General features: G+C 39.6%; 5 protein-coding genes across 6 annotated transcripts; 3 read left to right on the forward strand and 2 right to left on the reverse strand.

Annotated features, from left to right (window-relative positions):
* Nucleotides 1–2,023: 2,023 nt before the first annotated feature.
* PLA2G12A (phospholipase A2 group XIIA) lies at nt 2,024–7,870 on the reverse strand. Its single transcript, XM_030239181.2, has 4 exons — nt 7,551–7,870; nt 5,829–5,905; nt 4,394–4,559; nt 2,024–3,381 (listed from the first exon to the last, which is right to left on the reverse strand). The coding sequence occupies exons 1-4, from the start codon at nt 7,771–7,773 to the stop codon at nt 3,263–3,265; spliced, it is 585 nt and encodes a 194-aa protein (XP_030095041.1). The 5' UTR covers nt 7,774–7,870; the 3' UTR covers nt 2,024–3,262.
* Nucleotides 7,871–9,069: 1,199 nt separating this feature from the next.
* On the reverse strand, nt 9,070–24,276 carry CFI (complement factor I). 2 transcript variants are annotated; one of them, XM_009101250.4, is made up of 12 exons: nt 24,064–24,276; nt 22,114–22,393; nt 21,353–21,497; nt 19,848–20,026; nt 18,721–18,831; nt 17,050–17,166; nt 15,895–15,933; nt 15,323–15,426; nt 14,622–14,737; nt 13,630–13,907; nt 12,407–12,508; nt 9,070–10,512 (listed from the first exon to the last, which is right to left on the reverse strand). In XM_009101250.4, exons 1-12 carry the CDS (start codon nt 24,124–24,126, stop codon nt 10,295–10,297), a joined length of 1,752 nt encoding a protein of 583 aa, XP_009099498.2. In that variant the 5' UTR covers nt 24,127–24,276; the 3' UTR covers nt 9,070–10,294. The 2 variants fall into 2 exon arrangements, with proteins under 2 accessions (XP_009099498.2, XP_018782329.2); XM_018926784.3 differs by lacking the exon at nt 12,407–12,508.
* Nucleotides 24,277–24,466: 190 nt separating this feature from the next.
* GAR1 (GAR1 ribonucleoprotein) lies at nt 24,467–29,582 on the forward strand. Its single transcript, XM_018926785.3, has 7 exons — nt 24,467–24,717; nt 25,969–26,177; nt 26,261–26,415; nt 27,258–27,317; nt 27,710–27,845; nt 28,572–28,685; nt 29,052–29,582. The coding sequence occupies exons 2-7, from the start codon at nt 25,982–25,984 to the stop codon at nt 29,063–29,065; spliced, it is 675 nt and encodes a 224-aa protein (XP_018782330.1). The 5' UTR covers nt 24,467–24,717; nt 25,969–25,981; the 3' UTR covers nt 29,066–29,582.
* A 4,823-nt stretch (nt 29,583–34,405) lies between these two features.
* Nucleotides 34,406–45,171, forward strand: RRH (retinal pigment epithelium-derived rhodopsin homolog). The gene is made up of 7 exons (XM_009101249.4): nt 34,406–35,328; nt 38,684–38,874; nt 40,447–40,546; nt 41,220–41,373; nt 41,733–41,901; nt 43,970–44,148; nt 45,042–45,171. The coding sequence occupies exons 1-7, from the start codon at nt 35,223–35,225 to the stop codon at nt 45,169–45,171; spliced, it is 1,029 nt and encodes a 342-aa protein (XP_009099497.1). The 5' UTR covers nt 34,406–35,222.
* A 1,354-nt stretch (nt 45,172–46,525) lies between these two features.
* On the forward strand, nt 46,526–58,656 carry LRIT3 (leucine rich repeat, Ig-like and transmembrane domains 3). Its single transcript, XM_009101543.4, has 4 exons — nt 46,526–46,641; nt 47,881–48,359; nt 55,749–56,054; nt 57,061–58,656. Exons 1-4 carry the CDS (start codon nt 46,526–46,528, stop codon nt 58,116–58,118), a joined length of 1,959 nt encoding a protein of 652 aa, XP_009099791.1. The 3' UTR covers nt 58,119–58,656.
* Nucleotides 58,657–70,134: the final 11,478 nt, after the last annotated feature.

Below are 70,134 nucleotides of genomic sequence, written 5' to 3' on the forward strand. Positions count from 1 at the left end.
TAGGTGGGTATTTTTTGGAAAAAAGCATTATGGATAGATTGGAACTGCAGTCTGATTGTGGACACACTCCTGTTCAGTATTACCGACTACACAAAAACATGCAGCATTGAGTTAAATGAGCTGCTATCTAGAGTATTGTTATGCATGAAGCTGTTCACTCACTCCCCCCATGGGATGAGGGAGAAAACCAGAAAAAAGGTAAAGACAGTTTAACAGGACAGAAAAGAAGGGGAAAATAATAATGAAAGGATATACAAGATAAGTGATACGCAGTACAGTTGCTCATAGCCCACTGACTGATGCCCAGCCAATCCCCAAGGAGTGATCAGTGCCCTTCCCTGGCCAACTTCCCCCAGTTTTATTGTTCCATATGGTGTGGGATATCCCTTGGGATAGCTGGGGTTTGCTGACGTGGCTTGTGGCTGCTCCCAACCGCTTGTGCACATCAGCCTCCTTGCTGGCAGGGCAGCAGGAGAAGCTGTGCTTTATCAACATTATTCTCATCCTTAAACTGAAACACAGCACTGTATCAGCTGCTAAGTAAAACATTAACTATAACTGCCACAACCAGGACAAGCATTACATTTTGCATATATTTATAAATATGTAAGTTCTTAAAGGGTATGATTGATCCTAGGGGTGATAGCTAGCCTTCATCTTAGGGCTATGGTCTGCAAAATGCATTTTGTATAACTTGCAGGCAATTCTAATCAATGATTTCTGCTACAGGAAAAGCTTGTGGAAAGTAAAGACTACCTGGAAGAAGTGAAATGCCTCCTGTGGTTTGCAAGCAGAACTATCAAAGTGCTATCCAGAAGTATTAAAGCTCTTTTAGTGTTTTATGTGGTTTGAAAGAAACTCTGGGAGGCTTTCATGGTATAAGTACAGGTCAGTACAGAAGGGAACAAAACCCAGCTCTTTCCATCAGTGAAAATTTTCTGTGTTGTCATGGTTTAACCCCAGCCAGTGACTAAGTACATATGTGTACACACACAGGCACACACATACACATGGGATGGTGAAAAGGAGAATCAGAAAAAGTAAAACTCATGGGTTTAGGTAAGAACACTTCAGTAACTGAAATAAAGTAAACAAAAATAATAATACAAATGAAAAGGATAAAGAGAAAGATGTATAGACCCCAAGACAGACAAGTGACACACTATTCAGTGGTTCACCACCCCCTGTCCAGTCCCCAAGCAGCAGTTGATGCCTTCTGGCTGATCAGGATATAAACTTCTCCCTTTTTATATACTGGGCATGATGCTCTATGGTGAAATATACCTTTGGGCAGTTTGGGTCAGCTGTTCTGGCCATGCTTCCTTCAGCTTCTTGTGCACCTCCTCGTTGGTGGAGTATGGTAAACTGAGAAAACCTGGATTTAAGGTAAGCACTGCTCAGCAACTAAATCATCAGCACTGTATCCAAAATACAGCACTGCATCAGCTACTAAATTAACTCTATCCCATCCAAACCCAGGATATGCATTAATTTAAGCCCTAGTTTAAGCCCATTTGTACAGAACTCAACAAGTCATCTAGCTGAATTAGTGGTTTGAACTCATTGTAGTACTTCTGTCATTTGAAACAAACAATGCCATTAACATTCCCTGCTTTAACGTTAAAAAGATTTTTAGGGTTACAACCATGGAATTCCAGGGTAATGCAGAATTGTTTCAATTCTATGGTAGAAAATGAATGTCACCAAAGTTAGGGGAAGTACAAGTTCATCTAGCAAAGTTTTGCAAAACTCTACAGTAATACTTCTCTCTCACCAAAGTTAGGAGAAGTACAAGTTCATCTAGCAAAGTTTCATAAAGCTCTACAGTAATACTTTTAGTGCTATTTCATATCCGCAAATAAGAAAAGAAACCTTGTGGCACGACCAAAGAACTTTAACAGAAACTTTTTGTTTATGAAGCCCTTCAATTCACTGTCATGTACACTAAGCTAGTGACAAACAAACCAAAAACACAACTGGTAAAGAAAAAACACACAAAATTATATCCCATTATAGTCTATAGTCCAGTGAATTTTATGCATTTAATTTCTATTGCCTGGTTACAGATTCCATATTTTAATTTTCATTCCTCTCCTGTGAATATTTAAAGCAAATTGCTTTTTAGTGAAAACAAATAATTATATTTCTAACAGAGGACCTAGTGCAGAAGTCAACTAAGGACTGACACCTGTAGATAAGCAACAATTACAGAGAGCAAACCCCAAATAATTCAGACATCAGGTGATTTTAGCTAGAGAAGTCAGAGAGGGAACAAGTGACAGAAGTACAGGCTCATATATCCATCAGCCTCATAGAGGGAATCTTAAATAAGCTTTTTGGGCACACTGATCTTGACTGTGGAACTTGCTTTTAGTTTTCATCAGAACAGACTAAATGAAAGCAAAGATGAATACAGTAGCCAAGTTGTGCCACAACAGAAATATAAATCAACATATTTGTACATATATCCTTTCTGTGCATATAATACACAACACAAAATGTTTTATTCAAAAACAGACATTTGATGAATTTTTAAAAAATAACATAGAAACTACATTTCAGCATTCTGTCAAATCAAAAGTATATCCTTAGGCTGCAAACCGTTCATTTTACTGGACAGCCCTTAAAAGGATCAACATATTTGATCTGAAAAGTGCTGCAGAAGTAAGGCATTGATACAGAATCAGGTAGAAATATGTAGTGCATGTACATTGACTTGGGGCGTTTTCCTGGTTTTTTAACAACAAACCTCCAGGACCACATACATGAGAGAGAACTGAAGGCAACTGCAGCAGAAACACGTAGGTACAGGCTATGTAAGATGTCTCATACTGGTACACACAACACACTCTCCTGCTGAACCCATCAGGTGCTTCAACTGCTAGTAAAACTAAAATTTGACCTGTATTAAAAATCACTTGAGACTTCAATATAACTCTTTAGTGCCTCTGATGTCCCCACTATGGAGTCTTCTTGGGAACATTAAAATGGCAGCAGTGTTTTACAATGGCACGCCCTAGGTGGACATACACCAAAGGAAAGCAATTTCAGTTCCCAAGCTTCTGGCATAAAATTGAGAGAAGGATGACTTGTTTCTTTTTTACATGAATGAGAATATCCTAGTGATCTTCAAATCAGTAAATTCATGTCAGTGTTTAATGTATCACTTTCTGAAAAGCCTAAAGGTTTGTAACCAAAGCCTTGCTTCCTTTTGGCTGGATCTTCAGCTTTGTTCCACACCATGAGATCTCGGTGTCTTCTCTCAGAGATCTGTCTTGCCCTCGTAATGACACATACAAGCAGCTCTCTGGCTGTCCAGGTATGGTTTGCATCCTAAATGTATGACTGCATCAAACAGCAGCTGAACAGTTGATTCACAAGCTGCAAGCAAAGAAGAGTTCAGTTAAAAGTACTCTTTGAGTGGAGTATGAAACTAAGAGGAGAAAACTCCGGCAAACTGAGAATGAGTCTAAGAAAGAAGCAATCTTCTCCGAGCAAAGCAAATGGATTGTCAAATGAAAGACTGAATTAACACAGAGTCATTTAAGTTTTGAGTAAAGACTTTTTATATGCCAAACAAAATGAAAATTCATTGCATATGGAATGTTATCTGTGTTGGAAACAAACTGAGTCTTGGAACATGAAAGAGCTGGTTTACCTTCTCACTCTTTGCATCCCAGTTTATGCAGAGGTTGCTATCTTTAACATCAGCTCAACAGAATTGAAAAAATATTCACCAGTTCTGACACTGAAGACTAACACGATGATTTATTTACAGTTAAATAAATTTGAGAAGTTCAAACACAAGGCTGTTGTAAAAACTGTACTGCTCTCAGTGGGAGTATTTACTGTGAAAGGGCCATTGTCCAAGTTAAAAAGTGGTTATGTCATGAATCCATCAGATGCAGGCCAACAACCAGAAGAAATATCATATGGCCTGTAACTGAGAAGCCTAACATTTATTCACTAGGGGAACAGCATTAACTACTTCCACCATGACTTTTTATTATTTTAATACCTAATTTCATACAGGGAAAGATTCTGTATTTTCCTACAGTTCGCGCAGCAGAACAGTCATCTTACAGCTGTTACAGTAAATGCAAGAATTACAGTTACATTTTGATCAAGTTGTATTCCAATATTCATATTCCCAAATGGGCAGCATTTTTCCCCCTAAAGTTAAAACTAACCTTAACTGAAAGTTAAGATTCATTTTCCTATGCTGTGTCACTGCTCTATTGTACAAGCATGTGGGCTGCACAGCAGAAGGACAGAACCAAGCATCTTCCATCAGCTTATGAAAATGTGGCCTTGCTGCACTGCACAAAGATTCTTTGACAAGTTAAGCTCAGGTTAAACTTGGAAAAAAAAATAAAGGCTTTTTCACACTTACCCTGGACACTCTCTGAGATTCCAAGCGTTTTCTGAACATCTCTGCAAATTTTTGAGAGGCAGGTCTGAAACTGCTCATCACAATCATTTTTTTTGTTGCCACAAGTATCATAGCATCTGTCGTGGTGATTGCAGCACCGTGTCATTGAAGGGATACCGATGTCAAACTGTGAAGAAAACAAGCACACACCTCCATTGGTATTCCAGCATAAGAAAAATATAGCCTGTGGACAGACTGTCACAGTTAAAAATTAAAACTAATGCGATGGGTTGAGATAAAGACAGTTTAATAGATGAATCAAAGTAGTACATGGTTTTAAAATTAAAATTAGTTTAGATTAGTTTTAAATTAGTCTAAATTTAGTTTTTAAATTAAAATTAGTTTAAATTAATAGTTAAACAGTTTAAAATTTAATTTTTTTTAAAAAAATTATATCTAAATGCTAGATGCTTCACAGGTTAACTGAACTGGAACCACATGAAGATTGTTTTAATTTTTGTAATGAAAACTCTAATTGATGTTGTGTGGAATCCCTCAGAAAACAGTAATATTTGGCTTCAGAGCCAAAGTTAAATGTAAAGAAGAACCAGAAATGAAAAGAGAACCAAGAGACTTTCAGGAAGAGAGAGCATAAAGACAGAGCATAAAGATGCATATTCTACTGTTTTTTTGAGGTTTTTTTTATCTGCAGCCTCAGCATTTAATATCATGTGTACTTGTGTTCTAGTGTACACAGTAGAATAAAAAAAGTATCCCAAAATAAGCAGTGTAAAAAGCATTCAGCACATTTCAAAGCAGAGGGAATACCAAGCCCATCTCTGAGCAACAGCCACCTGGAAGTCATACACAGCTCTGCAATGATCCCCTCCCCACCTTCTCCCAGTGCTCCAGTTTTTATTGCTGGGCACCACTATACAGTGTGGAACATCCCTCTGTTCAGTGTAGGTTTGCTGCCCAGCTGTGCCCCACCCAGCCTCTTGCTCAGCCCCAGCCTACACTCTGGGGTGGTGGATGGGCAGAGTTGGGGAAAAAAGAAAGTCCCAAAGCTGGAGGACAAGAAGCTGACTCCTATTTTCTTTCTATCATTAAGGAAAAAGGGTTAGTGTCAGTAAGGACAGTAAGTCAGCCAAACCCTCCAGTCTCACAGGGCCACAGCTGCAGCTACGCAATGCTTTCAACACTGTGTAAACAAAGTACTAAACCAAACACTCAAAACCCAAGAAGTTTATCATCATTACATTTTATGCTTGTAATCTTTGAAAATGTTTACGCTAGGTTTGTTTACAATACTAACACTTCCCATATGTTGTTACTAGAGCACGTGTTAGGAACTGATAAGAACAGGGACCTTGTATATGGATGCTGTCTTCATCTCCATTGAGGAAAGCTGATGTATGAAAGACATACAAAGGAGCCCCAAAATGGAAATACTTACCTGAACTCCAAACAGAGGGGATCCACAGCCATTTGGTGGTGATGGTTTATATTCATAGCGAGGAACAGGTCTTGATCCTGAAAAAGGTAATTTGTCATGTCTCAAATAGATTTTTTTGCACAGGACTTTAGCTGTTTTAAGACTCACCACAGACATTTGTTTGGCTCAAGACATTGTCAGTTGTATTTTTAACTTAAACATATATTCAGACACTTGCATGTCAACAATTCTTTCCAAATTACAACTTAGGGGTACTAAGCAGTATTTTTTTTAAAAGCGGGACAAGGCATCAGAGCAAGTGTCAATGTTTGCTTCCTATGTTAAAAAAAAATTACTGAAATCCATGTGTTGTTTAAGTATGCAATATATAGGAGTGTATAACAGAGTACTTTAGTGTAAGTTCATTGCTCTGTGCTCTATATGCAACCAACAGTAATTCTCTGATTTTTTTTATTATTTTTTTAACTGGGATGAAACATCATTTTTATTTCTACAGCTGTAACATTAATAGAATTTGAATTAGTAGAGACTGCTAAACTCACATCTCCCTGAACACTTACTAGTGCAGCAAACCAAGGAATGCTGCATCCCAAGTTAAGAAAGACTGTGGAGTTAATTTGAAAAATGACCCTCCCGTTCATTTCAGTATTGAAAACAATCTGAAGTCACAGTTAAATATAATAGGGAAAAAAACCACATTTTAAAGATGCATATTTTAGTACAAAGTGCAAATGTCACAGTATCCTGGCCACTCTTGTAGAGCCAGCCAGGGTGTCACCACCAGACTCCTTTCCTGACTTAACAAATAATCTGACACAGTAAACTGGGGTGATGTGATTCCACCACGACAGGCTATGCCAGCCTCCCATGCTGGGGGGTGCTCTTCAGGCACCACTGAAAAGCCTGGAAAGAAATCCCATTTCTGGAGCATCGCCTGCCTGGCACCGGGGATGGGCACAGCACGGGAGGCGATCACAGAATGGGTCAGGCTGGAAGGCACCACAGTGAGTCATCTGGTCCAAACGCCCTGCTCGAGCAGGGTCATCCTAATAATAATAGTCTAATATAATAATAACAATGATGATGATTATGATGATAATAATAATAACCATCGTCATCTATCAGGCCATGCCAACTTGAGCTGCCTCAATTATAGTTCAGGTAAATCAGGCAGCTGAAGCTCAGGGAAGAAGCGCAGATCACAGATGTCCTCTGCTGGTAGCAGCAGGACACTTAGGAACAGCAGGATGCATTCCTTCCACTGGCAAACGCGGCTGCCATTAAAAGCGTGACTTCGAAACAACATGTCCCATAGCTCAGAGTTAATAACCTTTCCTGTCTCAAACCGAAATGCTCAGGCGTGCTCGTAAATAACCAGCAGGGAGAGAGTAACTCTTCCCACTCCAGGGTTTTCCCCTGGACGCATCAGCTACATATATGACAGTAATATAAGCCTTTCCCCAAGGGAAACGTCTTGGAGACGTTTAAAAGGAGCTACTTAAAAGTAGTCTTAAGAGAACTGCTTACGTGTACACATGCTCCGTACATATTACACACGTATTTAAACACACATACACGTGCAGGAGCTTGCTCGCCGCGGTTCGTACACGTATTTATTTATTTATAGGAGTGCCCGCCGGCAGAACTCGTCAGTGAGGCTCGCCCCGGAGCGGCGCTGGACCGCCCTGCCGGGACAAGGGTCGCGCCGCCAGCCCCGCTCACCGTCGCTGCACTTGTACTGGCAGAGCCCGTCCTCGCCGCCCAGCAGGTCCAGGGCCGCGTTCAGGTACATGTCGATCTTGTGCACGCCATTGCGGATCGTCTTCAGCGTCATCCGCCAGTCCGGGGTCTGCGGCGCCTCCTGGCCCCGCGCCGGCCGCCAGGCGCAGGCCGCCAGCAGCAGCAGCAGCAGCGGGGGCAGCAACGACAGCCGGGCTGGGGCCATGCCGAGCCCGCTAAGCCGCCGCCTTCTCCTCCGCCACCCGCCCGGCCCGGCTCGCTGCCACGGCCACCACCGCCAGGGCCGCCATGGTGCCCGCGGCCCCGCCCGAGCGCCCGCCCGCGGGGAGGGGCCTCCCCCGCCCGCCCGCCCGTGGCAGCGCCGCGGAACGCTCTGTGTCCCCTCTCCCTTGTCCCCTCACCCCTGTCCCTTCTGCCCTGTGCCATGTCCTCTCAGCCCTGTCCCCTTTGCCCTGTGCCCTCTGCCCTCAGCCCTGTCCCCTCAGCCCTGTCCCCCCTCAGCCCTGTCCCCTCAGCCCTCTGCCCTGTCCCCTCAGCCCTGTCCCCTCAGCCGGGCGCGGCTTTCCGAACCTGGGCAGCGACAAGCGGGGCCTGCGCCGGTACCTCGCAGCTCGGCGCTGCCCCGGAGGTACCGAATTTTGTGACGCTGTTGGGTGGGAAGGAAACTGACCCGGACATCGTCAAAAGTGCAAGGCGAGGCTGTGAAGCGGAGCAAAATACAAGTGTATCTGTTAAACGGTGAAAGTCCCGTCTTGATTTGTTCAAAAGAAAAATCAGACCAAAATGAACTTGCTTACTAAGCACCGTGTTTGTTTTTCAGAATTTAAAAAAAAAGTTTATCTAAATGCTAGAAGCTTCACAGATGAACTGAATTGGAACCACGTGAAAATTGTTTTAATTTTTGTTATGAAAACTCTGATTGATGTTGTGTGGTATCCCTCAAAAACCAGTAATATTTGGCTTCAGGGCCAAAGTTAAATGTAAAAGAAGAACCAGAAATGGAACGAGAACCAGGAGACTTTCAGAACAGACAGAGCAAAAAGATGCATATTCTACTGGGGTTTTTTGATTTTTTTTTTTTATTTGCAGCCTCGGCATTTAATATTATGTGTACTTAACTAATGAAATTGGTGGGAAAAGTTCGTCACAGAAAAATGAAGTCAAACAAAAGAGGGAGCTCTTTGTACATCTGTCCAGCGCTTTCCTTTTTAGGGTTTCTTTACCAAGACCCTGATTCAGCAAAATAATTTCTGTGCAAGAATGTACTTAAATGCTTTCCTAAAAGGCAAACTTTGGTGAAGGTATGTGTATTTGTTTGAGAGAAGGAATTCATACCCTTACTTTAGTTATTTTGGAGACAGATGGTGTCTTTATGTGACAGAGTCATGCTGATGTGGGGTTTTTACAAGTCTGGAAGATGAAGAAAAGTCAATGAAAATGTAAAAATTCTTGTTGTCTGACTGTGGTGAATTATAGAAGAAATAGCACCACAACAACTGTGTTGTGTGAACATATGCAATTTATTCAGCAGGATAATTTAGAGAAATAAAGTGAAATGGATATTGAAAGTATTTGTCATTAGAATACAGTGAAAAATGTTCTAAAGCTATTGATAATTTTCATACAACTGGCTAGAGCTATGTGAGCTTTGTGTTGAGGGTACCAATCCACAAATCAAATTCTACTGCTTCAAAAAGAATTTGTGGAAACTTTTTGTGAACAGCTCTTGATGAATGGGAAGGTCTAATGTATAGCCTGATGTTTTCTTTATGACAGCAAGAAGTCTAACTTTGTATGTACTACATGGTTTTGTAGAATTAAATGTATAAGGTATTGTCTTTTTATATATTTATATTGCTATATAAAATGTATGTCTGTAAGAATACAGATGCACATAGAGTATGTAATGGTGTAAAACTCTACTTGGTGTTGAGAGTTTGTTGGATACCTGAAATAGAAATACATACACAGAGATCTTAAGATGTAAAGATGCTTTTGATTTAAGTTGAAGGTTTGAGTTTTAAAATTCCTTTGTTGTTTCTTAACAGCTGCTGTTAAATTTATAAAACTTAAAAGCTACAAAAATTGCCCCAGGCTAGATGATCGTATGATGTATATTGACTAGATATTAATTGTCTGAGTTTGTAGCTGCAAAAACTACCAAGATTTATTATTTGAGTAATTGTTGCATTACAACAAATCTCATGGTCTTAGCCAATCTGTTGATTAATACATGGGCTGAAGTCTACTTATGCAATAAGCCTAAGGAATCAAGTGCCAAACCAGGCAGCCTGCTGAGGGTTTCTGGTGACTTAGACCTCGAGATGATGTAAGTTCTTTAAAACAGGCTGGCTGCTGTCCTTTCTGTGAAGTTCACATATTGCCAGTGCAGTCATTTTCCAACCACTGCTTGCAGTATCATTATCCCTTTTAGCTAAATAAACAACAGCAACTGAAATGCAATGTGAAAAGTGGAAAAACCCAATATTATGAGAAAAAATAATTTAATATCTGCTTTTATTAGAGACCTTTGCAGTGGACTTGTGCCTGTAAAATTCTCTTCCCACAGGCTCTGCTAAAATGTGATATTCAGAGAGTGTTAAGAATTTTCAAAATACATTTCTTGAAGATTTGTATTGATTGTTGCTAAGTTATGTGTCAGCTGAGTGTGGAAAAGGACTATTTTTGCATAGGTGATATGAAGGAAGCATTTAATTTTCTGAGTTTCAGATATTGTACCGTGAAATGAGACCCCTTGATACATGGTGGCTAATCCAGTCATAATAGCTGGCAACTTGTGTGTACACACCAGGGTGGCCAGCCTCCCCACAGTTCTCACCCCAGCTCACAATGCCCCACACGTAGGCCACGTCTTCTGCATCAAAGCAGACCAGGGGGCCTCCTGAATCCCCTTTACAGCTGTCCGTGGAGCCATCGTAAGTACCTGAAGAGGAAATAAAAAGCAAAAGTAAGTTAAGGTACCAGCTGGCACACAGGGCAGGGCTCAGGAGATTTTTTAGGTCTGTGTCGCTTCCTGACAGCTGTTTGCCTAATGGTCACCACTAAAGAAGATTCTGAACCTCTTCAAGTCTGTTATTTCTCATTTCAAGTGCAGGGTCTCTCTTAATACTTCTGGCTGGCCCAAATTCTCATTTGCTTTTTTGTCAGTCTTGTTTTATGCAGTGCAATAGAGAGGAATTCAGCTACATTGCCTACGGTAAAAATTTGCCCATAAAAATGGAACAAGGTATAAAGATTTGTGCACTGATTCCTTTGGAAGTGAAGATGCCATAATGTGTGTACACCTCCGTGTCTGCCTTTGGTGTCCTCTCTACCCAGTAATCCATCGTCCAGTTTCATCTGTTCAATTATTCTCTTTACCACCTCTATGAAAACAGGTGGGCAGGTACAAGAAGGAGAGCAAATGAATCCTAGGATGGGGGGAAAGCAGCTGTCTCTAAGTGTCCCCACTGCATGGTTGGTCTCAGTGAGGACCTTTAGCAACACCAGGTAGCAGCCCTGAGGCCCAGGTGTGCAGGATCCAGTCCCCTTTATACTTCAAATGAGTGGGTTCACAAACCTGCTCATCTGCAGGTCAGCAGACCCAGTGTTCATGAAAAAAAATGAATCAAGATGGATGTGATATAAACAGAAATGCTGCTACAGAGCTAGAATATGATTAATGGTTTTTTCCTATATACTCAGTAAAAGTTTATTAATTTCTAACACCCTTACTACACTTTCCTGCTTGGCTGACTGTCCTAGTATGAAGGAACCCATAAAAAGCATAAGTCCCCAAGCTTTTAAGAAGCTCTTTCTTGAATCTGTACATTACTGAGAAAGAGTTGTGCAAATTGTTCAGAGTAAGGATTGCTAATCCTACAAAACAAGAATGTATTGCCTTTTATCAGTTTAATTAATACTTTCTTGTATTACCAACTCCTGTGAATACCAGCCCTTAATTTTAAAGTTTTTATTTGCACCAGGGAAGGGATGTTATCCCCAGATAGCCCCTTTCTGAATGTGTCTGATGTGGTACTGTCATTGTCCCCGCATGGTAAAGTATGATGACTTGAAATATATTGAAGAAAAGGGAGATAAGAACTGGTGCACTAAAGAAACCCAGTGTCTTATAGATAACATCCTGAAATTATCACCAATTATTTTGCTTTTATATCTGGTTTCAATTTTCTTGTTGAGTAGTTTGTTTAAAGATTGCCTTCACTTTTTGATTTGACAAACAGTTGAAACCATCTGCCCTGTGAGTTGAATACTTTTCAACTTTAGTCTTGTATTTGGCAACACTTTTTGTCACTTGAGAAGCAAAAAATGTGTATTCAAAATCCTCATTTTAATACTAGGAGTGACAACAAGTTTCCTGGACAGACTAATCTAAGTTTGAAAAGTGAATTGTATTTTCCTGGCATGCAGCATGGTAGAGACAAATGTCTAAGCAGATGAATTCTACTCAACAGGGTTGTGTGTTTTAGGACAGGCATATGCTTAAATATGTTGCTGAATCAGAATCAAATACAGTAAAAGGAGGAGGTTCAGTAGGTTGTAAAGAGCTTTTGTATTTAGAAAACATAACTCAAATTACATGCAAAAATTTGCCCAAATAATCACAGAAACTTGTCGTGCTGTCATCTGAACTCTGTTTACAAATAAGTGTATAATGGTGGATGCCACAGGCTCAGTGGCTGGCATGTAGCCAACAGTGATATTGTGATAGTTCATTTTTTGTCTTTTCTTAAGTCTAGAAGACTCCCAGCCATTAGGTCTGGCCTAAACTGAGAGCTTGATGGTAGAGAAATTATAGTAAGAAAATTGATGTTTACCTGCACATGCCATTTTTTTTAAAAATCGTCCTGGATACAATTCAGAACAATTGTGAAATAAATTAACATTTCCCCACTTGAGGATAAATTGTTTTGTGTAATCTAGAAAAAAAAATCAAAATTTAAAATGACAAGTACACATTAGACACATTTAATATAACAATTTGAAAGTTAGTTATTTACTTATTTACAGAATATAATCTTCAGTATTACAAACCAGAAACCTTAAACTACCACTAATATTTACCCCATATGATTTGCAGTGCATTGGCCATATATTTCAAAATAAAAGCAGAGTGGTTTAATTGCAGTGTAAACTACAGTGCTTTCATTTTGTGACATTTTCACCCTTTACATTTCCTTGTGTTCCTCTGGGCTTTTTTCTTGTGTTTTCCACATGAAGGTTTCCAGGAACTTGGAAATGGGTACATTGTTTTTTGTGAACTGGAGATGTGGCTGAGATTCATCCTTATTACCTTTTTTCTAACTCTGCTCTATCTTTATGGAGCAGTTACTGAAGATATGGGTGAGCTATGTATTCACAAGTCTAAAGAGATGCTCTGTTTTGTTCTCTGTCTGTTTGCTAGCAGTTCCCAGCTTTGCATTTGCTGGGTGGATACTACTGAGTATGGAGAGGAGAAACCTCCCAACCAGTATGTGGTAGCTCCAATGCCATGCTGCAACACTGTGATACAAAACAAATGCTTCCCAAATCTTTGAGAGCATGATTATATTTGGCTTATCTGTCTCTGTGCAGGCTTCTCTGGGCTGAACCCAAGCATGGCAGAGAGAGTATGTGCTCAGTTTCATGACTGCTGGCTGCAGCTCAGATCCTGTTGGGAAGGGGACAGAGGACAGGCTGTGACTATGGGCCCCTGTGAGCTACCACACAACATCTGTTACATGTCCTTTACAGATCTTCACAGCTGACAGAACTATTAAATGGGCAAAAGGAAAATTTCTCACTTTCAGGGTAGTTTTCATCCAGTTGTGTCCTCTATATCAATCTACAAAGTAGCTGAAACAGCAGAGGAAGCAGTACAGAAAAGAGAACCCAACAGTGATACCTGAGTGCCAGACCACAGCCTACATTTTCTGTACTCAGCCTCTTCTGAGTACTTTTGCACAACTGTTCTTCATCCTTTTCAAAATGAAAGCTCACCATAATTAGGAAATGAGTTATACAAATAATTCATTCCTGAAGTGAGCACTAAAGCAAATACCTTTCTCTAGTCCCCATCCAGAAATCTTGCATCTGTCACCAGTCTTAAACATGTACTCTGACCAGGGGACACAGGCAGGTATGCTGTTGTCTTCCAGGGAGCATTCTCCGAGCCCAGAACCTTTCAGCTCCAGCAGAGCAATGTCATTTTCATATGTTGATGCATTGTAATTTTCATGAATTATCACTTGGTTTAGTTTGAAAGTATTTGTCTCTTTGTCGTACGCTATTGTGTTCAACATTCCAACCCAGACAAGGTAGAGATGGACCCGATTTGCCCTGGATAAAACAGTGAAATTAACACAAGCCTTACATTTCAACTGGTTTAAAGCTGTAAACTGTTGCATTTTATCAAAATTTCTGTAGAATAAAAATCTATATTAGATTTATATATTTTCTTTTTGGACTTAATACCTAGGTTTTTCTGAAGTGTAGCAAATTCAAGGCAGATGACACAGGCTGAGTACTGCAACTAATACAGAAAATTATGTTTAAATCCAGGCTCTGTTTAGTGTTGTGACAAACTGAAAACAGGTGTTTATGCTGCTCTGATAGAAGAGTGAGCAGATGTGGATGGGACTGGCAAATCTTACATGTCTGCTCTTGGGTTGTTCTGGGGAATGTATAACCCCAGGGACATTCTCTGGGAACAGATCCTGGACTTCCACAAGGTAGAGATGGAGAAGAGATCCATTGCACTTAACTTCAAGCAGAGTGGTTACAATGAACCTTTCCTGCCTGCTGCTATCTGACTGAAGTATGCCATGTCTCTTCAAACTCATGTGGTTACTTTTTATCTTTCTATTCACTGCCAAAACACTCTGTTTTCTCTCAATCTTCCTCATCGTTAATGTGGGCGAATCAGAGGTTTAAACTGTTCTATTCAACAGACAAATAGAAATTAACAAACACGTAGCTGAGAAGGGCAGTAGTATCCAAATCAATTTTTCTGCTTTGCAGAAAGAAAATAATTTCAGAATTAATTGTTTTTACCTGACACAGTGAGCAGCAGTCAGAACCCAACAGCCACCAATATAAACCCCTCCACAGTACACTGTGGAACCTTCATTGCTGGTGTCTTTAATTGCCACTTGCCAAGGAAATTCACCCTATTCAATCAACAAACACAAATAATGAGAAATCATTACAATTGTACAACTTTTAGTGCATAAAGGGAAAAACATCTGGTTTTAATAAAAGATGTGCTATCCAGAGTTGTACATTGGGCTCCATCAGATATAAAGAATACATATATATAAATTCAGTAATTTTATTCAGTCTTCTGACTTTGTTCAATGTGTCCTTCCCTCCAGCTTTCAGTCATGAAAACCCTTGTAGCCAGAAAAACAGATGGAGGATCTCACCTGGTTTGAATACATTTTTGTTATATTCTGTTTCAAAGATGCAAAATTTAATTCCATTTTGCCAAATTGTTATTTTTTGCTGTAGTATTAATAATTTCTCTGAGTAATTTTCAGTTTCTACTTGTACTTCAATGCTTAATTTGTAAGTCTATATTTTACTTTATAAACCGTGCTTCTTTTTACTTTCATTCAGTGCAATGCCACTACTGCTGCAAAACATGACATAAGCATTGTGGCTGATTTTGTTATTTCCACACTTTTACAGAAGGAAAATAATGCCTATTTAAATCAATGCTGAATGAAGTCATATCTGGTAAAGTTGTTTTTTACCTTTCCAGCAATCTCTCCACCTACAATTCTTTTCCGTCGAGTTACTGTGTGATTCCTAACACCACAGTGCACTTGGGGAAGAAGTGTCTTTATCCTTTTTCTTTCTTTAACAAAAAGGAAAAATGTATTTCAGAATTCAAGTATACATTCTTGCTAAAATTTGAGTGCTGTGAATAGGCCAGTAGCTGAAATAGCAGGAAAACAAAGACTAAAAATTTTGGCATCTGTTTTTGCTTTCAAAATTGCTTGTGTCTGAGCATCACATTACTTCTGTCCATTTTCCAATGCTCTTTGCGTTCAGGCAAATGTTCCCCTAGATTTGCTGAGAGTTTACCTCAGCTGAGAGTTTACCAGTTGCCAAAACATGCAGATGTAGGTCCTCAGCTGGGATGAATTATTATGGCATTCTGAAAATCAGTGAAAAGTGAGACAAACAGTAAGTCCCAGAGTGTGTATTAGTAAATCACAAAGTCAGAATATCTGAGTGTTCTAGATCTGAGCAGCTGGCTGGTAGCTAGAAAGTCACTACTAAGAGGGTATGCTGTTGATTTTGGAGGGCTAATTACACTTACCTTTATCCATACTGTCATTTTCAGCACCTTCTTCTTTGCCTGTAGTATTAACAAAATATTTAAATTATCAGCAAACATTTACTTGAATATATGTTTGTGTGCTGAGATCATGGAACACATTTTAAATGCATAAGGGCATACTGTTCTCATGCAGAGCAATACTCTCCAGCCTGGTGCCTGCTCTTTCCTTTCCTTTCCTGCCAGGCACTCTTTGGCTGCCTCAGCCTACAAATGACCAGCAGACAGCAGACACTCGTTCATAACTACACAACATCTACTTGCTCTCCAAGCCTAGGGGGCCCTTCTGCCAGGAAACCCTGAGAAACTGCCCTTTTTTTCTTTGTGATCTCTGGGGAGATGTCCCATTCTCCTCCACCAGAAACAACCAAAATTTCTCCTCCTGCTCCATTGACCTTTTGAAATTTTCTAAAACTCAAAGGAGCATTAAGTAACAGGTTTTTATTTGGTCTTTGCCCCCCCCAGTTTAGATTGTGCTGATGGGTACTGTGTGTCTCCTTTAATAGGGTAAGGGAGGATATTCAGCATGAGAGGTAAATTAAATGCTTGCTGAATCTGGTTTGTCAGCTTTTATTGAAACAAAGTGCCCATTGAATTCAGTTCCTGGATGGGCACTGAGCATTGTGTCTGTTCTCATGTCACTGACAGTAATGTTTACATTTAGAGTTCAGTTTACCTGTACTAATTACCACCTGCCAATAGTTTTTACTTTTTTGGCCTTAGACTTTGTCTCTCTTGAGAGCAAGAAAAACATTCTAATTTTCAAACTAAACATAATCTTTTCAACAGAGAGGGGAAAAGCACAGAAGAATTATTACATTGACAAAACAGTTGAATTCCTCATTTGTGAGGAAAGTATTCCTGCTTTCTTACACTTTCTTAGGGGATACCAGTTTGATAGCTGGCCACATAAACAAAAGACATAATCTGCCTTAAGCTTCCCAAAACATCGTCTGTTTCTTCCTTCCTTTCATTTTATTGTGAGGCCTTTCCAGACAGAAAGGAGAGAAAATTCCATACTTTTTCTTCCTACTGTGCGTAACATAACATTGGGAAGACTGATTCTTGCATAATTGTGTAGCCTCTAGTTAAAATTGAGCTGAATGAAAGAAACAAAAACATCTTTCAGAAGAAGACCTGCACAGGTAACTCCAGCTTCATCCTCTCCTGTGAGGCAGTCAATTTCTTTGTTGCAGACACTCTTATTTGGAATACAGATGTTTGACCGGCAGTGGAAACTGTTTTCTCTGCACTCTGCAACACAGGAGAATTACAAATGTAAATCCCAGCATGATTTGGTTCAGCAACCTCACACTGTCAGAGAGCTTTTTACAAGGTAAACCAAATGTTACAGGGGACTGCCTGTTCATAAAGAGATTACAAAAGCAGGCTCTGTGCAGCGAAACAAAATGAATACTTGGCTTTCCTCACTTTAAATTCTTGAAACTATCTGAAAGATTTGAAAAATGTGGATCTCTGTTACCACTGCAGCACTGCTAGACTTGGTGTCACTCCATATCAGTTTCACCCATAACACAGCCACACTCAACCCCAGCCAAAAGACCTCCAATTTTGCCAGCATCACTGATCACCTCAAATGAGGAACTGATGATGCTTGTGCCAAATCCCTCCCCCCAAATAAGAGACCAAGCTGATTTTTGGTTGAATGAGCTAAATGCCTTAATGCAGGTTTAGGAATCAAGAGTCCTGACAGGAAAACACTGGATGAAATAACTTACATCTTCAAAAATTCTTGGTTATATGAAAAGGTATTATGAAACTGAGAATCCCTTTCCATTTAAATTTTGTGATCCCTTTGAATGTTATCAGAAGCAAAGCAGTGAATGAATTCATGGCAGGGTCTTTTGAGCTTCTTTAAAATCTTATGCCAATCTCCTATTTAAGATATTTGTCTTTAATAGAAAATAAGGTAGTTCTCTAAAAGTATCCAGATATCCCAAGATGATCCTAAGACCACTGAACTCAGTTGAAATACTTATTTTGATTTCAGGAAGCATTGTTTTCAGCCCATTCAGCTGAAACAGCACTATTTTTGTCACATGGAGTCCAAATACATGTCCACTAAATATATGAAATCACAGGTATTACATTTTTTTTCTAAAATTACTGTGACTGTTTCCACATTTATCTCATTAAAATGACTTACAATTGTAACACTACAAAATTAAGGTTATGGAGGGATAATGATGGGATTTGTAACCCACATTAGCATTTGGCACCTGAAACCCAAATTTTGAAAGTATTCTCCTGCATTCAGTTCATGCTAGATCCATTCCTCATTTCTAATCAGAATTTTTACAGCTGGAATTGCAGATGCTAAAGGAATGATGCTCATGAGCAAGCAGCATGCCAGGAAATAAATCATCACAGATGTTCCATGGATGATCTTGCACTAGTAATAAATTTAAGGGAGATCTTTGGTTTAAAGATAGTTCATTGGAAAACAAGTGTCTTTGTTTAATTACTATTGGTTTTTTTCAAGTAAAAGTACATTTTCATGCTATCAGGACAAATTTTTTGAACCAATGTTTAACAGCCTCCTAAATGATCTAATTGTATTTTCTCATTCTCCGAAGAAATCCAGATTCTCAACAGATCACTTGTCTGCTTCAAAATGGTATTTCATGCCATGCTTTTTTGCACTTGCCTAAGTATAAATTATGGTCTGATTTGTTTAATGTAGTGACTTAATGGAAAAGAGAATTTAGCTGTTACACGAGTGTAAAAATTCTTTGGGTGGATTTCTGCTGAAATTATTTTGAACCACCTGACAAAGGAAATTGTTACCTCTACAGCACAGTTCATCACTCAGGTCTCCACAGTCATTGATCCCATCACAGGTTTTATTCAGAGAAATGCACTTCTTGTTGACACAGTGAAACTCCCCATCTGAACAAACTGTGCAGCAAGTTGAAAATGAAGTTAGTGTGGAATTGACTGTAGGTTCATAATTGCCCAGGGAAACACTCTGCCTGCATGTTGGATTCTGTCAGCACTTTGGCCTATTGGCAGTAGATATGCTGGGGCCCAGTCAGGTAAATAGGAATAAATTTTTTATTGCTTTGGTTGCTTTTCACCAGGGTTTCAGCATGTCCACTCATTTTCTTCCTCCAAATTTGCCAGTAGCCTGTCAAAAGGGAATTTAATTTCTTCTAATGAAAGGACTGGTGAGGATTAAACCAGAAATGATCAATTCAAACCCACTATAAATGATTCAAGGGATTAGGATGATGGAGGTTCCTCCTCTAGAAAGAACTCATCAAGAGTCTGTGAATAACTGCTTTTGTAAGAAAAAAAATGATTCATAGCACTTCCAGTCAGCAGCGTCTCAGGCTGATCACCAGTGCCAAAGAAAGCTCCCTACAGAGAAGGAAAAGCTGTTAGAATTCTAAACAAGACTTTGATTCCCCCTTTACAGTGAGGAACTGAGGAGTCCTCAAACCCAGCAGGAGACACCAGCAGTTTCCCACTGTAGTCATGCTTGTCTGGCTGTGGTGCTAGTGCTGTGCTAATTGATGTCCCTCAAACAGTGAGCACCACAGTGTCACCTGTCTCCTCACCAGTGAAGCCAGGAGAGGTAGATTCATGGGATACAATATACCTTGGTACCCTTGGAAGGGATGGTGGAACAAACAGAACCATGGATGAAATAAATTTCCTTTGGGGAAATGTCTGTAAAAATACTTCAAGAGCAGCAGTGATTTTTCAAACTTGAAAACTCAGGACTATCATGACTCCAGATTGCCTCAATTGTCTTAAAGTCTGCAAAATTATGATTTAAAGTGATCAAAAGGTTTCAGTGCAGGTTTTCTGTGGCTGAGAGTTCAGCAAACTGGGTCCTCATTATTTAAAATATACTTAAAATGTAAAAACATCAAATAGATATTAAAACTAAACTAAAAAGATCTACTAACCTCTGAGATTTTCATGGCACTGCAGGCTAACCAGTCCCTCATTACTATCTCTTGATTTCATCTCTATGTGACATTCAGCAAGACTTGTCTCTAGGCCCCTGCAACTTATTTGCAGACAGTTTAACGAATTTAATGCAGATTCTGTGATGCTGGAAGTGGCTTGGTAATATTCAGCACCTCTGTGAAGATAATAACAACAAATTATATAATTTCACAATGGATTGTCCACTGCTTTTATTGTTTAGAATCTATACAATTTTCCTCAGTGTCAAAGAATTTTGGTCATGGCTAAGAAAAAGAGCAGACTAGCAACTGGAGTTGTCTAGGGGTAAATAGGAGATGTTTACTTTGGAAGAAATGCTAATTTTTGCAGGCTGCTACATAGATCTGTCCCCAGATGCATATGTAGGTCTATGAAAGTCACTGTGTATCACGATGGATAGAAAAGTCTCCTTATGTAGCAAAACTTGTAAGCTCACACCTCTGTCTCTGTGTGGACATGGGTGAGACATGACTTGGGAACCTTCCTGTATGGGGTCAGCTATCCTTGGTCCCATCTAAACCACTAAATGTTGAGGAAGCTCAGGCCACTGTAAGGCTGGGATTGATAAATTTTAATCTTTCTTGGTTTTACCTGAGAAGTATTCTCCTAACAGTGTAGGTATCTCCTACCTTAAAGAAATATGGATCAAGTAAATAACTAACTAGAGGGGCTTTCAATGAAACTCTACAGCTGAGTGATCTGCCCAGGGCAAACGCCTCTCTGCTATCTGAAGATAAACTGATCAAGACTAGGAAACACTTGCTTCTCACCTAGAGAGGCACTGCAATAGCAGATTTAGTTTTCTGGGGACTTTTTTTAGGTTTTTTTTCCGGTAAGGTTGGGAAGGCAACACAACCTAAGTTATGGTAAATGTACAGGTGTAAAATTATTATGTACAGGATATAGAGGTAACTTTATGAGGAGCTGAATATGCACCTGGGTTATCATTGTGGTTATAGGAAAAAGAACAAGCTGTGTGTGACTTCAGCCAACCCTGGAGCCAGAGCAAGCAGTGGCAGCAGGGGTGAAGGAAAAAGCCCCACGTTCTGCTCCTTGTTAGCCTGGCTAATGCACGTGGCAAAACAGAGCTGTACCCTGTTGTCAGCTGTCCTGAGAAACCTTTCCCTGCTCAGAGATTGTCACTCAGAGCTGCTTGGGAGTGGCCCATCCATGCATTTTCCCTAACACAGGCCTGAGAGAACACCTCCACATTGGTCTTCATCTTTATTTTAAAGCAAAGCAGTTATGGTTTGTGTAGTTGTAGCCTGTAACAGAACACAGAAATCTGTGTTTTGGCTTTCGCTCTCAGGTGTCAGTTTAGGAAGTTTTATCAGAGTATTGTGGCCAATACATCATTCATGAGTTTTCTGTCTTAACTGTTGGCTGTGACTGACACTTCTATAAGCATCCCTACTTTTTCATAACCCTTGCAGTTATCCAGAGATAAACTGCCCAAACTTACAATTCAAAGCCAAGGTGCCTGCAAGCCACGTTTGCTTCATTCATAGTCCATTCACTAGCACACACAAAACTGTCCTCCTTATGATTCACAGGTTTTACTCGAAGCAAACTTGAATCTTCATGATCCAGAGAGACTGAAAATGTTTCTTAAAAAATTAAAAAGAGAGAAATGAAAAAAATCCCCAAACAAAATTATATTATATAGATGTATTTAGTGGAAAGACAGCACAAAACCAAATCAGGACTAATTTTGTATTTACAGCCAAAATTCTTATGGAAAGAACAGTAATTGAGAATCAGAAGCTTCAGGCATTATTCCTGAATTAGTTCTGAGGATTGACTTTGTATCTTTGAGCCTGCTATTTTCTCAGAATATGACAGTTTAAGGACAAATGAGGGTAATGGGTCCATAGGAATACTTGAAGATCTACCAAGAAAGGGCTGCATTTTAGTCTAATTACCTTCTTTAGGGGATTTTTGATAACCAACCAGTAATACTTGAAGTGAGAAGGCCACATCCTACTTCTATTACCTGTGTTGCAAAATGCCTGCAGCACTCTGTGTAGCAAAACCAGCAGCTGGGTGGCCTGGGCCTGTCAATCACTTTATTTTTTATGAAAATCAGCAGATTCTGCCCATTTTCAGTGACTTTTCATTTTCTGTTTCATGTTGTTACTAGTGCAAGAAAACGAACAGACTTTCTGTAAATAGTGTAAGCATCTCCTCAGCCACCCCTGATTTTGGAAAAGGAGGCGTGAATACCTTTAGGCTTGCATGTTCCCCTGTGCAGAAACTTTGCTTTGGGTTGCTGGCACTCATAGCTCTTCAGCTGACAGTAAGTACGGAAGTTCTTTCCACCGGTAGAACAAACTGCAGAGCCATTCTTTGGGCACTGGTAGGGAAGCTTGCACAGGCATTTTCCCTCCACACATCGTTCCCATGGGTGACAAAAAACTTTCTTACAGGACTTGTGGGTGTATTGGTAGGTCAAGCATTCTTCTATGAGGTAGCCGTCTTGCTCAGCTGGCTGGGCAGGCTTAACCTGTTGAAAATGGTTTTCTTCAGCATTAGAGGCTGCTGAAAAAATAATAGATGCTGCTACAAAAAAAAATAATTTAAATGAAAGCGAGATTAGGGACTGCACCAAGAGTTTTGTAGATCCCTTCACTGACCTCAGCAAAGCATCCACTTATAAGCCTTTTCCTATCTAATCAAAAGTTCCTAAATGCCATTTATAGAGTTTATTCCCTTGTCTTTGTCTACCTCGTCCTTCTCAGTTTTTCTGAACTCCTTTTCTCTTTTTGGATTATTTACCTGGTGTGATCTTCAGTCTTACTGATGTCCCACAAACTTTATACCCTTTACTTTTCAAACATCAGCTGAAGTGCACAGCAGACTATAAACATTTCTAAAGGCACTGGTTCATAACACATCCCAGCAATGGAACTGTAAGCAGATTAAAACATAAAGGAATTTAAGCACCAGAAAAAAAAAAAAAAAAAAGCAATTTTGGGCTTTTTTTCTAAGATTTGTTTTATTGGCCTCGTTGACTTTGGATTTAAATATCATGTGTAAATATTTATGAATTACTTACTAGCAAATGAATCTATAATTGATGATTTGTTTTCCAGAGTCCACGTGACTGCTTAAGTAACAAGTGCCTCAAGTACCTTAACAAGTATCCAAAAGCAATTTGAAAATTAAGTGCTCATCCTCATCAGTTTTTCCTGTGTCTTGCACAGCAGAGGGTTTGCAGGGTGGCTGCTGGCCATCACTGGACTGCAGGTACAGACTGTGACCCTCCCTCTGATGGCCTCTGGGTGAGTGGCACCTGTGTTTGTGCAGCTCTCTGCTGACTTCAGTGCTGGCTGAGTGCTTTTGCTTACTAACACCTGTAGGTAGGATGAATCTTTTAACATGGAAATTATATATGGATGGCCTCTGTGTAAAAATGGAAGTAAAAACATTAGTCCTCAGATGTGATTTATCAGCTTTGACTGTGTCAACTGGATCAATAGAGCTGAAGTTTAAAGTTCTCATGAAGAAATCCTGCCCACAGTAAAGTCAGGGAGGATGTAGCTGGGGCAGAATTCAATCTAATACCTCTCTGTTTCACGGCTGTATAATCTTATTAAATTCTTCCTGCTGTTCTTGGGTCAGTAGAATCCAAACTGTGAGCCAGATCCGCCTTGGCACAACTCCCATGTTGTGCTAGGTGTCTCTCCTCAAGGGGAGCAGTATGTGCTGATATTTATCTCAGAACTTCTCTGAAAAGCTTGGGTTGTTCTGAATGCCCAGCCCAGACTGGCTTTCATGAACACTTCTGCCTGGAGAAAAACCACAGGAAACCTTCTGGCAGCCAGAGAATCCCATGCTGCCATATTACAAGACTGCAATCCCATTTCTCAAAAAAAGGAGGTGGGAAAAATTGCAGCACCTTTCTGTGGTCAGCCATGCTTGCAAATTTGGTTTAGGATAGGATCATGATTAAATCTTTTCCACAGACCTGTTAGCATAAGCCCCGGTAGAATGCAAACATTAAAGAAAAAAAACAAACTTCAAACATTCAGGCTGGGCTAAAAGATATGTATGAAGCACAAATACTATGAAAGGAACTTTTTTAAAGAAATCAATTGGCTTTGCTTTTATAACAATAAACTGTTTATTAAACGTTTTAAAAAATTACTGCGAACACAATAAAACGTATCTTACCTCTGATCCACAAAGACAAAAGAGACACAGGAAAACCAAGCAAATTGGGAGCATTCGCATCATGAAATTTTGTCTCCCTTCCTAGACAAATTCCTCTGGCTGGGATTCCTTTGAATGTCAGCTGCTAGATTTGGGGCTAATTTTTAACCACTAGAAAAACATTTTCAAGCGTATTTAGAAATAAAGTACAGGATCCTCAACTATTAACCGATAAATCTGATCTCTTCAAAAGAGCCTGCCTTAACTGGTTTTATCGGAAGTGGATGACGAGATAACAAACGTAAAGCCCTTGAAGTAAATGATTAAAAGGAAGCGCTTGTTGGGGTTGCACTTTTCTTTTCTTTGCTAACAGGAGTCCGATGGACCGATCCACGGCACGGGCTCCCCAGATTATAAGCGTTCCCGAGTGCCCGGTTACAGCGTTGTTAACATCAGTGTAGTTACAGCGGGCTGTGTACCTATGGCGAGCCCTCTGTCGCTATCCCGCCCATCCCTCGGGAGCGCGGGACGCTCGCTCCGGGCGCACCGCAATTATCAAACATGCAAAGCTCTCTTTGCGACAGTGTCGGCCGACAGGCGCCCTCTCATTTACGGCAGGCAGCCCCGTTTGCGGCAGCGCGGGTGTTTCCGGGCCGGCGCGGGGTGCACGTGCAGGTACGTCCCGCGCGGGAGGGGACGGAGCTGCTGCCGTGTCCGTCTGTCCCTCTGTCCGTCCGTCATCACTCAGGGAATGGTTCCGGGGGCTGGGGTCCCCCCGCCCTGGCTTCTGGCCGCGTCCCGAGGGCCTTGTGAGGCGCTGCGGGTGCGCGCCCAGTGCGGCCGAGCCCGAGCCAGTGCGGCCTCCTGAGGGAACCTCCCGAGGGAACCTCCCGAGGTTTAACGGGGCCGGGAGGGGATGGTCAGAGGGAGAGCAGCTCTCCTGAGATGGACTTGGGGTGCTGGTGGGTGACAGGATGGACATGACCCAGCCATGAGCACTCACAGCCCAGAGAGCCAAACCTGTCCTGGGCTGCATCCAGAGCAGCGTGGGCAGCAGGGGAGGGAGGGGATTCTGCCCCTCTGCTCTGCTCTGCTTTGGTGAGACCCCACCTGCAGGGCTACATCCAGCTCTGGGATGCCCATTGCAGAAAACGTGAAGTTTTTACAGCAGACCCAGAGGAGGCCACGAAGGTGGTCACAGGGCTGAAGCCCCTCTCCTCTGCAGTCAGGCTGACAGCTGGCGGTTGTTCAGCCTGGAGAAGAGAAGGCTCTTGGAAGATTTTACTGCAGCCTTCCAGTGCCTGAAGGAGGCTACAGAAGAGTTCCAGAGGGACTTTTCCCAAGGGTACATAGAGGTAGAATAAGAGAAGATGGTTTTAAACTGAAAGAGGGTGGTTTGAGATAGGATGTGAGGAAGAAGTTCTTTACTGTGAGATGGGTGAGGCACTGGAACAGGTTACCCAGGGAAGCTGTGGATGCTCCATCCCAGGGAGTGTTCAAGGCCAGGTGGGATGGGGCCCTGAGCAGCCTGTGAAAGGTGTCCCTGCACATAGAAGAGGAGTTGGAAAAAGGTGACCTTTAGGATCCCTTCTAACCCAAACCATTCTATGATGTTCTCGCTTTGTGCCACTTGTGGGGCTGGGGACTGCCATCAGATGTATAATGCATCTTTATACAGATGAGTGAAAGATGACTAGGTGATCACTGCTAGTCACTTTTTGCAGTTGGATGTTGCAGTGGATGACATCTTAGGTGCAAACTTGATTTTCATAGGCCAGCATGTTTTTAGTGAGGATTGAAAAGGATGAACCATTAAATTAGCAAACCAGGCTGACAGGAGACTGCAATTTGTACAGCAAATCAAATGGAACACATCTTTTATATCTTAGAAAACTGATTTTTTTTTTTTTTTTGTTCACAATGCAGGAAACAGTAGAGAATGTCTTTTCGTGGAAGAGGAGGTGGAGGAGGAAGAGGAGGTGGAGGAGGAAGAGGAGGTGGCTTCAACCGTGGAGGAGGTGGTGGTGACAGAGGCGGCTTCAACCGCGGTGGGCGAGGTGGCTTTGGACGGGGAGGTGGAAGAGGAGGCTTCAACAGAGGAGGATATGACCAGGGCCCTCCAGAAAGGGTAGTTTGTAAGTTACATGGAGAAACTTCATTTATTATTTTGTTTAGATTGTCTGCTCCAGCCCTTTAGCTTGTTTGTCCTTTATTTCAGTGTTGGGAGAGTTCATGCATCCCTGTGAAGATGACTTAGTTTGTAAATGTAAAACAGAAGAAAACAAGGTGCCTTATTTCAATGCCCCAGTGTACCTGGATAATAAGGAGCAGATTGGCAAAGTGGATGAAATATTTGGACAGCTGAGAGACTTTGTATCCTTCAGAAAAATGTAGAAATATGTGACTTACAGTATTTTTTTTTAGTTGTTTGGATATAAAGTGGGATTTCTCTAGGATTTTAAAATAGTTCAGGGTTTGGCTGCCAGTTTTATGTGAGTCTTGCTGCAACTGTAGGTGCTTCATTTACATTAAGCGCCTTAGAGCTTTTTTGATATGACAGAGTACATGAAGTCAATCAGAGATTTTCACTCTTTAGCAGTACTGATGATGTATTTTGCATCCATGGTGGTTCATCTTGTTGCTTTTTCTGGCTAACTGACCAAATTTTCTGCCATGGGTTACTAAGCTATAACAGAGTTGGGTCAAGGGCCTTAGGGTTTTTTTTCTTGCTCATGCTCCAGCACATTATTTAATTATGAAGTGAGTTTATACTAAGATGTCCTGTGGCTCATTGTCCAGTTTTTTACTTAACCTGCCCATAAAAGTGGGATGTGCCAGAACATCTCTGGCAGAGCCAGCCTGACACAGACAGACACACTGGGTGCATTTTGTTGTCACTGCCAGGTGGACAGAGTCCATGACAAAAGCAGGAAAGCTGGGGGAGTAACCCAGTTAAGACTCAGCCTGTGATGGTTGGTTGAGCACTAGTCACTAACTACGTGCATTTTCCTCTCCCACATTAAATGTAAAATGTGGGAGAGGAAAATAAAGTAAAATGTGCAGGTTTAAATCACCCTTAATTGCAATTGTGATGAAATTTAGATGAATTTATAAACTACTAACTTAGAAAATGTCTGAATGTTCCTTCTGTGTACTGATCAAAATCACAGTTTTGCATGTTTTATTACTGCAATGCTCCTTAAGGAAACCAACAGTATTTTTCAGTGAAACTGTCTGAGAACATGAAAGCCTCTTCATTTAAAAAAATGCAAAAGGTAAGTCAATCTCAATAACAGAATTTTACTGAATGTCATCAGTTAGCTAAGTCTAATTTGTCAGTAGATAATAAAAGCTTTAATAAGTTTTTAATAACTTTAAAAGCAGATTGTCCTATGTAAACATAGGATTTAAGTTTCTTGTCCTTTCCAGTTTTGTGTTTGCCACATTGTTCCCTTTCCCTGCCCCACGAGAAAAGATGCAACAAATATATTTTAGCAGTTTTTTAATTCTGGGATTTACTGCTTGTTTGCTTTCTCTATTTGGCTTTTTGCAGAGGACAGTTTGACATAATGGGATAAGACCAAATTGTAGATATTCATAAAGGGAGATATTAATGTGCTTTTTAGTCTTGGTATTTTGAAAGCCTAATAGAATTCTCTTCCTGCAGTTTTACATTGATCCAGCAAAGCTGCTGCCTCTTCAGAGATTTTTGCCAAGGCCCCCTGGAGAAAAAGGTGCTCCGAGAGGAGGTGGTAGAGGAGGACGTGGTGGTGGACGTGGTGGAGGAAGAGGTGGTGGTAGAGGTAAGATCACAAGAATGAAAGCTGCAGGATGTTGGAGTTATTTGAGATGCCATGGGTTGCTTTGGTCATTTGTTCTGTGGAGTATTTGTGTTTTGTTTTCTAAAGCTGCTGGTGAGTACTTGAATATCAACAGCTGTATGGCAAATAAAAATGTTTCTGCATGTCTTTATAGAAATAAAGGCAGTGATTCCTTTCAGGTAGCGAGACTGGCTAAATAACAGCTTCAAAGCATAGGGAGGAGAAAATGTTGATTTATAACAAAGACAGAAAACGTTTTGAACACCTGTGATGAACTCTTCAGTTAAAGCTGAATTTTATCTCTTTTTACATCACAGTTTCTTGTCTCTTTTCTATACCCTGCCCCTTTGCAGCAAGGCACAAGTGTTTCAAAGTGGTTTGGTTTGTTTGCTTTAATGTTGAGTTGTAATTAATAAATAATAATTACTAATAGTTGTAATGAATTACTGGTTAATGTATGTACTTTTTTGCAGTCTCTTTAGTATTTTGGACATGGTATATCAGCTATTAAGCAATACTTAAAATGCTCCAAATGGTCCCTAGAAGAAGCAGGCTAGTAGTAATTGACCTGGTAACTGTCCAGCAGTTGACAGTTTCCGGTTTTTTGTTGTTGTTCATTTAATTTCAGAAGCTGTCTGTGAAATATATTGTTGTACATAACCAAGAATTTACATGCTCCTCAAAGGATAATTTCTTTCTTTTGTTTAGGAGGATTTGGAGGAGGCAGAGGTGGAGGAAGAGGAGGAGGAGGATTCAGAGGAGGTAGAGGCGGAGGAGGAGGAGGATTCAGAGGAGGAAGAGGTGGTGGAGGAGGCTTTCGGGGTGAGTGTGTGGTTTTTTACCTTTCAGTAATAAGAATAGCTCCTATAAAAAAAGCTTGTAAATCTTAAAAAGCTTGTAGCTATTAAAATAATTTAAAGCTTGTAAATATTAACAGAATGTTGTGATTTTGAATGTCTTATAGCTTTTATTGTCTTATAGATGTTTATAGTTCTATGCAAGACATTTCTGTGCACCCTGGTAGTTTAAACTGAAGCACAGTACTCTGCATTTGTTGATGCATGTGTAAAACCATGTTAGTTTTTTGCATTTTACTCTATCAATTCATTCAATGTTATGTGTAGAATTTGCTTTAAACACAACTAAGATAAGAATTATTTGATGTATTTTTCTTTTCTCTTAAAATAGGAAGAGGACATTAAAAATGGAGCCATGAGTATCTCCTCATTGTCTTATCATGTCATCTGCAGAAGCAAAGAACCATGAAAAAATTTTTGTAAAGGACCTTGAAAATCTTTTTATAAAGAACTTGAAGCTATAAATGACAGTTATTTTTACACTTCATGACTGTTGATGGACGCGTGAGAAGAGTGTAGCCCCAGGTGAAGAGCTGAAGATTGCTCAGAATATGTGTAAACTTTTCTCACTGAGCCACAATTCAATGTTATTCTTAAATTGTTTGTTTCTGACAAGCAGTGCAGTCAGTGCTTAACTCCATGTTGGAGTCGGGAGTAAACAATCAGTTGAAATGGGTTTTCAAAAGACCCTACAGGTTCACTGCATGCACATTCTTCAGTGTGAACCTGTGCATGACTGATCCTTGGTTCTCATCCTCCTTTTGTATTGAATCTTCTGGGCTGCTCTGAAATGGACATGCCGTTTAAACAACCTTTGTGAACCTTTTTGTATAAATTAAATTTCAAACTTTTGTGTTGATAATTTTTTAAATGCATAATAATGTATAAGAGAGAAGACAGCAGAGTATATTTTGTGAATTTTTCTGTATAAATATTAATGAAAGCCAAAGGCATTAAGACATAGTCCTCTAAGAAGGTGCTGTCTAAAGATTAATACTATACTTCAGTCATCTAATGGTATCTAATTACACTGATATTGAAATGCTAAGGGTTTTTTATTGGCCCTGCATCTCCCCATTAGCCTGTTTCTCTTGAGGTTTTGATGTGCTGGTACTGCACCTTTGTGGTGCTCTGGGTTTGTGTAGAGCTGAGGTTAAATAGCTTATCATAGGGCTCCTCTGCACACGATGCTTTCAGTTATGTACTGGTTAGAAAGGCATGACAAAGTCTGCATGAGTCTTGGTCTCTTTAAATGGGTGCATAATGAGGATTGTTGGAAAGATAGTTACTGTGTCTTCCTAAGGATGGAGGAGACAAGGGTGCCTCTGCCCTGGAACTTTGGGAATAAAATAGGAGAAAATAGAACTTCCTGCATTTCTTTCAGCTGGAGCCAGGAGTCTGTTCACAGACTCTCCTACCTAGCAGTTTTGAAAAGGGGTCTGTAGAATAATATATATGCAAGTATTTTCAACATATTGTTCAGTGTGAAAAAAGTTCCTTTCAGAATTGATTGCACTCTTACGCTTTTTAATTAATGAATGCAGTAACAGGCAGTTTAGTTATGTTCGCCTTCTGCTTAACAAAGGCAGCAGGTAATTTTTCAGTACCAGAATTGGACAGTTACTGCATGTTTTAACAAATGTGACCATTACTTTTAATAATGTTGAACAAAACTTGAAAGAGTGGGAAAACAAACAGTAAAGAATTCATGAAAATGTGAATAGATGCTGCAAAGGATAATAGATAAAAACGTTCTTCAGATTAAAAAAATAAACCACAGAACACTGAAGTTCTGCTAGGTCTGCTTTTGTGAGAGGAAGCTCGCTCTACTTTTAACCCCAGGAAATTCAAGAAATGAGGGATTTCAGATTTTTTTCTTGGTATTGCTAAAAGCCTAGCTTTAGCCAGGTCAGTTAAATCCAGAACTGAGAATCATTAGGCTTTTGTTGCTAGGCCTAAGTGCCTCAGGGCTTTGACTTGAGGCTTTGTAAAATTGCCTTTTTTCTAAATTCTTTGCAAGTATTGGACATTCCATATTGCAGCTGAAGAGCACAAACCAAGTGCATCTGCAGTGTCAGTACTTCTGTCATGTTTGCAGCTGGATCTGCTGTGCTGGGTTTCTTCACTGATGCTTCGATAGTGGGCAGCTGGCTTGGATACTTTTTCCTTACTCTTCTGACTTTGAAAGACTAACATAACACAGGCCTCACTCTTACACCCAAATCCATGCTGCACTTTGCTCCTCTTTAGGGACATACTTTTTGCCAGGGTGTCAGAAGGCTCCTGCCATGGCCTGTGGAGTGCAGGGTGTGACAGGCAGTGTTTGGCTGCAGGCAGTGTGGCCTGCAGCCCGGGTGCAGGAGAGTGTGCAGAGTCTCTCAGCAGATGGAGCAGTGAGTCAGCCTCATGCACTGCAAGGGCAAAGCAAAGGTTCTGACCTCTGAGTGCGAGGGGCTAAACAGCAATATCCATTGCAGCTCTGGAGGAAAGATTGGCCTCTTGGATATAGGGAAGGGAGCATTATGGCATGGCCTGTGCACACAAACAATGCTGTTTGGATTTGATGCAAATATCCAGAGAAATCTTAGATCTCCACGGAGGTTGTAGGATGTTCTTAGGATGGAAGAACAAACGAGGAATCTGTCTGGATGTGTTTGCCATATGACAGTGCCTTTTTTTCATTCTCCATTCTGGGGAAGGGGGGTATTTGCAAGGCACAGTAAGTCCCTGTTCCGTGTTGTCTTCTCTGTGCCATGGTGTGACCCTGCCCTTCTAATATAAGTAAGGTGCTAACAGTAACAGATTAAAATTCAGTCTCAAAAAAAATGAAGATGTCTTGTCTGCAGTGTAACGCTGTAATGAAATATTAAGTTCTCTAATTTTGTATGACACCTTTCTCTCAGTCTTGAGCTTCCAATCCAAGTTCCAGCTGTGAGTCTGTCACAGTGGTCCTGACCTTAGTAAGTGAAAAGTTCTGGATTTATTTATGCACATCATTACAGATACTCTGTGCTGCTGCTGCAGAGAATAGGAGAGGGGCTCACAGGTAGTGTGACAGAAATAGGTGTGTTGGCAGAAATGGCAAATTTCAAGTAGTTGTAGTGTCTGGGGAAGAAAAGTCAGAGTGCAGTCTGAAGTGAGGGAAGTGGGGGTAGGGTGTTACTGTAGGCTCTGGATGACAGTTTGGTGTTCCCTGTATTTATATTCGCCTTTCTGGTAGCCCTTGGAGCACATAGCTGGACTGTCTAAATAGCTTCTGATTTGCCATCTGTTCCAGCAGCACAAGTGGGGTTGCTGTCCTGGAAATTCCTTTGAAGCTCAGGTGGGCTTCAGAGCAGCTCTACGAAGCAGTAGTGGTGTCACTACCTGTGTCCTCCTCCACTCCCATGGCAGTGTTTGACCCAGGTGTAGGCTCTGACTTTGGGCTGATTTTGAAACTTACCTGGTGCGTCACGAAGATTGCTTACAAGTATTTAGAAGATCTGGAGCCTTTTGTTCATGACACAGCAAAATTTTGGGTTTTTTTTTTTTTTTTTTTCTATTTGGGATCTAAATCCTCCTTAAACAGAGGGTAATACTTGGCAGTGTATTGTAAGGCTTAAATTGTTACCTAATGAGAATGGCCTTAGTGGCCCTGCATTCCTTGTGGAGTTGCTGATTCCTTGTGTTTTCTGGGATAGGATGGCTCAATGTAGTTCATAGATTTGCTATGTTATTTATAGAAATTTGATGAAGTGCAGAAAATAGTTGGGATATTTTAATGTAAGTCTGTAACACTGGCAGTTGTAGAACGGGAAGGATTTTCTCTGGCACTGACTTGTACATGTGGATGTTTGCCTGAAGAAATGCTGGACTGTCACACATATACTGGTGCAAAGTAATTTGCAGTTGTGTAAAATCATTGTCTTGGCAAGGAAGAGCATTGTTTATTTAAAAAAAAAAGCATAGCTATTGTGTGATGTATGGCTAGTAAAAATCTTAGTGGGGTCGTGCATCTTTCAGGGCTGTCAGCTGAAGCTCTCTATAGAGCGAATCTTTTCTAACCAACAGTTAAAATCTAGTAAAAGTCTTTGTGAATGAGGAAAAAGAAGTAAGTTATTAATTTGTTTTCCTTGGGGTTTGAACCATTTGCATGCCTTTGGGAAAAGGTTAAAGGGACGTTTTGCCTTAGAGGGCCCTCCAGCGGTGGAGGGGATAGTTAACATGGGAGGGTTTGGGATGGATTTGTAGTAGGGTTACTGGAAACAGGAAGAGGTTTGGTTTTGGTTTCCAATTTATTTATTTTTAATGGAAAAGGTACAGTTCTCTACTCACTCACATCGTTCATGCATTGAAATGTATTTTACACACAACTGAAAGCAGCTTGCTAAACCTCACATTGCATTGCCTCACAAATATGGAAGGACACGTGCAAATTGAAGAATGGATTTGAATAGAAATTACATTTTGCTACTGATCTGGGACAGGTGGGAAGGAAAGGCATCACTTTATAAGGTGCCCCTCTGACACCTGTAGTGCTATCGAAGAATAAAAACAGCCTGAGGTTTTGGAATTTATCTTCTTATACCAGTATTAATAAGCAATGTGGTAAGACATATTTTATCTGGCTTAGAAGCTGTGGATTATTTTTATACTTCAGTATTTAATTTCCTGTTTTATCTTTTTGACTTTATTTTATGAATTACAGTGTTGAAGAAAAAGAATATTTTTGATGATGTCTGTCTTTAGTTTTGGCTTTTCTTTGTCAATTCTAGTTGCTGTAAAAGTAGTCAAATTTGAGAAGAGACAGAAACAATTGGTACATAGGAGGGACTGCATGTATTGGAAAGTTGTATTTAAATCAACAAGTATAACATTTCTTTTGTTAATTGCTACTGTATATCTGGAATCCTGAGTAAAAATAGTAATGGTTTGCTTTTTTGAGGCTTCAACATTGCAAGCTCTGACTTTTTTGGAAGCTGCAAGATCTGAAGTGCTTTTGAAAATCTTGCCGAAGTATCAGAGGAGGAAATCAGAGATATCAAATTATTGCCGTGCCAAATCTTTCAGTGCACGACTGTGTTGCATGAGGAAAGTGGCTTCATTGCCAAATGGATCATCTTTCCTTTCAGAACCCTCCCACCTGCCTGATCTTCTGACAGGAAAAATACTGTAATAATACAAATACCCTGAGAGCTGTGAGTGTAGATGTGGGGCATTAAAGGAAACGTTTGCTTGCAGGATTGTGACGGGAGATCACGTGTAGTAATGATGACTAAATGCTGTGACTGCACGAGTTTATGTAAAAATTTTCTTACCTTTATATTCAAAAGAAAGATGCAGGATGTTTGTTTTGGAGAACTGAGGAGTGGGAGGGAATGCTCTATGAGTATTTCACAGGTTAGAGAAGAGAGAGCTCTTCAGGTATATTTTCCATGGAACGACTGTATTCCTATGTCACTGCACTCTTATTGCTGTTCAGAAGGCACAGCCCTAGCCTGGGACCTGCTTTACCTACCACATACAACTGAAGAACCACTGGTGCTCATCTTTGTCACTTATACACTTTTACAGTATGAATACTGACTGAAGGCAAAAACTGTATGAAACAGGACTGAGGGGGACCAGTTGCTTTCTGATATTCTGTACAGAAAGTCCTTTGGGCAAAGACTTATTGCAGCAATTATTTATGCAGAGTTTTTTAAAGAGTCTTTGCTTTGGTGTGCTGGTACCTCATCGTTGAAGGGAAGAAAACACGAGCTTTTGCTGCTTAGATCTTTGAAAAATGTCCAGTTAGATGCATTGAAAAATTTGCTCAAAGTAAGCTTACATGTATTGTGTTTAAGAAAGGAAGTCATATTCAACAACCATTTTCTATAGACCAGGCTATTTTAGAGATGTGTCAGCTGAGTTTTCTGAAGTCATGCTTCACTTAGGAAAACACTGGTATTTTTCCTGTGTCTTTGTCAGAGAGTTTAAATCAAACAAAGAACCTTGAAGCAGTAAAGATTTAAAGATTTGAAGGGATGGGCTTTAGAGTAAATGTATCCTGTTTTTAAGGAAACAGACATTTGTCTCTTCATGCTGTACTGCAGGTTTTTGTGCTTTGCGTGATGATGGGAATTAGTTCCAAGCCAGGCTGATGATTGATTGAACTGAGTCAACTTTTGTTGAGGTTTCCAAAGCATTGCACAAGAGGTTTGAGGAGAAAAAGTTTGGGGGCATGTGACAGTTAATCTCATTAGCAGTAAGAATGAAGTTTAAGCACACTGTTCAAAATTTACTCAGTTCTGTGCTGCTCTTTGTTTTAATTAACAATCTCTTGCATAGATTGGGAGTGTAAACTTCTTTCCACTTTAGTCCAATTAAATCATGCTTGGAAGCTGTCAATGGTGGGGGCAACTCCTCCCTACCCCCCTTCTTTTAATTGTTCAGTGAGTCTGTTGAATAATGAAAGAATTTGCCTGACAGGGTTTTGTAGTGTTTCGTCTTCTTGATGAATTATTTCAGAGGATAGACGACAATGCATTGGAATGACTCATCCAATTCCTCAGAAAGTGACAATGAAGCTCATTCAGCCTTCACACAGACTGAGCACAACATAGTTGCAGCTTACTTAATAACAGCAGGTATGGGCATTGGCAAATTGTTATGTAACTTTTTAAAATAGAACTTGTAGATCTGAATGCTCATTTTGTACAGCAAGAGTGATGGTATTTCATTTTGTATTAGAAAGCTGTCTGATGTCTTTTCTCCATGTTTACTGACAAGTTAGCAATCAGCTGCCTGACTGAAATATGCAGAAACATTTGAAGTGTGCAGAATCTAAACTTTCTGCTCTGTATTTGAAGGCAGCGTTGTGCCTCAAAAAATACATTTTGTTGATATGTAATTATAGAAGAGAGTGAGAATTAGTTTCTGCCAGCTTGCAAAATAGATAAAAATAGGGCATAGCTGTCACATCTTGCATTTTTCTGTGATGTGCTTGAAGCTATCTTGAGATTTCTCCTGGGCCACATGTTTGAAGTAATATATGTGTAGTCTGAGCATGTGAGCGGGTGTCTGTTAGGGGGATGTAAGGGGAAGGGTTGGAATGTGACTTAGAGGGAGGGAGCTGGTCATTAATCAGAGAAGAGCAGATTCCAGTTGCAGCTGTATTTTTCACCAATGACACGTGTTAGAAAAGCACGCTGTGAGGCTTTACATTGTGGTTTTTTCCCGTGACTGCAGTGGTCTTTGGCTAAACTTGAATAATTATAAAATAATTCTTATTCTCCCCTTAAAAACTTACTCATTATATAACCACAGCTTCTGAAGCAGTGAGTGCCATAGTAATGAAATAATCCAGCTAACCAAAACAGAAACCTACTGTGTTTAAAAACAGGCCTTCTATACCTTTATTATGGAGAATCAAATCAGTTTAGTCTTTATTCATTGACTGTACCACAAATTTTTCCAAGTTGTAGTTAGATTTTAAAATACTGTAAAATATTAATTTATTTTACATTTATTTGAAATAGTATTGCTGATGGTTACAATGTTTATTTAGCATATATGTCTGAAGTGGTGAGTATCAAGTTGCTGTGCTGGAGAAGTGGGTATTTTTGAATGCAAAGACAATAATTTATTTAAGGTCTTCGGAAAAATTAATAGAACAGCTACACAGAGCAGTAGGTTTCTTAAGAAGCTGTAGAGATAAATAATTGCCAAGTATTGGAAGCCTAGCTATACCTCTTATATTTTTATTAAAATTGATTATGTAGTATGTAACGAGGTGATATTTTCAGATAGTTTTGACCAGCTGGTCAAACAGTTTGGGATCAAAGCTATCGTTGGTGATCATAGGGTATCAATGGAATTAGCCAGAATCAAGCCAGCTCTTCTTAATCTTGCATGGAAATTAAGTGTCATGGGAAAAAAAAAAGTTGGATTACTTTGCATTTTTAGGTTTTTTTCAAATTTTTCTAATTATAGTTGGGGGAGTCTAATAAATCTTTACTCTCTTAATGAGAAATGTTTTTGACAATGAAGTCCATAAAATATTTGAAAGTATGATTGATTGCTTTGCACCAGCCTTACTGCAGCAAATTTCACATCTGGAAGATTTAAGCCTTGTTAATAAGCAGAAGTGTAAGAATTAGAATGAAGTCTGAGTGCAGTGTTCATCATTATGCTGCTCTTTAAAAGACTTAAGTGTTTCTCTCTTGTTTTCTGGGAAGGAAGTAATTGTTAAGCATTACACTGGTCAGTGTATTCATTTTTGTAATGACAGCAGGGATACTCAGGCTGCAGCAAGCTCTGCTGCCTCATGGATGTCTTTCTGCTTGTAGTGGTGAATGCTCTGGTATCATTTTAAAATGCTAGGTGGAAAGGTAAATTCCATACATGAAAAAATTCATGTACCTGAATTTTTTTACTTTGATGCTACTACCTAACATTGCCATGTCCCACCCTAAACTATGTCCCTAAGCACCATATCTACACATTCCAAGGGATGGCAAGTCAATCACTTTCATGGCCAGCCAGTTCCAGTGCTTGATAATCCTTTCAGTGAAGAAAATTTTCCTAATATCCAAAAGCACTCTTCCCTGGGGCAATTTGAGGTCATTTCCTCTCACCCTGTCGCTTGTTTCCTGGGAGAAGAGACTGACCACCACCTGGCTTCACCTCCTTTCAGGTGGTTGTAGAGAATAAGGTAATCCTTTTCTCCAGGCTGAACAACCCCAGCTCCCTCAGCTGCTCCTCGTAAGATTTGTGCTCCAGCACTTTGACCAGCTTCAATGCTCTTTTAATGGGCACTGCTTAACTGCTACCTGGAGAAACTTCATTCACCTGTTTGACCTGTTCCTCACAATCAGAGAAGAGATAATTTCTTGTATTTACATGTTTTTTCACACTTTGTTCAAGATGGAGTCTGTCTTTCGTCTTATATTTTGTTCTTGACAAGATTGTTTTTTTTCTCTGTTATTAGTTTATTTTAGTGATATTAACACTTTGAATTAATATAGGTTCCACTTTTTCTTCCCTGTTTTTCACTGCCTCCCCTTTCCCCACCTTACTTTTAAGGCTGGACTCTGAATTATTAAATTTAAGTGTGTCTAGAAAGATCTTTCATTCACCCTGAGGATATGAGTTTACATTCCTGTTGTATGTCTGATTTCATTATTGGTAGCTGTAATATCTGTTAAAACTTGCCTTGTAAGAAGTCTGCATTATTAAACTTGTAATTCTCCTCTGCTCCCTCTCTCCCAAGAGATGACATGCTATCTGTCAACAGGAGAGCTGACAGAACTGGCACTGCATAGGTTTCTTTTACTGTCGTGTTCATTTCAAATCAGATCCTCAGCTCCTTGTTTATTTAAATTTTAGGAGCACATAGGATCAGTGTCATCCATGAAATGTGTGAGTATATGAATATGATAGATGATGGCATCTGTGGTGCCAAAAGATGTTGGACCTCCAACGGGAGACCTGCACCTGAGAACAGACATCCTTGGTGGTGTTAAAAGAGAGATAGCTGAGGGGTAATTATGAGTTTGCCTCATTTGATTTTAAAATTACTGGATCTCAGGGGTTGGCAGGGGCTGCCTTCTAGATTAGGTGCATAACTTTTTTTTTTATAACCTTTTTATTTTTACCAGTCACCAACCTGGATTCTTCTTTACCATGGAGGTCAGCACTGTACTTGGTGGCCACTGTACTTGGTTTGAATTGTAATCATAGATGCATTTGAATTTCTGCTCTGCTTGTTGTCATTGTATCAAAAGTCTAGTTGGCTGAATCCATGTGAAGGTTGCGTAATTGGAAAAGCTTTTTTCTCCTATACAAAGAGGATAGGTGTCTATCCTCTTTGCAAACTTGTACTTGACTGAAAATAAGTCTCTTTTGGGACTTACATATTACAATAGGCTGCATTTTCTTCTGCATGTGTATTGCTGGCTGGTGTGTACCTTTTGTAAAGTTTTCCTCTTTCTGTTTTTACAGGAGTAATAAGCATTTGCAGTAACGTTGTTGTGTTAGGCATCTTTGTTAAGTACAAAGAGCTTCGGACAGCAACCAATGCAATTATTATCAACTTGGCTTTTACTGATATTGGTGTTAGTGGCATTGGTTACCCCATGTCTGCAGCCTCAGACCTGCATGGAAGCTGGAAATTTGGATATACTGGATGCCAGGTATTGCAATTCCGTTAGAGAGAAAGTTTCAGCACTTAAAAGCAAACTGAGAAATAATTAATGCCTCTACCTCGTATTATTTTAAGAGATAAGGTGGAGATGCAGAATGTGACTCTGGACCTGAAGCTGATGTTCTGTGATGTCAGCAATTTCTGGAGATGGTGTTTTGTGTGAATTTCACTTTAAGCTTATATTTACAATCAGAAAACATTTAAATGTAACCTTATATCTATCAACTAGGCATTTTAAAATAGCTTTAAGAAGGCTTACAAAATCAAATCCTGAAAGGAAGATGGTTATAGTAGCACAGGCACATTTGATGATTTTGTTGAGCTAAAAGTCTTTGATAGTGGCGATTGTTTTGATGGTGAGCTTGACAGATCTTGGTGAGTTCTGCTTGGCAAATGCATGTTCTTTTTGGATGGGACTAATAGGATATCCAAAGTGAAGGCCTCTAAGGCTTTTGGTCTCCATTAAAGATTTAGCCTACTTTTAAGATATGCCTATTTTTAAGAACAGACTGACTAATAAACAAATAGTTCCATAGCAGAGAGATGGCAGCCTTTGCTCAGTGTGTATTGTGATTTTAATTTACATAATTGATAGACTGTTGGGTTTAAGTGCCCAGGAATATGAGTAGTAATGTGAAAGCATATACTGAAAATGTGTCATAAGGCAAAAATTTTGGATATTTATCTAACAGATGCTCATCACAACCTGACATCACTTGCCTCAGTAACAGTACATTTAAGCTCAAAATTCAGTCATTGTTTGGCAGGAAGCTTCACTTTTAACATCTTTGGGTCTGGGTTGACTTGTGATGTGCTCAGGTTGATGAGATCTCGCTGAAGTGAGAGTTAAGACCACTTGAAGCACAGCTCACGTGAACCTAAACCAGATGAACCCCGTGATCTGAGATGGCTGAATGCCATGTGGTTCTGTTCTAACTGCTAGTGCCTTGTGCTCTGGCTCAGGGCTCTGTATTACTGGGGTGCCAGTGGTAACACAGCCATTCCAGTCATCCTTCCTGGGCTGGCTTCCTGTGGGATGACCGGGCAGATGCATTTGGAGCATGCTGGGGTTGCAGTATGTGTTGTTCTGTGCAAAAGACCTGACACACTTAAAAATGGAGCCTGAGGGGGTAAAGCAGTGGGTCACATCTGTGAAATCATCACAACAGATGAAAGAGTGATAATTCAGAAGCTCACATTTGCTAAAGCTGTAACTTTCTGGTGGATCAAATGCTCCTCAGGTTTCCTCAACATATATTGATAACATGAAATAAACCCCTCCAAACTCTGAATCTTAAAGTTTACTTATTGAAGGACAGTGTTTCTTTGATTTTTGAGACTACTGTCTTTAGGATTTCTAATGTGCACAAGCAGGTGCTTTTGAAATGTTTACTTTCTAATGATCCACCTTCAAATTTTCTGCATTAAATTAAGACCTTTAAGACCTTGCTTATTGAAGAGAACTCTGGCTGAATTGTGTTGATTGAGTACATAAATTTGTGCTTGCATCTTTGAAAGATTTTTCAGAAATTGTTTTCTTTCTTGTTTGTTTTAATTTCAGATCTATGCTGCCTTAAATATCTTTTTCGGGATGGCGAGTATTGGTTTGCTGACTGTTGTTGCTGTTGATCGTTACCTGACCATCTGCAGACCTGATATAGGTACTAATTTAGGGTCAAAACTCAGTCACTGTTGGGAGGAATAAAATTCTGATTTGATTGTATTGTTTTCTCATCAATGACTCCATAGTTAAAGTGCTGGGCAGAACTTGAACCTACAGTACCTGGTTGAGTAAGTTACCTAGTTGTCATACTGCTTGTTGAAGTGAAAAATTAATCATTAGGTTGTTAGTATGTTTATAAATTGTGCTTTTATGGCCATTTTCAGTCTTTAGAGGGCCACATCCATCCAGAGAAGCACACAAAAAGCCTCTGGTTGTGTGAGGTTTTGACCTCTGTCAAGCAGGTGTGTGCCTCTGTTAACACCCCTGGGTGTTTTTCTCTCCTCTGTTGCAGCTGTGTTGTAACAGTTAATTCCTCCCCTGCAATCTTCCAAGGATGTATTAAATGCAGTGTTGCATAATAAGCTTTTGGCATGGGGTTGGGATCAGGTATTGCCTGTATGATGAGTTGGAATGGGTGATTGTGTTCAAGTGGCTTTAAAGGCTGCAGGGACTGAGATGTGAAGCAGCAGAACGAAACAGGTATGCTGCAGTGTTTGGGACTGGAAAGGGTCTTTATTAACTCATTATGTACTTGCTGGAAGCCATTTGTCACTCTAGTTTGACATTGGAAAGAAGCAGCAGATGAGAATTTTGTCTGTGCTTGGCTGCAGGAAGAAGAATGACCACCCGAAGCTATGCCACTCTCATCCTTGCTGCTTGGATAAATGCAGTCTTCTGGTCTTCCATGCCTACTGCAGGCTGGGCCAGCTACGCTCCGGATCCCACCGGAGCAACCTGCACTGTAAATTGGAGGAAAAATGATGCGTAAGATTCCCCCTCACTCTTTCTTTTAACTTTGCTGGCTAGCTGAAGTCTAAGATTGTTTAAATCACCACTGTAGGAGCATAACTTCTTTCTGAAGTACGAAGTAAAATTTTTAACAATAATTTAAAACAATAGAAATAATGTAGAGCAAGTCTAGCAAAAAACCCCGTAGAAGTTGAGATATGCTTCAAAACTTCAGTACTTGTACTTTCTAATTAAAAAAAAACAGCTAAATTTTTCCTTATTGTTTTAGAACTTGTTACAAAATGTCACAATCAAATCAAAATACCAAATTCTTTGGTAACTTTTCCTGGATGGCTATTTGTAAGTTACTGTGTTTTGTTTTTCTGTCTTATCAGGTCCTTTATTTCCTACACAATGAGTGTAATTGCTGTTAATTTTGTTGTGCCCTTAACAGTCATGTTTTACTGTTATTACAATGTTTCCCGGACAATGAAACAATATGCCAGCAGTAACTGCCTGGAGAGCATTAACATAGATTGGTCTGACCAAGTAGATGTGACAAAGGTAAATGAGTGCATGTTTTCTTTTAAGCATGTTCTTTGTCTTAAAGTCCTATTTGCAAAGGGATGGTGCAGTCCTTTAAGTATATTGGTTTCCTACATTCCCCCTTTTCTTTTATACTAAATATTGGCTGATACTAAGCCTTGGTGAAAACTCTTAGCTTGACTTACCACACTAAATTCTTTATTTTTGGTCTAATACCCTCTCCAGATGAATAGCTGCTTTGAAGGCTGGGAACACTGTGAATTTTCCTTGCCTCTCTCCTTTGTCATTACCTAGAAATGTACCTCCAAGGTGCCCTAGGAGAACTTTTGTTCTGTGTCTGCAGAGTCCTTAGTCTTCCTGCTTGGTTCACAGATGTGTCTGGTCTGAAATGGATGGGCCAACTCTCACTTGAACTCCTGGCCTAGGAGTGAGAGTGCATTTCCAGCTCCCAAGCCGTGTAATTCCAATCCCTTGTTCTTTTCAGTCTGTTGAGCTTATCTCTTATGTAAGCACTAGCAAATGTGAGTTATGGCATGAAATGATATATCCTGCCTGGAAGGTTGACATTCTTTTAATGTATAAAAGTCCTTGAGAAATCTTGAAGTTCACCAGCTCCTTTGATTTTGTGTAAAGATGTGATTTATGGTTGGGCATGATGAAAAAGTGAGAGAGAATTGGACAGAAGAGTATGTACATATGTTTTTGAATTACTTATCAGTGCAAACAGCATTCCTTGGAAAACTTTCTCATTGCTACGTTCTGAAGAATAGTATTTTTACCTAAAAAGAGTAATTTGAGTGTTTTACTTTTGTGAAGAACTTTCAGAATACTTGAAACTAAGGATTGAGTTAAAAATTTAGACTCATGTTTGTGAAGAAAATGCATTTTTCCTATTTTGCTGTTGAAGATCCTAAGTTATATTTTAAAAAAAAGGAGAAAAAAATTAATGCTTTGGAATTAAGCAATATCCATCTTTGGAACTGGACTACTATCTACTTTTTGCAAATTAACATTCTCTAAGCTTTCTATGCACCAAACTTCTAAATGAAGGGGTTCTGTCATATATTTTGGTGTTGTGTTTGGTGTTGTGTTTGCCTTTAAATAGGGATCTTCTGTGAGAGTCACTGCTTGTGTATTGATTGTGCTCTAGAGCAGCTCATACAAAGCAGCTGTTTATTTCTTGTTTCTCATTTTGTTCATCTCTGAAAGACTAACTAGGAGCAGCACTAGAGAATCCTGTGTGTATGCAGCCCTGCAGATTTGGTTGGTTTTCCAGTGGTTTCCTTTGTCCTCTTGATTCATTTGAGATTCCCATTCCAGTTTCCACTACTGATTCATGTCCCTGACAAAATCCAGAAAAGTCTGTCTCAGTTGATGACCTCTCCTACCCTCTGCTACCCCCAGTTTGTCACTGTCCAGGTCTGGCTGTGGCATGGCATGTCCTGGGGTGTGGGCCCCAAGCTGCCCAGGTTGTCCTCTCTGCAGGCAGGCAGAGAAGACATGACAGCTCAGATACCTCCTCTGTATCATTCTTGAACATGTCTGTAATGCTTCATTAAACCAAGCAGATACTTCTGGGTTCCTTAACTATATGTCCTAGAACATTTGCTTTTTTTATTTAATGGTACCATAATTAAGCCTTATGAAACATTTTTATTAACAGCTGAATTAAATATTTGGCCTAATTTTTTGTCTCTTTTCATATTTATTGTTTGTAATAACATCCCAGAGTGACTTGTTATGAGGGTCATAATTCATGTGTGAAGTCCTCTCTGGTAATTTACACTCCTGATGGGCAGATTTAACATAATGAGTAGTGCTGATTTTGAAGGAATATTTTATGTAATGAAATGACTCCATGCACTGAGGTGTGCTATTAAATCCCCAAAGTGAGATTTCAGTGTAAACTGTAAGAATGTGTCAGATGTGCTTGTTTATATATTATTTAATTCAGGATAGCTCTGTTTTCAGTGTGTATGGTGAAAACTCTGTTTTCCCAGGTGTATGTGCTTTTGTTATGAGGTTTTGCTGTGAGGTCTTCATCTTGAGGTAATACTGATTATGTACCTGTTCCTCTCATTTACAGATGTCTGTTGTGATGATTATAATGTTCTTGGTGGCATGGTCTCCATATTCTATTGTGTGTTTGTGGTCTTCGTTTGGAGACCCAAAGAAAATTTCTCCTGCAATGGCCATCATAGCTCCTCTCTTTGCAAAATCTTCCACATTCTATAATCCCTGCATTTATGTCATTGCAAACAAAAAGTAAGTGTTCTGAAATTTGTCTATTTCATGATTTTAGCATATCATCTCAGTATAGAAGGATCACCTGTAAAACACGGCCAGCTGATTAGTGAAGAGCAAAGGGTATGGCCACTGGTAATTTACTGAAGATGACCTTTTGGACAGGAAAGCCTAAAGAAAATTGTAATGGTCATCATCACATCATCCTGAATTGATAAATATTTTTGAGAACAGACTAACTTTTGAAAGTCTCATTTGTGTTTTCTCAAGGGATTCAGTACAGAATTTAGGTTGCATCAGTAGTAGACTGGTTTTAATGACTGTGGCCTAAGTGTCTGGTCTTAGTGACATGTAACTGGTGTAGATTTTCGTGTTTGATTTGAGATGGATCATATTCTAATGGATTAGGATGGATTGACCCTTTTCATTAAAGTAAATAGGTTAAGCCTATTCTGATTTGAGCAAGCATAACAAATGCTCTAATCAAGCCAGTGTCTCTGACTGAGGACTGTGTTTTGCAAAGAGGCATTCTTCCTGTCTCTGCTACCAACATTCAAGCAGAGCCTGTGATCTCTGCCTAGGTGAACATAACTGCTGAGTCGATGGAAAAATATCTGTGCTTTTTTCCCATTCTGTGAGTTCATCTTTGTTATTGTATGAGCTGTATGCTCTCCTGGGATAAACTTAAGCTGCTGTGATCCCTATTTATGAAATGAAATTAGCTTTACACTCTTGTACCTGGAAGTGTAGAAGACCCAGGTCCTTTTGAATTCCAAATACATGTTTTTTTTAGTAAGTACATTCTACTAAAATTGAAGACTATTGTAATAGTTAAGACCATCTTACTAAATTTTCCCCTTCTCTTGGGTTCTCCAGCTAATGATCTTTCTGTTTTCCCTTTCTTGTGCTGGCAGGTTTCGGAGGGCGATCCTGGCAATGGTGCGATGTCAGACAAGGCAAGAGATAACCATAAACAATGCTTTGCCCATGAGTGTGTCTCAAAGTGCATTGACATCGCAGAACTCCACTCATTTGCCTGCATAATTACATGGAAAGGACTGAAATCTGGGTTCAAGTTAATTAATCTTTTGGACGATTTCTTTTTGAATAATAATCTTTCCCAGCTAGCTGGTTTGTGTTAGTCACAGTAATCTTTTTAGAGAAGCTAAGGAGACAAAACCTGCCAAGACTTTCGTTTTTGAGAGTGGGGTTTATTGGTCCAATATGTCTGTCCCAAACAAAAAAGGGTAGCAAAGTAGCTGTAAGAGCAAAGGGTAACTCTTACAGAGCTAGACAAGGTGACAGAGGGAACAGGAAAGACAGAAGTGCAAAGTTCTTAGGTTAAGTAACCCCAGGTTTTTCTTATGTATTAATTCCTTTAATGAGGTATTTTCCACCTGTTTCCCTTGAAAGTTTTCAGGCTTCAGATATTCTGGATATGCAAAGTTCTGTTTCTGTGAATATGTTGGGTTGTCAAAATATCTACACTGACCCCATAGAATCTTTTATTAGGTTTTAGGGTTTTGAAGGAATTTCAGCATATTTAAAATATTTCTAAAAATTTGACTGGTAGAACTAAATTAATTTGTACTCAAGACAGCTTTTTTTTTTGTAAGTAGCATGTTTCTAGTTCTTGTGACTGCACAGCAAATCCTGAAAATGTGACAAAATGTACCCTAAAGCTTCTCATTTGGGTGGTGCATAAAAATGAGTAAATATTTATGGTGATTTCTCATCACTTCTAGTTCAATCTTATGTTTATGTAGGTCTGATATTTAACTTTCAAGAAATACCTTTGTCAGTATGAGCAGTGGATTTATTCAGGGTGGAAAAGATGACTGTGTATGTTTAGCTTCAACTACTATGTGTGTGTGCATATGCAGTTTGGCTTTGCAGTGTAAAACTTAAACCATATGGGTATTTTTGGCAAAACCCTGTTTTTACAGGATTTTTTAAAAGCTCTGGAATCTAGGCTTCCTATTAATTTGCCATTTTCAGTATTAAAGAAGATGCCATGCAATATCCTCATGGTGTACTAGATTTCCTTCAGGAACCTTGGAACCCCTTATAGACAGTATAATACATGCACTGCCTCTTAGGAGAAGAAAAGAGATATTTTATTACACACTAACTTTGCAATCTACGTATAAAACAACCTTGGAACATGGTTGGATGTGATTTGAAGCAGAGTGTGTTCTGACAGAGTAAAGAGTGAGCTGGTTTAACTGATGGCATTCAGGATACATTTGAAGGTTAAGCAGCCACAGATCTGGGCTAATCTGTTGTAATCTGCTGTTACTAAATGGATGGCTACCTTCACATTTGTAGCACACTGCACATGAATGCCTAGGAATAAAGCCTTCACATTTCTTCATGTCAGTTCTTCTGGGAGGAAGCCATGTATCTGTTTATTTGCTTCTACCTCCTAATGAGTTTTTTTGAAGAAATTCATGGCTTTTGTCCTTCACAATGCACTTGCGTTTACCATGGCAGAAGTGATGGCACTGGAACAAGGTATATATTTTATTGTTTGTTATATGGGGCCATTTTTAAGGAAAAGGGGTAAAGAAATTTGAGATAGCATTCTCAGACTTTGCAAATTATTTCTAGCATAGTTGTAATGAAGGCATATTTTACATTAGTGTTCTATGGCTAGCAGCATTCCTGAACAGGAGCAGATGGTGATTATGGCTTTGTGCTTAGCAAATAGCTACTCTAAATCGTCATTTTTTGCAGGTGGCAATTTCTTTCTGTTCCATGATGTTCCTACTATTGCAATGTCCTTTTTATTTCTACAAACTGGTTAACTGGTGTAAGATGATTCTGGTTAAATAAATACAGTAGTTTTTTTTTTTTTTAATCTGCAGTAAATTATGTAATTTTTGATAGTAAGGAGGTTAATTTGAAATGTGGTGACCTGGTATTATCGTGTCAATTTTAGAAGATACTCTTTGTCATTGCTATTTATTGTCACAGGCTATCTGGAATAAAGCTGCATGAGGAAAAAGTAAAACAGAGGAATAATCAAGAGAAAAGGGGGAGGAAATGAAGGATAGACTTATTGAAGGCAGGAGATTCTTCAAGCTAGTCTGTGCAAACAATATACCCCAAAGAAATTGTTTCTTGAAATCAAATAACTGAAAATGCTGAGAAATCCCATTTCACTGAAATCATTGTGAGCAGAAAGTTCATCTCTATAAAGCAAGTAATTTGTACATAGGCATCAACAAGAGGGACAGAAAGCTCTTCTTCATTGAATTTTCTTTGGTATATTTTCAATTTTCTGTCTATTTCAAACGGTAAGTATGGTAAATACTTTGAATCTTCATCATACAGAAAAATTAGAGATTAGTAATCCTAATTTTGAATTTTAATATTTTTAATCAGGGGGCATGCATTTCCCACTTGAGATGCATGCATGTATTATTCCTTGTACAATGGCTTCTGTCTTTCAGTTGTCAGTAGAGTGAGGGGTGGATAGAGGGTGGTGCTTTTATGCTTTAGAATAAAGCAAATCTAGGTTTCATATGAAAGGATCAGTTCTGGTTTGTATTCTTTTTGTCCCTAGAGACTCCATGTTTGTGGAGTTTGTTCAACTTTCAAATGCAGAGGGATGTTCTTGGTTTCTCTGTTCTTTGTTCTGGTAGTAGTGTTGCAGAAAGTTACAGCATTTGCATTTAAATCTGAAATTCAGACTTCTGGTAAATAACACAAATATCCCTCTCTTCCCATTTTTTTTTTCCCTGTTGCTAGGTCTGTACTCTGTAATGACCCTGACATGTATGAGATCCCTGTGAATGTTCCTGTGGATACTGTAAAGCTTCGTATAGAGAAAACTGTCATACGAAGGATTCCGACTGAAGCCTTTTACTACCTGGTAGATCTCAAATACCTGTGGGTCACTTACAACTGTGTCGCCAACATTGATATCAGCAGCTTCTATAACCTGAAACAGCTGCATGAGCTGAGGCTGGATGGTAATCTGCTCTCAACTTTCCCTTGGGAATCCCTGGCCGAGATGCCCAACTTGCGGACTCTGGATCTCCACAACAACAAGTTGACCAGCATTCCCGCTGATGCAGGCCGCTACCTGAGAAACCTCACTTACCTGGACCTATCCAGCAACAAGCTGACCACCTTGCCATCAGACCTCATGGACATTTGGCCCCCCTTCTCAGGAGCTATCGTGTCCAAGAACACAGACATTCTGGTGACACAGAGAGTAATCTTGGGTATGTTGAGCAGCCCGTCTTATTCCTTGCCAAAATATACCTGAACATTAAATTGCAATTGAGAACAGTTAGGGGACCAGCCTAGGATTCAGGAAAGGGGGTTTTACCCAGGTCACTCTTGTGGTTTGCTCTGTGGTCATTTATTTTCTACTGGTAACAGAAAACCATAAAATTAAGACAGTGACCTCCCTGTGTGTTGTTACCTCAAAGCTATAAAACTGAAATAAAAGCTATGAGAATCCAGATTGCAGGAATACAGGCCACTCAGTAGCTATATAAATACAGGACTTACATTGTGTTTCTGGTGACATTTCCCTCATCTTTGTGTTTGCAACTATAAGCATGTCCATTTGCAACTGCTCTTTTCCAGAGGCTCCCAAGCCAAGCAAGCAGCTAGAGCTGATGCTCTTATAAAGCCTGTCCTGTGACACAATGCTGCAGATAGTGTTGGTGGCTTAGAAGAGGGCAGCTCTGGTCTTTCTGGGACCTCTGCTGACCTTGCATTACTCTAAAGCTGACTGATTATCCTGAAGTTTTTCACAATTTACATATTGAATATGAGAGAAAATAGGAGTCTGATCCCTATATATTCACAGAACTTTTTATGGTGTTTAAAGGAAGTATTTAAGAATAATTTGGTCAGACTGATTTTTTTCATAATTTGATCCCCTTCTCTAGTATGCAGTTGCATCAGTTCTGTTTGTGGCATTGTGCTTTACCTGACACTTTATCTCCACTTTCTAGTCTTGCCAGGGTAACACCTTTCTCTTCTTCAGTCTCAGGCTGGAACAGTTCTATCAATACTGTTATTCTCTATCATAGAAATGGATATTTTGATGTGTTTGCAGTGCAGCAGGTGGAAGGGAGGAAAACCAGCTGGCTGTCTCTACTGCAGTAATTCTAAAAGCACTGATAAAGATCTGTCCTGCTTTGTACTGCCCAATATTTCCAATTTCTTGATCTAAACTCTCGATATTCAGTGTCCATTTGTTCAGCTGCTTTGTTTCACAGCAGAAGCTGCAGTTTGAAACTCTCATTCAGATCATATTTTATGTAAATAACTTAATACATCCAAGTAGGCTACATGGCTTCAGGAATATGGTAACTGTGGGCTTGCATGATAAAGGGTTTTTATTTATTCAGGATTAAAAAAAAAAAAAAGGGTAAAAGCTGTAAAAGTAAGTCCATCTCAGATCTCAGAACTCCTTTCCCTATCCCCACACTGAAGACTACAGGAGGCTGTAAAGTGGGAGCTGATTGTGTTAGATCTAATCTTCATGATCTCATGTGGGAGTCCTGGAGATTAATTGGTTTCCTTGTCTTACATAGCCCTCAACACCTGAGGCAAAACAAAAGGAACTAAGAAAATAAAATAAGCCCCAACACAAAAAAACGCCAAAAAAAAATCTTAAACCCTCACACACTCTTCTCTCCCCTTAACTCTGGGAATCATCTGCGGGCTTCCTTGGTGCAGGCACTTCTCCAGCCTCCTGTAGTCTTGGCAAACCCTCTGTTGCCAGCATTGAGTCCTTTGAAGGCTTGGGATGTGACCTTTGGACCATTTTCTATTATGAAATACAGCTGGGTTTTAACACAGGCCTCCAGAGAGGAACACACACTGGGTTTAAACATAACCTTGCTTCTCTTTTTTTTTTATTGTTAGGTGCTAAGGGAAGCTCTGTGCAGCCATTTTAGATTTGCACCTGAGAATACAAAATGCTAGGTGGTACTTTCCTTGTGTTATATTGAGTAAATTTACCTTGGGTAAGCTGTGAATCAATTAGCTGATTTTTTTCTTTTTTTTTTCACGGACATCATCGTTTTCCTATGAGTTTATCCCAATACAGAGAGACAGTGCTTGCTACATAAGAAACTTTATAGTGAATAAGAAAGCATCCCCTTTCTCTGGAGATTAGAAAGTGCTGTGCTCTTTATGTCATGGGTTATTTTGACAAGTTTATTTAGACTTCATTGGGTATTAGTGCTTCCTTTCTGATGGCCCTCCTTTCTCTACTGGGCTTGCTAGAGCCTGAGAAAGAGGTGCATCCCATAGATATTCTCCTCCTGCTCTTCCTCTGAGCTACAGATAGGGATCACAGTGATATGTGGTCAGGAAGGACCTAGCCTACAGGGATGCAGGCCCAGAGGAGCTGAGCCCTTCTGGTAAGGTCTGCTGTTCTTAAAGCTGTGGCCAGACCACCCCAGAGCCTTCCATGGTCACCTCCTCCACTGCTTATCTATCAGGGTGGTGAGAAAGTTTTTCCTAATATCTAACCTCAATCTCCCTTACTGCAAACTAAGCTGATTACCTCTTGTCCTACAGGGCCTGGGTGTACAGAAAAACTAATCACCATCTCTTATTGTAAGCTTTCATAGGTTTTCCCCCCCTGTTTGCCATCCTAACTAACCACACAATTTCTTTCACCAGCTTCTAATATAATGTGAAGGTTTTTGTGGGTTTTTTGATTGGTTGGTTGGTTTTTGTTTGAGTTGGTTTTTTTGGTTTTTTTTTTGTTGGTTTGGTTTTGTTGGTTTTTTTCATTTGTTTGATTTGGCTTTTTTTTTTTTTTTTTTTTTTTTTTTCTGCGTGTAGTATTTTTATTTTCATTTTCTACCATAGTTACTGATTCCCTTTGGACACCTTTATGTTTAAAAATTGTTTCTCTTAAAATGAGATGCCCACAATTGCACGCTTTGATGCTCAAGAGTGTCCTATGTGCTCCAGCCACTCTCTGGTGGAGCATTCAGCCTGACCTGTGTACCTACATGGAACAATCACTGCAGCCAGAACTCTTCTGGAAGCTGAAACCCAGAGTAAATAAATGCTGGTTTTGTCTAGTCAGGAACACAGCAGTCAGACTCTAATTAGTACAGTCAACTATGACTTGAGCTGTCTTCTCTCCTGGTTCTGGCAAAACAAGATTGTAATGTGCATGTAATTAACAAGATCAAAACCAGCAAGGCCCTAAACTCATATGTTTGTGCAAATGTATTTTTTAACACCAGGTGGCAATTTTGTCTTCGGTGTCTTGACTGAGCATCAAGACAGCTCGTATGAGAAAATTCAGGTTCCCCATGTTTACTTCAAGGACTTTTGGAGGAGCCAAAGGCTACTTTTGCCAGAGGACAGGCATGTTGACATCTCCAAATTCCAGTTCATCATCTCTGTACTAAGAGCTTTGGGTTTTTTAACCACTTCCCACTGTATGATGTTCCTCTGTGGGTGCACTATGCTAAATGAAAGAGGCTTGGGGAATGATTCTTGGCTCTTTGGCCAAGTGGCTCACTCTGGCTCTTATCCACACAGTTTAGGGGCAGGTCTCTTTAAAGCTGACTGTCTGTTCCACACTTTGTAAGATTTAGCCCTTGGTTCTCTGTGGGGTCTACAAGATGCTACAGTGACTCTCAAATGTAATTCTGGGAATGGGGATATTTTTTATTCAGTCTAACCTGCCTGAAGTTATGTGAGAATAGCACTGGAAATCATTCATCTGTGCTTTTAGAATATGAAATAGCAGGGGTGTGTTTTATGCCTGAAGGGCTGACAGACATGCAGAATAGTTTGGAGGTACAAAACCTGCTGCACTTGCTTTGGGGGAAACAACAGGATAGAGACTGCCGTCTTTGGTGTGGTCTCATCTATAAACCTTTCAGAGAGTGACCCTGGAGTGCCCACTGTCCCTGGACCCATGTCTGGCTTTGTCTTGGAAAGTGCCCTTTAGAACTGCTCAGAAAAAAGCTCTGGAGTGAGCTGAAAATTAAACAGTGCAAATGACTGGGGGACCAGGTGGGAATTCCTCTGGCCCTCTTGGTTACCTCTGGAGCCATAGCCTGATACTTTGATCCAAATCATGACTAAATTTCAGCACTGGCTGCTGTACAGAGATTTACATTTCTGGCAGGAATTATCTGGTGGACTCTAGTGAGTCATTGAGAGGAACAGAATAGTCCAGTATTTGACAGAGTGGCAGTTATGTGAGATCTTGCCTCTGGTATATGCAGAGGTGCCAAAAATTTGGAATACTGCAGGTCCATCAGGCTCCTACCTGCTAAACTGGGTAGATGTTGCTTTTTCTGAAAGTATTCCATTAGCAATTGCCATGTGGTGAAAATGCTGTGACGCAGTGTTGGATATGGAATTTACTGTTTAGAGCCATGGATCAAAATCTGTAGGTTGAGTTGGAAAGAGCCTGGGGTAGACTGGGGTGTGGTGCATATTTCTATCAGCCTAAAACTTGAATATTTTACATCTTGCTATTTTGCAGCAACTAAAACTCAGTGTGTTACACAAGTTATGGTCTTAGTCTGGTTACTGATTTACAAAGGAAATTTTGCTCATAGCTAAAGTCCATATTGACACAGCCCAGGGAAACCCTGCTTACTGAGGAAACTACAAAAATGTGGATGCACAGACACACATATGCATAAGTTTGCCATTGTACGTGCAAGCATACATATAAAGGTGTGAGAGTAAAATATGCTAAATCTAGAATAAAAGGTTTTAGAGCAATTTATAATTAATAATTAATATTAAAAGAGCACTGCATTGGTATATAGCAATGCATAAATATTTATCAATGTTTGTTTTACCTTGGCTAGTATTTCTCAGATCAACAAGCTGCCTTGATATTTCTACAAAAGAATCCAGGGTTTATAACGACATTCTCTTTCCTCAGATACATATGCCATCAGAGATCTATTGTTATTTTAATTTTTGCTTCTTAAGAAATTATTTCTTTTATTAAAGCTCCCTCATTTCAATTTTCTAATTCTGCCCCCCCTTTTAACCTTTCCTTATTCTTCACGTGTTTGTTTTCACTTCTAACATCTTGTCAGGACAAACTCTTGAATGAAGTTCAAAATGCCCCTTGTAGCTTGGAAACTAGGTTTACATTCACATTTCTGTTCACTTCAACACTAACTGAAGTATAATGAAATTCAGTGTTTTATCTTGCTTCCAACTCAATAGTGCTTTCATCTTTTCATTTCGAGAATTCACATAAATTGGTTTACAATTGATTTACAATGGCTAGAAATAATGTCAGATATTGGCAAGACACAGATAAACTGAGGGGCTGTGCTGTGGGGGCAAGGAGGGAACTAATGTAGCTGTATCTATTATATTTATTTGTATAAATCCTGCTTCTTTAGGCAGTTTCATTGGGAAGCAGGATGAATGGGGAAGATGAAGTGGCTGACTGACATAACTCTTCCTTTGCCCTACAATCAGATGGTCAAACCTGTGTCCATGCTGGACTAAACAGCCCTTCAATCTAAGGACTGTTCATTGTTGCTTCATCTTTCCTTTCATTTTGGCAATTTCTGATACCTATTATAATGACTTGGGCTTTTCTTCAGGACATTGGGACAATAACATATTGGGACAATACGAAAACTGTTTAGGTGAATATATATTAGGAAAAGTTCCTTCACTGAAAGGGAGCTCAGGGAAGTGGTGGAGTCACCATTCCTGGAGGTATTTAAAAGACATTTAAATGGAGCACTCAGGGTCATGGTTTAGTGCTGGACTTGATAGTGCTGGGTTAGCAGTTGGACTTAGTGCTCTTAAAGGTCTTTTCTAATGTAGCCATTCTTTGGTTCTATTTCAAAGGCTTTGAGTGCTTCAAGTAGGTTAAAAACAATAATAAACTCCTTCCTTTCCTGCAGTAAATTTCTTAACATAGTGAGGAAAATTGCAAGAAAGTGAGAAGAAAAAGAAAATTACCGGAGTATTGTCTCTGACTACAGAGCTTCCCTAATTGAAAAGAAGTGCACAAATAGTTACATACATGTGGCTTGATTGAGCAGAATTTCTATGAGCACAAGCAGTTGATGTACCTAGGTATAGAAAACACTTGGAGAGTGTCTTTTCTCCTTATGAATATGTGTGTGAAGTTCAAAGGCAAAATTTTTATGTTTTGGAGATATTTTTGAGGAAAAGCAGTTGCTGCTTTTCTCACTTTCCTTTGACTTCTCTGTTCCCCACAAACAATAAGTAGTGAATAGATGTAAAATATCTTCTGTCTGGAAGGGGTGAAATTGGATTGTGATGTCAAAGTCATGGAATCTCTTCAGGTCAAGTGTTGTTTTAAAGAGCAGGGATTAATCAGGGTTTACCATAGTTTTAACCAATCACTACAATTGTGCTTAAAATAACCTAATCTTGGTCTGGTGATAAAAGGAAGAAGTAGTTAAATATTCATGTATTCTTTCAACTGCGGGTTTTTCCAGAACCACCCATCATTCTCCCAACAGCTGTTTAGATAATTCTTAAAATTACACTCTGAAAAATATTTGCAGGGATTCAGGGCTCTTTTTTCTTTCAACACTGGTTTGACTTATATGACTTGTTTATTGTACTGATCAGTAAATTCAGTAGTGAGGAGTCCTTGCATCCCTTGTTTCAGACCATAAGTTTTGTTTATTAGTAGTACTTGGAGGAAATGAGAAAGGCATATTCAAAATTATGAGTCCAGTAGGAAAATACTTGAACTCCTGAGTGATATGCTGTCGTATTTTACCTGGTGAAGCCACTGTTACTCTGTGAAAGTCAGCATAGTGGGGCAATTAATATCAGCTGAGGATTTAGACTGATGTTTCTCAGAAATGGTTATTCTCTTCCAACGTCATAAATTCACAAAGAGGGAAAAGCTTCTAATTAATATACTGGAAGCAAGAAGCAAATGTTATTGGCTTTGACAGAAGAGAGAGGGTTCTTGTGTGCCATCATAAAAATATTGTAGTCATTATGGTGTTTTGTGGTCCTTCCTATTTTCTACTCTCCTGTTATTCTTCTTGAATATATTTCAGAGGCTGTAGTGAAGCCAACTTCTAACAATATTGATGTGGTTCAGAGCCAGATAAAAATTTTGTTGGCCTAAAGCTTTTTTTCCTTAGCCTTTATCCCTTTTTCTCAAGGGGCAGAGATGTTGGTGTAAGCTCTAAACCCTTAAATCATTGTATTCTCCTCAAGCATTGAGAAAAAGGTCAGGGAAGGTCGAGCTGTAAGAGCCTAAAGAAGGACTAAGAGGAGAGGAGAGTGACACAAAGCAAAGAGAAGCTGTCTTTCCAGGAGGCACAGGCAGGTGAAAATGTATCATCAGTCTTGAGATGTCTTTTCAAAGTGGTTTTAAATGTGGTAGATAAATAGCAAAGGTAATGACAGCACATCACTAAGCTCCCATAAACTTCTCCCCAGCCTCTGAAAATATTCCCTCACCAATCAGCTAAACAAAAACCACAAGTTGAAAGAGAAAGGATTAACTCAGAATAGGTCCAGGGTTGTCCTTGGTTGTATTTGGTGATAGTCATGTGTCATACTGTAATCACGATGTCCATATATTGACTGGCAACATTTTTTTTCTTTCCCCGCTTCCCTCCTTGCCTCAGGTTTTCAGGACAACCCGTGGTTTTGTGACTGTCGCATTTCAAAGCTAATTGAATTTTCCAAAATTGTGGACACCTCCGTTGTACTTCTTGATCCGTTGGTTTCATGCAGTGGACCTGAGAGCCTGGCAGGAATCCTGTTCCAGAGAGCTGAGTTAGAGCAGTGTCTTAAACCATCTGTGATGACCTCAGCAACTAAAATCACCTCCCCGCTGGGCAGCAACGTTCTGCTGCGCTGTGACGCCACGGGGTACCCAACACCACAGCTCACTTGGAATAGGTCAGACAATATTCCAGTGAACTACACAGGTATAACTGCTCTTTTATAGGAAATGGGAGAAACAAAAATTCTTGGCTTACTTGTGCTTTGAGATCATTGTAATGAGTAACAAAGGACCATGTATTGTGTCAAGCTGGCGATTGTATCTGTGCAACAGCTGCTACGAAATTCTCTGTCTAGTTCTGGGTCTCAACAGGTCCAGCAGACTGTTTTGGTTGTGGATGTGGTCTGATACAAGAACAATGTGTGTGAAAGGGAGAAATGGGTGAAGTGGGGGAAGGATAGAGGGAAATGGAGTTTGGGTTAGTTGGACCCTAACTCAGAAGCTAGAAAGTAGAAAGGAGAATTTCTTGCTTTAACCTCTGTTCGAAAATGTTCATGTTAAAAAAAACAGTGAGGCCATAACTGAGCAACTTAAAACTCAGCACTATAAACACAAAATTTTCCAAATTCATGTTTTCTGTGTGCAAATGGTGCAAGGCATCATTGTCTGACATCATTCTAGCTGCTATGACAGATACTTATGTAGTAACTTAAATATAAAAAATGCTACTTGCTAATGCCAAGTAGTTGGCAGTTATCATAGGTGTGATGAAGGTAAGAGAACTGAAATCTCTTAGGACAAAGGAAATTTCCAATAGCATTTTAAGTGGGTAGCATGGTAAGTGTCACAGGAAGTCAGTGGGTCTTGTATTTAAGAGTCAATAGCAGCTTTAAGACATTTGATTTCACTTTATGTGGTTTTGGTTGAAACTGCAAACTATATTCTAATTACTCTAGACATTTATTTCCACTTTGACGCAAGCTGAGCACTTTTATTTAATAATAGAGTATGGCTGGGAATTCCATAGTTTGTTTTGGAAATTTGGGGGGGGGGTTTGTTGTTGTTGATGTGATTTTTGACTGCTTTTGTTTCATTTTTAAAATTTTCATACATGTAATTCCTTCTGGCAGAAAGGTAAGAAGTATTCTAATAATGTTTACTTCCTTTTTGGTTCCCATTCATAATGTTTTACTCTTTGCACTTTCCCACAGTAATTCAAGAAACTCCTGGAGAGGGTGTCAGGTGGTCCATAATGAGCTTGACAGGAATTTCATACAAGGACGCAGGAGAATACAGGTGTAAAGCCAAGAACTTGGCAGGAATGTCAGAAGCTGCTGTGACTGTCACAGTGGTTGGTGTAGTTACTACAACTATATCACCACAGAAGTTTGGAAGGAAGCCAGAGGCTGAGAGGCAGAATACAACTCAGGAGGAATCCAAGCAGGAACCTGAGAGGACAACCACAGCTCTTCCCGTCACACCGACCACCACAGCTCTGGTGAGCACTGAAAGATCAACCAGCATGACATTTACTGACAAAAAGCAATCCAGGCTCATGTTAGATGGAAAGAAAGTTTCAAAGGCAGTGACAAATGGAAGCAAAAAGCAGATTGGAGATTCAAGCAAGAAGGATACTTCATTGAGTACAGCAGGTACAGCTGAGCAAAATGTTACTGTGAAGAACCTAAGAGTGATCAGTGAATCTGATGAAAGAGTGACCTTAACTTGGAAAACTGTCAATGCCACAGGCAATTCTGCTGTGACTGTGTTATATTCCAAGTATGGTGAGAAAGATATGTTGCCTCTCAGCACTGATTCTAACAAAAACAAAGTCACAATTGATGGTTTGCAACCTAGTACTCAATATATGGCATGTGTCTCACCCAAAGGCGTGCCACCTACAAAAGAGCAGTGTGTTGTTTTCTCCACTGATGGGTTAAATGATGAAAGCAGCTCTGAGTTTTCTATTCTGATAGTGGCCAGCAGTGCAGCATGTGTGGTTGCTTTACCTTTGATATTTTTCTTACTCTACAAAGTTTTAAAACTTCATTTGAAACCAAAATCTGCCAAGGAAGCTGAACTTGCAAGAGAGACTTACGTGCAATTTGAAACACTGTCTCTGAAGCCTCGAGCACTGGGTGCAGGAGACCAGCTCTGGGCACGCAGGTACACGGATGAGTCAGAAAGACTTCTCCTTTGCTCTAGGTCAAGCATGGATTCTCAAATGACCTTCAAAAGTGAGGGCTCCAGGTCTGAGTATCTGTGCTGAACATGGGTGAGGGTGGAGATGAAATAAAATAATAGGTAAAATTAATTCAAAATGGTGATGCTGCATCTGGAAGCAGGCTGATGCTAGACAGTGGTCAGAATACATTATCTGGTGTAATAGAGTCTTACTGGATGGTGGTGGGTAGGAGGGGGAATAGAAGAAAAATGTTGCCTGTTTATTTTCTTATTTTTTAAGTTTGTGATTTTGGATGTGAAGGAGTGATGTTCTTCCAAAGAAAAATACAGCCTGAAATGTTTCTATAGTGAAAGATTTTTTTTGTTTTATTAAAACATTTCTGTTTTCTCTTCTCTCGTTTTACCACATGATGTGCTAGTGGCATGTATCAAACATGAATCACAATCTTCTTGGAAGTGATGTTCTTCAACATAATAGGAAAACAGTTTTAACTCATTCAATTGTGATCAAAGCTTTATTTGAATATACAAGTTTTCTTCTGACATCAGTTTGCGCTTCGAGGTGTCATACAGCTGTTTGTACAGTATCTTGGGTTGAAGTGTTCTCAGGCCAGTCAAGACAGAAGTCACAGTTTATGGGCTGTTGAGAGGTACAATACACCTTATTGCCATTTTGCAGATGTTATTGCAAAGGGCAAAGAAGCTTCTTTAGTGTCCTGAAGTAACTGAGAGACACTCGATGATTATATTAACTTACATCAGATGATCTTATTGCAAAATCTCAGCCTTAGAATTTACTTGGATGTGTCTGTCTATATACCTCAATTTCAGAAATCTCTGTACAGAAAATTCTGTGGTACTGTGTAATACAACACACACTTTTATATGTAAATATATGACACAGATATTGCACAGTATTATGCACTACACTGCAGTAATATAATACCTTTTGATATACAGTAAGAGGAGTTTTTCTCCTCAGGGCATGTTGGATGGGAAGTTAATGAGCATAGTTAAAGTTAATTGTGAATATGCTTCCCTGTGTTTAAAAATTAGAAATTAATAGTAACAATGAATTCAGAATTGCCTGTTTATGGTAATAATGAATAGTCTGTTCTGAGGCTGCTTTTTTTAATGCCTGAAGTAAATAAGAGAACTTTTGTTGTTCTAGGTTCAGATATTATATTTAGAAGTATGTATGAATTGTGAGCCACAGTTTTTCCTGAAAATTACAGCTGTGTTGTTTTCTTGGACATTTCTATGCCTAGAGGAACTGTTTGTTTTGAAAGGAAATTGGGAATTTACATTTTCCAGATTAATCAAACTTAGTTTGTCAGCTTCAAAACAGTAGCTTTTCTCACTGTCACTAATGTAGGATGAAATTTTTCCTGCTGGAATGCTGACGAGCTTATCTTGTAAGGCATAGCTTGGTGAGAGGTGTCAAAAAGCCTCTGACACAAAATCATGGCAGGAAATGAACCCACTGAAAAATCTCTGTAGCACCTACACCAGGGTGTCCAGTGACCAGGATTAGTAGAATGAGTATTTGAGACTATGGGAGCTGTAATAAAGAAGCAGGTGGGATGTTCAAAAGTGCAAAATTAGCTTGCCTGCTTAGAATTATTCTTGGTGTTCCTCTCTGCGTTACAAGTATGTGTGGTGAAAAATAAGTCCTTCTTCTTTATCCATGAATAATTTTGATTGCAATGAAAATGGTTTTATCTTTCTAAGTTATTTTACTTTGACAGTTTTTTTTTTAATATATGATTTTTTAGGGAAAAGAGATTCTCTGTGTGTCAAAAACAAGGTTCATCTGACACATTATTGATGAACCAGGTTTGTGCAGGACCTGAAGTGTTACAATATTTGCCTTCTATTTTCCTGATAGACAGTGTAGTCAGTAGTTGTTGAAGGTGTTTCTAATTAAAACCACCATGTTTTTTGTTAATGAGAACAATTGTTTTGACTTTTCTTTTTTTCCTGGAGAGTATTTGATTTCAGGTTTCAAAGCTCTAAATCTAGTTCTGAAGTTCAAAATTGATATCACCTGACTTGTAGGTGGTCCATCAATGTATCAAACAGAGCTGGTGCACAGTTCGTTGGAGAGAGCTCACTTGTGGACGTTAAACCTTTGTGTTTTACTAATCCTTGTGGAATTAGCATGTCCTAAAGTCAGAAATTAATCTCTGGCCACATGGGCTATCAGTGTATCAAAGATGAAATTTACTATCAAGAGCATCTTCTTTCAAGAAAACATGTTATACCTTATTTTTTCCACGGTTCTTGTGACAAAAGAGTTACATAATCCAGACATGCTTCTGCAACTCATCTCAAAACACTAAATATGCTGGGTAATTTTGGCAGGAATTTGACACAAAGGGCAAATGACACAATAAAGACATTTGCACTGCATCACACAGAGCTGGTTTAATTAAAATGCTGAAGAAATACTTTGCTAACAGATGTAATTTTTTATATTGTTAGTTGTTGATGATGGAACCATTGTGAGATAGATTTTGTCACCCATAATCATTTGTATAATGTCTTCTGAAATGCAGCACTGGATCAAGTGTTGATATGAACAGTGAGGACTATAATCTGTGTAGGAAACTTTGGAGAGATTTTAGCCTGTGTTTATGTGTTGCCTTTCATATACTTTGCACTTTGTTTCCTGAATTCATCCTGCTTTTCCCAAAAAGCAGGATGAATTCAGAAAAAAGTTAGACATCTTTTGATACGTTACCTACAATGGGTGTGTCAAAACTGGATGACTAATGAAGTAACTGAGTAATGTGAGCTGAATTCTAAGTAAACCTCATTTTTACGTAGAGTTTTAGTGAGCATAGTACTTATCATAATACTTATCAGCACTTTATCATATTAAACCATAATCTTGGCTTTGATGGGCACTTACTAAGCCAAACTTAAGGCATCTGTGCATCTATTTTAGTCCTTGCCATTGCTCACAGTGGGCTTTATATTCCTTGCACCATCATCAGATTCTCATACTTTTCTCAGGGAGGGAATTAAGAGAGAAGACTTTCATGTGTAACATGGGAATGTCTGTAACAGCAAAACCATTAACACTTGGACTATGTCAAGGAGGCTAAACAGAGGACATTTCAAAGTCAATACCTTTTCAAAGAAGTAAGTAAAATAGAAGTTGTTTTCATATGAAAATAAAAATTGGTTTTATACAAGGCATTGTGTTTTCCTGACCCTTTCGTCTTTGTTTATAGCTTTAAGCAAGGTGTGATGAGTGTAACTGTGGGGACAAAAGGAAGTCTGAAGAGAAATGAGAGAAAATACAGAAAGAAGGCTAGAAACAACAGAAGGGTGATGTCCTAGAGAATTCTGTAACTGTGTGCCCAATGTCCTTTACTTGCAATTCTGCCATTTACGTGGCCAGGGTGCTGGGGCATCTGCAGACAGGTGGCTGTAAAATGATGCATGAAGATACTGCTGGGTTATTGCAATGATTGGAGCTCTCCACATGCCCAGTTTTGACAAGGTGGGGGCAGCTATAAACCTGGAGTGTGCGACAATGGCACTGGGGGAATTTGAAGAATGCACTTGAAGCTGGTCTTGAAGTCTGCCTGTGCCCCAGTGAAAGTTTTGAGAGGTTTTTGGAGACCACTGCCTTTAAAGTGAAAAGGGATGAGCAGGTAGCTTATGAGTCTATTGCAAAAAAGAGGGGCATTCATCAGCAACAGTTCTGGAGAGACTCTGAAACCAAGATAGAATATGCTACAATCACCCACCCTGATCTATGATTTTGTTTTAAAAACAACCAGTTTGTTAGATTTGTGGCTGGAGGTAAACACAAACTTGAATCTTCTTCATGACCAGAGATGAAATTTCAAAATGAACCTTTTAAAAATTATCTGTGTGTAGATTGGAAACCTGCTGACCTGGATGCCTTCTCTCATGGAATTCATTGCATAGTTCTAGGAGTTATAAGAAGCCACTGAATCCATGTCAGCATTGTCATGTTCCTTTGTTGAAAATGAGAAGTTCTCCATAAAACAGAGACTTTCTTTTTTATTTACAAATCACTGAATTTTTTTTTCTCTGAATTTCAAGAGATCAGGGTTCCCTTCAGAATGGAGGCACAAATAATTTTGATATATCTGAAGGACTCCCTTGCTAAACAGAGGAAAATCAAGCTGGAAGGAGATTTTTTTTTTTTTTTTTTTACAAAGCTGTATTTTTCATAAGTGTTCAAGATGGGAATAATTTCCATAAAAAGGCAGAAAGCAGCTATGAATAAAAGGATATAATATTTTCCAATATAGAAGTAGCTGCACTTTTCTCTGTTTTCTATTTTTTATGAAATAACATTCTAACCTAGTGTTTTAAGAAAGAATGTAGAATTGCTGCAGCAAGATCAATAGCACTTGCCAGGTATATATTTTAAGTATATTTGTTCTAACTTGAGGTCTGGTATTTCTGAAAGACCCTTGATTAACTTAAGAGTATTATGAAAGGAGCTGGCTGCGCAAACAACTACAACTAACCTCTCATAATAATGGAATACCAGTTTACTGACAGTGTATGAATGTCTGCATTTTGCAGAAGAGGCTCTGACAGGAAAATAATTTATTCTAAAGCATGATGAGCTATCAAATATTTTACTGAAATATCTTCTTTTTTAAGGAGGAGGAAAAAGAATTTGCGGGTTTTTTTGGTTTTTTTTTTGGGGGGGGGTGGTTTTTTGGCTATGATCTTTGAAAAGTTCAAGCAGTTTCTTCTAAGGCCTTTGGTATAGGCTTCCTGGCACTTGAGAATTCTACTGGACTAGATGGAAAGTAAGAACCAAATGACAATTACTACTATATTTTGTGCAACTCTAGTTTAAATTTAAATTCAACATGTTGTTTGTCTGGTCAACTAAAGAATAGTTTATTGTTTTTATCTTTTTTTAGTATTTTTAGTCATTTAGACATACAGATGAAAAAAACCTCTAGCATCCTGAAACAAATTTCTCTAATATTTCAAAAAGTAAATTCACGAACAAATCTCTAGATCAGGTTCTTGCTTGTCTCGCATTTATTCATTCTAGTTTAGAATTAATTTGGAAAAGAGGAACAAAACACTATGTATAATCTACTTTGTATAATTTTCCAGTGTCTAAAATAGTCACACCTTTGTTGAAGAAAAAGGAAATTAAATCCAATACTCATAAGTACTGGTATTTGTAAGAACCTGATTTTAATAATGATGATGAAATCTAATGCTATGGACTGATTGGATGGACTACTGTGTCATGCGTCTTGAATTTTTTCCTGCTAATATTTGGCCAATTGTTTGAGACTCCAAAAATAACTTGGATCAATTATATTTTTTGTTTTGTAGCCCACTCCCTTGTGTTTAAGATCATGTGGAAGTTAAATCACAGAGAGAGAAGGAAGGCAATATAAGTGTGCAGTAAACGGGCAGCTACATCGGATGGCAAACAGAATTCGGAATAACATTACTGTCTTCCAATGTTATTTTTCTCTTTGAATAGAGCCTTCTTCAATGTTAAGGTAATCCTGCAGTGCATTGCTTGTTTCAAATTGCACATGAATGACATTATCTGTGGCTGTTTATACAGAGCATGCTCTCAGGTTTTGACTGACCTGTTCTGGTTTCTCACTGATTCTCCAAAAAAGAAAACTGTTTGTGTTTCTTGTTCTCTGGCACAGAAGTGACATGGTGGAGTGATTTCCTCCTACTGAAGCATGAATGTGAAAACAGGAATCGTGACACTCCTGTTTGTTCTGAGCATCATGTTTCATAGCTGAGGATTAGAGAAAGTAGTATTATCCTAAATTTAATTTGCCATTCTCTATAGCTCCCTGCTTACTGTACTCTTATCTAGTCCTCTGTGATTTAACTTCCACATGAACTTAGGCACAGCACCTTGCAGTTGTACTGTTTGCTGTTGTGTCTGGATCAATATTTCCAGAGCACTCAGTTCCTGGAGTTCTGTGTCAATCATTCTGGGTTCAGCCTAAAATCTGAGCGTAGCATTTTTCAGTAGAAGATTGTGCTAAATTACTTTTCAACATGAGGAAAGGAACTCTCTAGAATGGTGGAGGCATATTTTCATACACAAAAGTGCTGTTTATTTGTTTCTTGCTTGAGCATTTTTTACTCTTTGACAGAGGAGCAGACATTCCCTTTGGATAGAGTAATCAGCAGCAAAAACAAGGAAAGAAGCGTTTTTCACAAGCCAGAAAAAGAATGGTCTTTGTTCTGGTCAGTAAAAATGATTGAATAGACTTTGTATCCAGTAGCTATATGAACTATTTCTTTCAAACTGTAACAGGAATTCATGAGGAGAGGTAAGTAATAAAGTCCCTTGTTCATTGATAGAAAAGTGACATTTTCTTGTGCCTTTCATAATAATTTAATGCTATAGAATGCCTGAATGTGGACTGGGAGAGACAAGAGTTTGGCTGGTCACAAGGTGATTAAGTTTTTGGTTTCTCCCTACAGAAGATTCAGACATTTAGAAATGAAATCTGAATCAAATTATATGAGAGCAAAAAGGGTGATTCCTAAAGCTCATTGACCTGCATAAAGAAACTAGAAAAATGGTCCTGAAAATTCTTTTAAGGGATAATCAGCCAGAAGTTGTGCCAAAAAAGTAATAATGTTAAACAATTGCTCTTTTTAAAATAAAATCCTGGAAAAGCCCAGAACTGGTGCATGAACATTTAGAAAGGTGCTCAGTATAAACAGAACACAGAAATGATAGTTTTGTGGCTGGAACAGGAAGCAAGAATTTTTATTGTAACTATCTATTAGCAAGTCTATCTTGAAGCTGAGTACTAAATTGGCACCTGATCAAGCACAAATTCTAAAATAACAAAAATGCTGTGGTGGAGGGGAATGCGTGAGAGGCAAGGGAGAGTCCTACAGAAAACACACAAGTAAGATTGAGTAAAGAACAAAAACAGTCTGCTGAACAATACACACTTCCCTGAGTGGAAGGACCTCACCCTCCAGTCATTTGGCTTTTAAAGACATGGGCAAGAACTGAGAGGAGAAAGAAGAGTAACAATTCACCAGTTCCAGTAATGGATCCAGGAAAGTTCTTCAGTAGAGTTTAGAGAAATCTGACCTGGGGTATAAAAGACTCTATTGCTGGACGTGATTTTTTCACTATATTTGATATCAATTCAGAAGCTGAGGTAGGTGCTTTGCAATGAGACTTGGGGATGGGGAAAACTTAGACAGAAGGACAGAAGAAGAGTTTGCATAGAAAGGAGCTGCAAGATTGACACCTTTCTCACCAGTGGAATCTAGCTGAACTGTAAAAATTGGATGGGACACATTTTAAGTGGGAAAAGCTAGGCCAGTATTTGATAACAGCTGGCAGCTAGAAAGATAGTCAAAGTGAACTTGGACAGTGCTGCCTGAATGATTTTCAGTCTCAGTGAAACTGAAGAGAGAAATAAGCTATGTAGGTGATGTACTTTTGTTGGATATGTTACATTCAAAACATACTTTGCATATCTTTCTGATCCTTCCCAGTTATAGTTCTGGGCAGAATGAATTGGCAAAACTTTAACTATAGGAAGCCCATTAGAGTACAAATAGCTTGTGATTCATCAAAAGGGCAGGGGGACAGGCCTGGAGGAAGCTGAAATCAAATGTCACCACCTAAAAATATAGCTGAAATGATGAGATTTCTTCCTCTGATGAATGTTTGGAGTAAATTCCACAAAAGGCCGTGTTCTTTGTGAACTGTATGATGCCAGCCTTGTGTGGGCTGGGGAGAAAACATAGGAATAGGTTCTGAAAAGATGCTCTAAATGATTTATTGACAACATCCTGGGAACTGACATTTGACAACGTTTCTGAGCCCACAGCCATTTCAGCAAATGCCAGTGGTGCAGGATTCAGGGGGGCGGTGCTCCAGTTACAGTGAGATGAATACTGTCCCACGTTGTTTCAGGCAGTGCTCAGACACCAAGAATAAGCAGGCATAAATAGCAGGAGTGTCTGGTGAGAGGTTGGGATGTGTGGGAGGTTCAGAATATGCTTCCACATCTCGATAACTTCAGCAATGTGTCAGGTAGAGGGAAAGACTCTTGCAGTATTGATTAAAAAGTAATAGATGTAATAGATAAAATGTCCCTTATTAATGTATTTTAAACCTATCCCAAAAAATGTTGTACCTAAAAAGCCTCTGAGGCTGACTGATTTTTTATTGAGGAGACCACAGATGACTGGGATTTTGAGCAGGGTAAAGGAGCCCATGGAGGGGCAACTGAATGGTCACTGTACAAACCTGGTGTGGATAAATAATCATTGCTGAGTGCAAACAAATGAAAATTCTCCGTAATTTTTTGAATTTGCCTTACTAGCCATCAGCAACCTCTGTTCTGCCCAGCACATTTCAGCAAGAGGGATTTTTTTGTTTATGTGCAGGTGTTTCATAGCAGCTCTACCATCCTCAAAGGTCAGCAGTTAATGAGACACACTGCTCCCAGCTGCCATTAAGTTGCCACTCACAGAATTTAGGACATCCACTGTGTAGGTAATGATGCTGCAGAAAGGAGAAGTGGCTGCCTCTCACAACGTAGCACACCAAGTCCTTCTTTAGTGTGGGCTGAATTCTAGTTGTGGAAATGCTGCTTCTCAGTAAGTCTGCAGTCCAGCTGGGCACAGAAAACTGCTTTGAGTCCAGCACTCCAGTCTCCAGAGTGTTATTTCAAGCCCTAAGAACATTGCCTGAGCACTGACTGCCAAGAACTTTGGCAGTAGAGGAAAAGGAATACTGATGCCAATTGCTAGTGTTTGCTGGTGGAACCTCCTGGAGACTTTGGATTGGGAAAAGAAGTGTCCACGTCGTATTCTCGTGCAGTGGCACCTTGTTTGGGACAGACGTAAAAGGGCATGACATGAAAACCATATCCCAAGGCCTTAATCAGATTGTCCTCTTTTTGCTGTTATGCTTGCTAATATTTTCTAAAATATTAGAAACATTTTCCATATTTTTTCTTGTTTCTCAGTGTCAGGCCTAATTTAAATTATGTTTAAAAAAAAAACCAACTTAGGTGGGCCCTGGAAAGCATATGATAGTGATATTCTCTTACCAAAGGACCTAAATACTTTTGATTTCTGAGGGATAAAAAAAAAGGCACTTCTTTAAGGTGTGCTGATGGTTAAGACAAGAACCTGTCATTTCCATAAGGTAGGCCTGGTCCAGTGTTTTTTATGTAATTGGCGGGAATTTGGTATCAGTGTGCTCAGGATCAGTTTTTCCTTCATGTTTGAAAACAAGGAGCTGTCACTCTGGGTATTTCATCCTGGAATGTGAAGGTAAGCTTGTGATCCAGCAACATTTGAGGAGAGCCCCTGCCCTTAGTCAGTACATTTTGCAGCTGTCAGTGGCTGTGAGCATTGGGAATGCAAGCAGGAATGAGTGTCTTTGGCTTCTGTGCCAACACACATAAGGTAGGCACTTCTATAAGTCTCTCTCAATAGATAGATTGCAACAGAATTTTAGTGTTAGCCCCAGATATTTTGGTGTGGTTGGGTTTCTTCTGACATGTCCTGCCTTGCCTGCCAGCCCAGCTCTAAATAAGGCAGCCAAATGCAAACACACAAATGGAGAAGTCTCTTCACCACTGGGAAGGCAGACTCCCAGAATAGATTTCCTGTGCCCCTCTCCCCTTACTGGAGTCTTATTTCATTTTGGAAAACTGGGCACCTATGGCTAATTTGCAAAGCACTGCCCAGGAGGTACAGGAACCTTCTCCATGCACGTTGCTGAGGAGAATTTGTATGAGGGCTCCTTTTTAGAGTCTTTTCCTCATGCCCACTTGCAACATTATACAGAATGGCCCTCAAGTACTCTATTTTTTAATAAAGATGCTGTAATAGGTTGTGTTGCATCTTATAGGTGGTGATCTTGGGTTAGATACTGCGTTCATCACAATAGCAATTTTGGTTTGGTAGCTTGTGAAGTGACTTGAAAGTGTGGAGCATTTTTTATACAGTGTATGGGGCACTGGCTCTCAAAAAGGGTCTCACAGCACTAATAGGAATTTTATTATAATTAAGTTAGCTTGCAGTTTGAAAAAAAGATAAGTTTCTATAATACACTGCAATAATTTTTGGGTATAAAAGCACTACAAACATTAACATACCTCCTTTGAAGGAAATTTATTTTTACTGGGCTTTTCTGTACAGAAATAAATATATATTGCATTCTGAGAATAACAAGTGATATTTGGAAGTTTTCAGTGCTTTCCAACACCACTGGATTTCTGATACAACTCATATACAAATCCAAATTAATTTCATCTTTTACCTTGTATTTTGTGGCCTAGTTTGCTCTTTCTGTGGGATCTTAGTAGGGATACATGAACAACTACTTTGCAATTTTAAGTACAACCTTACATGCAAGAGTCTCAGTGTACTTTATTACAGCTGTTAAATTAAATAACATTTCTTCATGTAAAAGGAAGTGTTGGGCTATTTGCAGGATCACTCAGGAAGCCTGTGGCAGGGATGTAGGTGAAATGGAGGAACCTTTTAATATGCTGTGCACATAGTTATAGCACATATCCACATCTCCATGCATCCATAGGTATTTTACTTTGCAAAGCCTAACTGTGATTGGTTTCACTGCTGCTTTTCCTAGCCTGGTGTAAGGTGAAGGCTATGCCAGCCAGCACACTCTGGCAATTGTAAAGGAGGTAGCTGTAGCTTCCAGGAATCTGTTCCTTCACCCTTCAGCCAGACAGACATTGCTTGTTGTGTGCAGCCAAGGGGACATTCTGAGAGAATGGGTGTGAATGTGAGTGAGCACTTTGCTTGCTGTTTGTTTGTTGCTTGCACAATTATTTTATGCTGCTTTATTGCGAAGGGATTTTCTCCCATCCCTAATGCTTAGCACAGTTCTTAGTACTTGCCTGACCAGTCCCTGAGACCAAGCCTTTGTTAGGTCATTTCAACTTCTTCAAAACTACTGTAGAAATAATACAATTTCTGACTCCTGCAGGCAGTCTCAGGGGATTCCTGTAGTGCAGTAGTGTTTTACAGGACTCCAGAGGGAAAATCACAACTGCAAGGAGTGGTTTCTCCCCTTTCTGAAATCACCACTGTCAGCTGAGTCTGACCTGGAGCTTCCATATTCACACTCCAACCAGCAACATGGAATCTGCTCAAAGCTTTGAAGTACAGAACCATTATCTAAAAGCTAAATATAATGTGGGTTATTGCTTGTGCTTAAGGCCCCAGCCTTTTTCCCTATTGCTCTTCTCTCCTTGTCCCTGTTTAGATGGAGAGCTGGCAGCTGTGGCCTCGAGCAGGGTGTGTTTGGTAGCTGCAGGACTTGGATGCCAAGTCCTGGGATATCACGCTCACAGAGGCATTTGGGTCTATGATAGGCTCTGGCACTGCCCTGCCTGCAGCTCCCTGAGGTGCTGTCAGGTCAAGCTGCCTCCTGCATGGCAGAGCCCTTGCTGATCACTCTGTGCCAACTGCTTCCCAATTTGGGATAAGAAATCCACTCTGGCCCCCCTGGGTAGGGTCTGACCCCTATTTACTACTTCACTTTTGTTTTATATTGCACCTATAAAATTGTCTCACACAAGAAATGCCATTACATCAAAAATTTGTACTTCCAAGTGGAAGTTTACTTTCAGCAGGCTCTGAGCAAATACTTCATACTTTGTTCAATGCTTAAATATCTACTAATCAGGAGAAAGTTTCTTCCAAAGATCTCTTGAACCTGTTCTGTGAGTTGTAGGAAAACAGAACATTCCCAGCAGCCAGAAGTGTATTTTACTCTACGTGCTCTTGGTTGCCCACCAATTCACCAGAGAATCCCTCTGACACCAGCTGCATGGGCATTTGTAGGAAAATAATGAACTTCCACAAAGAGGATTGGCTTGCAACATGCTCAGGGTGTCAATGCCTCCTTCAGAGTGCTCGAGTACAGCAGCAGCTGGGAGCATCCTGCAGCCTGCTTGCAGGAGCTCAGTACTGGGCACTGGCAAGGTCTCAGTTCTCTCTTGAATTCAAGACTGGGATTGTCTTGATTCCAAGACCATGTTACAGATGCACCAGGTGAAATGGAGTTAATTGGACAAAGT

This window comes from Serinus canaria, chromosome 4 (assembly GCF_022539315.1).
Source record: "Serinus canaria isolate serCan28SL12 chromosome 4, serCan2020, whole genome shotgun sequence".
Classification (NCBI taxonomy): domain Eukaryota; kingdom Metazoa; phylum Chordata; class Aves; order Passeriformes; family Fringillidae; genus Serinus; species Serinus canaria.

Bases quoted from the DNA above. Each gene is read 5' to 3' on its own strand.
- CFI (XM_009101250.4), bottom strand. From the start codon at position 24,126: ATGATGCGAATGCTCCCAATTTGCTTGGTTTTCCTGTGTCTCTTTTGT. The intron at 21,498-22,113 runs GTATTCACGCCT...TAATTTTTTAAG, and splicing joins GGGAACATGCAAGCCTAAAG to AAACATTTTCAGTCTCTCTG. The intron at 10,513-12,406 runs GTAAACATCAAT...TTTCCTCTTCAG, and splicing joins AAAAAAAATGGCATGTGCAG to GTACTTACGATGGCTCCACG.
- GAR1 (XM_018926785.3), top strand. From the start codon at position 25,982: ATGTCTTTTCGTGGAAGAGGAGGTGGAGGAGGAAGAGGAGGTGGAGGA. The intron at 26,178-26,260 runs GTAAGTTACATG...CCTTTATTTCAG, and splicing joins CCCTCCAGAAAGGGTAGTTT to TGTTGGGAGAGTTCATGCAT. The intron at 26,416-27,257 runs GTATCCTTCAGA...GGAAACCAACAG, and splicing joins TTGGACAGCTGAGAGACTTT to TATTTTTCAGTGAAACTGTC.
- PLA2G12A (XM_030239181.2), bottom strand. From the start codon at position 7,773: ATGGCCCCAGCCCGGCTGTCGTTGCTGCCCCCGCTGCTGCTGCTGCTG. The intron at 4,560-5,828 runs GTAAGTATTTCC...TTTTCTTCACAG, and splicing joins CCCCTCTGTTTGGAGTTCAG to TTTGACATCGGTATCCCTTC. The intron at 3,382-4,393 runs GTAAGTGTGAAA...CTTTGCTTGCAG, and splicing joins AATCTCAGAGAGTGTCCAGG to CTTGTGAATCAACTGTTCAG.
- RRH (XM_009101249.4), top strand. From the start codon at position 35,223: ATGCATTGGAATGACTCATCCAATTCCTCAGAAAGTGACAATGAAGCT. The intron at 35,329-38,683 runs GTATGGGCATTG...CTGTTTTTACAG, and splicing joins AGCTTACTTAATAACAGCAG to GAGTAATAAGCATTTGCAGT. The intron at 41,374-41,732 runs GTAAGATTCCCC...CTGTCTTATCAG, and splicing joins AATTGGAGGAAAAATGATGC to GTCCTTTATTTCCTACACAA.
- LRIT3 (XM_009101543.4), top strand. From the start codon at position 46,526: ATGTATCTGTTTATTTGCTTCTACCTCCTAATGAGTTTTTTTGAAGAA. The intron at 46,642-47,880 runs GTATATATTTTA...CCCTGTTGCTAG, and splicing joins AGTGATGGCACTGGAACAAG to GTCTGTACTCTGTAATGACC. The intron at 48,360-55,748 runs GTATGTTGAGCA...TCCTTGCCTCAG, and splicing joins GACACAGAGAGTAATCTTGG to GTTTTCAGGACAACCCGTGG.